This window comes from Pistacia vera, unplaced genomic scaffold, assembly GCF_008641045.1.
Source record: "Pistacia vera cultivar Batoury unplaced genomic scaffold, PisVer_v2 Contig462, whole genome shotgun sequence".
Taxonomy (NCBI): Eukaryota; Viridiplantae; Streptophyta; class Magnoliopsida; order Sapindales; family Anacardiaceae; genus Pistacia; species Pistacia vera.
Window position 1 is genome coordinate 1,102,986 of NW_022196293.1, and position 72,089 is coordinate 1,175,074.

General features: G+C 38.9%; 3 protein-coding genes and 1 long non-coding RNA gene across 4 annotated transcripts; 2 read left to right on the forward strand and 2 right to left on the reverse strand.

Moving 5' to 3' along the window:
- Window positions 1–25,241: 25,241 nt before the first annotated feature.
- LOC116145523 (myb-related protein 308-like) lies at window positions 25,242–37,693 on the forward strand. Its single transcript, XM_031430977.1, has 3 exons — window positions 25,242–25,268; window positions 36,788–36,893; window positions 36,981–37,693. Exons 1-3 carry the CDS (start codon window positions 25,242–25,244, stop codon window positions 37,691–37,693), a joined length of 846 nt encoding a protein of 281 aa, XP_031286837.1.
- A 27,007-nt stretch (window positions 37,694–64,700) lies between these two features.
- LOC116145480 lies at window positions 64,701–65,283 on the reverse strand. Its single transcript, XR_004130384.1, has 3 exons — window positions 65,108–65,283; window positions 64,929–64,994; window positions 64,701–64,768 (listed from the first exon to the last, which is right to left on the reverse strand). It is a non-coding gene; the product is annotated as an uncharacterized LOC116145480 (long non-coding RNA).
- Window positions 65,284–68,905: 3,622 nt separating this feature from the next.
- On the reverse strand, window positions 68,906–69,430 carry LOC116145524 (probable (S)-N-methylcoclaurine 3'-hydroxylase isozyme 2). Its single transcript, XM_031430978.1, has one exon. The coding sequence runs from the start codon at window positions 69,428–69,430 to the stop codon at window positions 68,906–68,908; it is 525 nt and encodes a 174-aa protein (XP_031286838.1).
- On the forward strand, window positions 69,429–70,923 carry LOC116145525. Its single transcript, XM_031430979.1, has 5 exons — window positions 69,429–69,450; window positions 69,507–69,763; window positions 69,893–69,979; window positions 70,208–70,380; window positions 70,540–70,923. Exons 1-5 carry the CDS (start codon window positions 69,429–69,431, stop codon window positions 70,649–70,651), a joined length of 651 nt encoding a protein of 216 aa, XP_031286839.1. The 3' UTR covers window positions 70,652–70,923.
- Window positions 70,924–72,089: the final 1,166 nt, after the last annotated feature.

A 72,089-nucleotide genomic window follows, 5' to 3' on the forward strand; every position in this document is an offset into this window, starting at 1 on the left:
TGTGGACGATATGCTGGTCAAATCCTAGGTCTCCTCAGAACACATTGCACATCTCGCTGAGATGTTTGACATTCTCCGACTCTACAGAATGAAGCTAAACCCTCTCAAGTGTTCATTCGGGGTGTCATCAGGAAAGTTCCTTGGGTATATGGTTAATCAGCGGGGCATAGAAATGAATCCCGAGAATATTCAAGCCCTGCTCGATATGGAGAGCCCGACCAGCAAGAAGCAGGTCATGAGTCTAAATGGGCGGATAGCGGCACTTAGTCGCTTCATATCAAGGCTAACGGACCGTTGTTTACCATTCTTCAATGTTTTGAAGGGGAACAAGAAATTCGAATGGACTCCCGAATGCGAACAGGCATTCCAGAGTATAAAAGAACACCTAGGGAAGCCACCTCTAAGGACACCTAGGGAAGCCACCTCTCCTCTCTAAACCTCTTCCCCAGGAAATCCTGCTCGTCTACCTGTCCGTCTCTCAGTTCGCGGTCAGTGCATCTTTAGTACGGGAAAAGGAAAAGGCGCAGTGGCCAGTGTATTATGCAAGCAAGCGTCTATCGGATGTCGAGATGCAGTATTCGAAAATGGAACGACTAGCCTTTGCTCTGCTGATCGCGTCCAAAAAGCTGCGACTTTACTTCCATGCCCATACAATCAACGTAATGACTAATTACCCCCTCAGGCAAGTCCTCCAGAAACCAGAAGCCTTGGGTAAACTACTCAAATGGGCCATGGAATTCAGCCAGTTCGACCTGAAGTACAAGCCCAGATCGACCATTAAAGGGCAAGCTGTTGCAGACTTCATCTCAGAATTTTCCTATCTCACAAGCGAGCAACAGCCTAGCGAAGTTGTGCAAGAAAGTATTCAGAACCTGTCGACCTAGAACCTCTATGTCGACGGGTCATCAAACAGGAAAAGAGCCAGTGCGGGTCTTCTCCTTATAAGCCCCAAAGGGGCTCGAATTCATGGCATTCTCCAGTTCGGGTTTAAGGCAACCAACAATGAGGCAGAGTATGAAGCCCTGCTCGCCGGGTTGCGACTTGCCAAAGAAATGGGCGCAACCGCGATCAGCATTTACAGCGACTCTATGATGGTCGTCAACCAAATTCTAGGGGAATACCAAGCCAAGAAAGAGAACATGGTCCGCTATCTGAAAGAGGCTAAGACTGCTCTGGGGTCATTTAAGCATTTTGAAATCACTCAGATCCCCAGAGATAGCAACTCTATAGCGGACGCCCTAGCAAGGATAGCCTCGTTGTTGGACTCAGAGGGTCCAAACAACATTCCTGTTCATTTCATGGATGCTCCAACTATTAGTTCAACTGAACAGGCCGTAAATGTGATTCAACCGGATTCCTGGATGACTCCCATTTTCTAATACCTCAAGGATGGGACCTTGCCAGACGACAAGGTCGAGGCAAGGGTCTTGCGAGCAAGATCTGCTCGTTACACACTCATCGGGGACCAGCTGTACAGGAGAGGATTCAGTGCCCCTCTCCTCCGATGTGTAACCAGTGAAGAAGCAGACTACATCATGAGGGAAATTCACGAAGGGATCTGCGGTAATCACACAGCTGCTCGATCTCTTGCGAACAAGGTTGTTCGTCAGGGATATTATTGGCCCCGGATCCAGGAAGATAAGCACAATTTTGTCAAGAAATGTGACAAGTGCCAGCAGTTCGCTAACATTCCGCGAGCCCCCTCGCACGAGTTGATAACAATGTCTAGCCCCTGGCCATTTTCCATGTGGGGGATCGACCTTATCGGTCCCATGCCAGTTGGAAAGGGAGGGGTTAAGTATGCCGTGGTCGCGGTAGATTATTTCACGAAATGGGTGGAAGCCGAATCGCTGGCCGCGATCACGACCAGAAAGCTGAAAGACTTTGTTTTCAAGAACATAGTGTGCCACTACGGAATTCCCCACACCCTCATCTCGGACAATGGAAAGCAATTCGATAACGAGGAGTTCAAACAGTTCTGCGACGAGCTGGGCATCCATAAAAAATTCGCCTCAGTTGCCAGACCGCAAGCAAATGGCCAAGTTGAAGCAGTCAACAAGACCATCAAGCACACTCTAAAGGCCAAACTTGGGGCAGCCAAAGGAAATTGGGCTAACTATCTCCCCGAAGTCTTATGGGCATACAGACAACTCCAAGAACTTCCACCTCAGAGACCCCTTTTTCACTAGCCTATGGCTGCGAAGCAATGATTTCTGTAGAGGTGGGAATTGGTGCGTCCTTCGCCTTGTCGGCAACGATCGACTCGCTCATAGGTTCCTTGCCCGACCTCCTTGAGTCCTTTCGCGACCTCAGACTCGTCGACCTGAATCTGCTTCTGCTTCTTCGACCTCTGGGCCGGAGCCTTCCGCCTTGGGCGAGCAGGTGGTGCCTGAGCGACCTGTTCTGCCCTGGTCGCTTCTTGCATAAGTTGGGGTTGGGAAGGCGCGGCAGTTCACACCGGTTGTGCCATAATAGGACGAGCAGCTTTGGCCGCTCTCTCTCTCCTCGATCGAGGGAAGACGAACGGTGCTCGGCGAGGGTGCTCGGACTCCTTCGGAGGCATAGTTTCTGCATGCAAGTACATTAGTAAACAAAACTATTCTGCGACCAGAAAGGAAATCAGTGTAACTTACCTTCTAGGGGCTCTAAAGACGCGTTGTTACTGATAAAACCGAACTTCTGCAAGTTTACAGTTGTCACGAGCTTTCTCGCATCCTGGCTTTCCTCAGGAAGGACTCCAAAAGATACGAGCCTGTGTCCGGGTCGTCGAGCAAGTCTTGGCTGGTCGTTCTATTAACTGCAAAAGAAGAAAACAGGTCGTTATTATAAAGCATGCGAGCAGATAATATACCTAGCGAGGAAGAACCTACTTGGTTTCTGAAAGCGGCAGTAGCCGTCATAGCAAAAAAAGAAGAATTTTGTCTCGTAAGCCCCCGCGTTGCTAGGATAGCTATGTATCCCATCGGCGATGGTAGGTCGCCGGACAAGTAATACGAATCCTTGTCCCTACTCTTTTTGAGATAGTAGGCGATACCGAGCTCCACCGCCGTTGGCTCGCCCAAGCCACTCCCACAGCACGCGATGTACATCGCGACGGTGATGACATACGCATTTGGTGTCAGCTGCATCGACGCGATCCCGAAGTGATCCAGGACCGACCTGATGAAAGGATGGAAGGGAATCATCCCCCCACCCTTGAAGATCTCTTCGGAGATCGCAGCAAGGCCATTTGAAGGATGTCGCGACGACTGGGTGTTGTCAAGGAACACCTCTGCGCAAACGTCATACTGCTTTTTAATCTTATCAAGCTCTTCTTGGGTGAGAACCGAGAAGACGTCAAGGGATACGTCTGTGGGAACTTCCTGCGAGGACGAGCTGGTTCCTTCCTCGGGTCTGGACGTTGACGGTTCCATTCCAGAGTCTGCAACACCGACAGACAATGTCATTTTAGCCTTCGCATGTTGTCCCGTGCAGCGGCATGGGACAAATTCCTTAAACCCTAACAGTAACTCGAGCCGCCATCCACGGCTCGAGTCCGACGACAACGGCGCGTCTCTGGTGAAACACCAGGAGATCCAACGCCATTGCCCGCCAACCAAACAAAAAAAAGAGAGGAAGAAGAAAAAGGATCCTACCTTCTGGGACGCGTGACTAAGGCCGAATCTTGTCTCAGGTGTCTAGGAAGCGCCAATCGGGAAAACAGAACTTCCGGTTTGCAAAGGCTTGTCACTCGAAGCAAAAGGGACTTTGGTGGCCTCATCTGAAAAAATGTGAGCTTTTATATGGACTGCAAATAGATGGTTACTACCTCTCGGAACTGAAACGACAGCCTTCTCTCTCTCCCTACATTAAATGCGCCCCACGTCGCATTAAATGTCATGATGAGGGTCATCGTTTCAAATGCGTCGTGCAGTTAAAGCTGTCAAAACGACACCGGGTTAATCCAATTTTTTTATGCTTTCTTCTCCATTTCCACCACTCTTCATGCATGCATGCTGATCTTTCATGCCCTTCGCCTTGTCGGCAGCGATCGTCTCGTCCGCGGGTTCCTTGCCTGACCTCCTTCTTGAGTCCTGTCGCGACCTCAAAAGTTCTTCCTCAGATTCGGTCTCTGACTCGTTGACCTGAATCTGCTTCCTCTTCTTCGACCTCTGGGCCAGAGCCTTCGGCCTTGGGCGAGCGAGTGGTGTCTAAGCGATCTGTTCTATCCTGGTCGCTTCTTGCATAGGACGGGGCCGGGAGGGCGCGGCTGTTCGCACCGGTTGTGCTGTAATGGGACGAGCAGCTTCGGCCGCTCTCTCTCTCCTTGATCGAGGGAAGACAAACGGTGCTCGGAGAGGCTGCTCGGACTCTTTCGGAGGCATAGTCGCTGCATGCAAGTACATTAGTAAGAAAAAGTTATTCTGCGACTAGAAGGGAATCAGTGTAACTTACCTTCTAGGGGCTCCAAAGAGGCGTTGTTACTGATGAAACCGTACTTCCGCAAGTTCGTGGTTGTCACAAGCTTCCTCGCGTCCCGGCTTTCCTCGGTAAGGACTCCAAAAGACGCGAGCCTGTCTGGGTCGTCAAGCAGATCTTGGCTGGTCATCTTATTAACTGCAAAAGAAGGAAGGTCATTATGATAAAGCAAGCGAACAGACAATGAGCCTAGCGAAGAAGAACCTACTTGGTTTCTGAAAGCGGCAGTGGCCGTCATAGCAGAAAAAGAAGAATTTTGTCTCGTAGGCCCCCGCGTTGCTGGAATAGCTATGTATCCCTTCGGCGATGGTAGGTCGCCGGGACAAGTAATAGGAATCCTTGTCCTTACTTTTTTTGAGATAGTAGGCGATACCGAGTCCCACCGCTATTGGCTAGCCCAAGCCACTCTCGCGGCACGCGATGTACATCGCGACGGCGATGACATACGCGTTTGGCGTCAACTGCATCGGTGCGATCCCGAAGTGATCTAGGACCAACCTGATGAAAGATTGGAAGGGAATCATCCCTCCACCCTTGAAGATCTCTTCGGAGATCGCAGCAAGGCCATCGGAAGGATGCCGTGACGACCGGGTGTGGTCGAGGAATACCTCTGCGCGGACGTCAAACTGTCTTTTTATCCTATTGAACTCTTCTTGGGTGAGAACCGAGAAGACATCAAGGGATGCGTCCTCGGGAACGTCCCGCGAGGACGAACTGGCCACTTCCTCAGGTCTGGACGTTGACGGTTCCATTCCAGAGTCTGCAACACTGACAGACAGGTCATTTTAGCCATCGCATGTCCCGCACGACGGCATGGGACAAATCCCTTAAACCATAACAATAACTTGAGCCGCCATCCACGGCTCAAATCCGACGACGGTGTCGCATCTCTGGTGAAACACCGGGAGACCCAACGCCATTGCCCACCAACCAAACACAAAAAAAGGGGGGAAGAAAGAAGAAGACCTTACCTTTTAGGGGGCGTGACCAAGAACAGATCTTGTTTCAGATATCTGAGAGGCGCCAATCGGAAAAGGAGAACTTCCAGTTTGCAAAGATTTGTCGCTCAAGGCAGAAGGGATTTTGGTGGCATCATCTGAAAAGTTTGGGCTTTTATATGGACTGCGAACCGATGGTTACCACCCCTCGGAAGCGAAACGATAGCCTTCTCTCTCTCTCCGCGTTAAATGCGCCCCATGTCGCATTCAATGCTCTGATGAGGATCGTCGTTTCGAATGAGTCGCACAATTAATGCTATCAAAACAATGCCGGGTCAGCACACAGCACATTTAATGCGCCTGCCAGACGCTTTAACATGTACAAAGCGCCTGACAGCGCGGAAACAGACTCATTGAATCTCCAACCAAGACACGGCAAGAAACGTCCGATGAATCCAGGTCGTTAGGATGATGATTGTCAGGTCGTTTGGGCAGAATGCGAGGTCGTGTTCGCAAAAGACCCTGTCCTGAGCTTCTTCCGTTCAGGTCAAAATTACCAGACCCTCCAATCGCAGCATGACTTAGTTTCCAAGGTTCGATCCTCAAACCTTAAAAACTAGGGGACTTTTGTTATGCCTGGGAAAGCAAGGGCTGACGTGGAAAGTCACGTGATGAAGAGTGACTTGCTCCCGTCAGAACAGTAAGCGCACGTCAGGCCTGCCAAACAATATGGAGCTCCCACGTGTCCATTTCCCTGCAATAAATAGTGCGAAATCAGCTTAGAAAGAGGGCAATGGGACGTAAAGACGGATTATGTCATGACACTCACACCAACCCATGGATTTAATGATGATTACACGCCTTCAGCTTGATATAAAAAGAAGAAGACCCCTTCATTAAAGGGATTCGGCCATTTTTACACATGAACTCTCTCTCTCTTGCAAACTTTGTAATTACTTTTCTTAATCATTTGTAAGTCAGTCCGCTGTTGCGACCTGACCTACATTACTAATACAAATCAGTGGATGTAGGACTTGCTACCTTAGCATCCGAACCACTTTAAAAAGCTTTCATTGCATTCATTTCACATTTTTGTTTCATAATCACGTGTGTCTCTTGACCAATCAACGTTGCGCACGTGACGATTAGTTAGTGTTAGAATCGCGCATCAACAATATATAATGGAGAGTCCCCTCTTTTTGTTGTTTAATTTCTGAAGCTGACATTGATATAACGTTAAGAGTTAAATTCATATTGATCTTGGATCACCAACTTGCAAGAAAAACAAGGTGTACTGTTTTTTTTTCTTCGGTAAGGGTGTGTTCGGTAGTTTGTGTGTACCTCAACTAATTTTCAGGGTCTATTAAATATTCTACAAAGATTAAGTAAATCACAATATTATTGTGATAGATAATCTCAAGATTTAAAACTAGAAATTTTAAGAAGAGAATAAACTTTTTTAACAATGTGACCAACACTTATGATATTGATTTTGAGTAATATTACACATACATCATTTTCATATAATATTTTTCATATAATATTATGTGATAAAATATGATTGACTAATTTAAAATTAAAATTAAACTTTCACTTAATCATATCTTACCACGTAATATCGTACGAGAAATATTATATAAAAATAATGAATGTGTAGTATTATTCATTCATTTTTCCTTCATATGTTATAAAGTTTTTGTGATTGGCATAAAGTTTTTGTGATTGGCGTGCATCTGTTTTATTCATCAAATAAATGTGCTCAAGTGACCGTACAAAGATACCAGTGATGACCAATCTAGTACAACATCATTTGTGGCTAACATTTAAGAGTCAAAAGCTGGTGTGGACTTTGATTTAACACGTCGATGCAGAAAAAACCAAAATTAGGTTCATCTTTTAACATCACGATTAGAGGTGAAAAAAAAAAAAAATAGAAAACCGAGTTGAACTGAAAAATTGAATCGAATTCGGATTGAAAATTAGATTTTTTTAGGAGTTCGATTTGGTTTCGGTTTACAATAATAGATAAATTAAATAATCAGTTTAGTTTCAGTTTTTTTAAAAACATAAACCGGTTAACCCGGATTGTTAAATCAATTTAAAAAAAAAAAAAAAAAATATGAAGTAATTTACCGCGACTACAGCATACTGACACCCCTATTTTCGGCTGGTATAGGCCCAATAAGATCAATTCCCACATGGAGAACAATTAAGGGCTGGTCATGTTGTTAGCTGGTTGGAAGGAGCTCGCGGGATGTTCGCGAACTGTTAGCGTTGTCACACTTTTTTACAAAATTGAAAATGTCTTCCTGAAGTAGAGGCTAATAGTACCCTTAGCGAACATTTTATTGACCAGGATCGTGCGGCGTGTGATTACCATAGATCATTCATGTATCTTCCTCATAATATAGTCTGTTCTTCGTCGGTTACACATCAGAGGGGAGAGGCGCTAAACCCTCGCTTGTACAACTAATCTTTGATGAGTGGTAACGAGTAGCTCTGGTACGTAGGATTTTTGCCTTAGTCTTGCCATTGGGCGTCAGTCTATCTCAGAGATACTAAATGATTGGAGTCATCTAGGAAATTGACTCTGTTGTAGCTACGGTCTACTGGTAACGTGATACTAGGAATCTCTATATATCGAACTGGAATACTTTTGGTACATCTGAGTCTAGTGACAAGGCTACTCTTTTCAAGCGTCTGCGACAGAGTTACTGTCTGTCAGAATTTCTTAATGTGAAGTGCTTGAAAGGCTTAAGTGTGGCCTTAGCTTTCTTCAGAGAGCTAATCATGTTTTCTTCTTGGCTTGATATTCTCCCAAGATCTGATTAACAACCAGCTGGGAATCGCTATGAATACTGATCGCGCTTGATCCCATTTCTCTCTCTAATTACAGACTACCAAGCACACTTAATATTTGGCGTCGTTGTTCATAGCTTGCAACCTAAATCGAAGAATTCCATGGATTCAAGTCCCTCGAGACTGAGGAAAAGAAGACCAGCCGGCTTTTTTCATGTTCGAGGAACCATCGACATAGAGGCTCCAAGTTGTAAGTTCTAAACAATTTCGGATGATTTCACTGGTTTGCCACTCGAATTCCTGATGGCTAATGAGAATTCCAAAATGAAATTGGCAACAGCCTGCTCTTTGATTGTTGCTTTAGGTTTGTAATATAGATTGAACTGACTCAGTTTCATTGCCCATTTGAGTAACTTACCTGAAGCTTCCGGCTTCTAAAGAACTTGTCTGAGCGGGTAGTTGGTCAGAACATGGATTGTGGACATGAAAATAGGGTCATAGCTTCTTGGATGCGATCAATAGGGCATAGCTAATCACTTTATTTCTGGATACTACATCTCGTCGTCTAACAGTCGCTTGCTCGCATAATACACTAGCCATTGAACTCTGCTCTCTTCTCGAATGAGAGCTGCGCTGACCGCAGTTAAGAGACGGATGGTACAGGAGTAGAATTTCCTTGGGAAGAGGCTTGGACAGGAGAGGTGGCTTTCCAAGGTCTTCTTTTATACTCTAAAAAGCCTGCTTACACTCTGGAGTCATTCGAATTTCTTATTGGCCTCAAGTATATTAAAAAATGGCAAGCAACGATCTGTTGCTTTCGATATGAAGCGACTGAGAGTCGCGATCCTCTCATTTAGGCTTTGAACCTGTTTGTGGTTGGTCAGGCTCTCCATGTCAAGGAGAGCTTGGATCTTCTTGGGGTTGATTTGATTCCCCTTTGGTTAACCATTACCTTAGGAAATTTCCCGAGAATACTCTGAATAAGCATTTAAGAGGATTGAGCTTCATCCTGTACTTCGGAGTACGTCAAACATCTCAATGAAATGCGCTATGTGATCTGAAGCAACATGCGACTTGACTAGCATGTCATCAACATAGACTTTCATCGATTTTTTAATTGTTGGAAAACATACGGTTAACCAACTACTGATAAGTTGCCGTAGCATTTTTTAAGCCGAAGGGCATGACCTGTGCAATACAGTCTTCGATCTATAATGAACGAGGTATGCTTATCATTCGATACATACATCGAGATTTGATTATATCCGAGTAGGCATCATAAAACTAAGCAGCTCGTGCCCGGAGGGGCATCGACGATCTGGTCAATCCTCGACAAGGGAAAGTTATCCTTTGGACATGCTTTGTTGAGGTCGGTGAAGTCGACACAGTTCACCACTTGCCATTGAGCTTCTTTACCAAGACCGGATTGACAACCCAGCTCGGGTAAGCTTCCCGAATAGATCTGTTCAAAAGGAGCTTATCTACTTCAGTTTTCAAAACAGCATAGCATTCAAGATCTATTACTCTTCTCTTCCGTGAACTAGCTTGACCGCATTGTCAATGTTTAGCGTATGACATATGACATTGGGTTGATCCCAGTCATGTCATCATGAATCCATGCAAAAATATCGACATTCTCTATGAGGAAGCTTGTCAGGTTTTTGGTAAGCTGAGGGTTGAGATTACTCTCGATTCTCAACACTTGGGTCAATCATTTTGATCAATCGACTGACACCTCAAATAGTCCTCAACTGGTCCACCGTGAGGGCACTCTTGGATGCAAGAATCCATGTTTCTTCTACTAGGCGGGCTATGACTCGATCCTATTGATCGTATAGCCTGCTTGGGATGCCTATTGACCTTAATTTTCTTGCCCGCTATCTGCACTGCTCTTATGTAATAGTCATAAGATTGCATTGAGATTCTTTACTTCCCCGATCCCCGTCGGGTGGGGAACTTCATTTTTAGATGGTAGATGGAGATGCGCTTGAAATTTCGTAGTAGAGGTCATCTTAGAATGCCATGAAGGCGGACGGATAATCCACCAAAAAACCCTGTCATTTTAGTCATTTCATTGGTTTCACCTAACGTGACCAGGAGTGAAATCGTTCCCTTAGAATCAGATGATCCCTGGTAAACCATAGAGAGGGATAGAGGTAGGTTCAGGTTTGCCTCGTCTAGTTGATTTTCTCAAAAGCTTGCTGAAACAGGATATTCAAAGTGCTTTCATTATCCACCACATTCTGTGGACTTCGCACTGACCTATTTTAGGCGTGATGACGAGTGCATTCTCATGGGGATGATGCAATCGCATCGCATCTTTCTCAGAGAATGTGATCTTTTTTCCCTACGAACCTTAGTGGGTCGTGACGCTGTGCTCATTAGATGAGCTTCATGAGCATACCTCTCCTAGCACCTCGAGAATTCCCTCTGAGGTACGGTCCTCCAAAGATGGTCCCAACACAGTAGAGACCCTTGCGACCACGGTGCTTCTTCCCTTGCTCCTCTTGATCCTTTTCCCGAACAGGAGTCTAACCATGACATACTCTTTGAAGTGCCCCTGCTTGATAGGTCTTAATTGCTTACTTGAGAGCCCGACACTTATCGAATTGAAGCCATTGCCCTAATGATACGGCATTATGTTTCGCTGTTTCTAGCTAAAGGGAGATTTTCATGGGCTCTGGCTCTCCGAGAGGCTAGTCTCCTCTGACTTATCTAAAATGGCTAACATTGAGGCATTCAAATGAGTTTAATGATTTTTGTGTGATCACGATGAGGAACTAGGGTATAAGATTTTTTAGGCTAAAATTGCTTTTTCTTTCCTTTCCATTGATCGTCATAACCCATCTATGATCAACCTTTATCTATTTCCCCTATGATCGGAAGCACTGGTCAAGGGACTGGGGGCGTGGCGATTGAGAGTGGCCACGAAATTTTCAATTCAGAGATATTTCTCAGTGAGGTTTTAGAAGCGAGTGAGGGAAACATCTACTTGGATTACAGTTCCTTCACAAGCCAGTCTGCAGGCAAACCCTAAACGATGAGAGCCGAATGGACCCCTCGGGAGTATAAGCCACCTTGTGGAATCTATCTATGAAAGATTAGAGGGATTCATCCTCTCCTGTTGTAGTTGCTCAGGTAGCTCAACGGCATCGAGAACTTCTTGTCACCTAAAAATGTCTTAGGAATGATGAGCTCATTTGATGCCATGAGTGATTAATCCCGTGGGAGCGACCTGAACCAGCGCTTGGCATGGACAGTTAGGGTTACTGTAAGTACGACATTTGCCAAGTCGGAGAGACTTGGTGGAGTTCCATGAGATTATTGAACTCGTAATGTGATCCTATAGATTTGAATTCCATCGAATGCTTGCATGCATGTCGGGCATTCTAAATCTCAATGGGAAAGGAGCAGCAAATCTGCCAGAGAAAAGGAAGACGCCTCGTGGACTTCCCACGCTCATTCTGTTGAGCCTTAAGCTAATCCAAAGCTCACTGTAGTCCTTAATCTGAGGTAGAGAGCTTCCTAGGGATCACTTTTCCCAACGTGGGTTCGACCCTCACGTTGTGCAGTGAAGAAAGACTACAAAGGGCTCTTCCTCAACTCAGCCAGAAGTCCAACAAACCTTGACACACGCTGGTTGGGGCCGTGTGAAGGCATTGAATGGCTCGATGAGTTTTTATGATCTCTGCAGTGGTCCGAACCGACTCACGGACAAGAGGGTTTCCCTCATGATGACGGTCGAGGTATCATTCAGTGATATGGGAATCCCCATGCCTTTCACTTTTGTGGGAGTGCCCATGCGATGTGGAATGGGACGGCTCATGGGACATGTCGCTGAGTTGCAATGCCAGGGTATTCTACCCATTGCATGAACGGTGTTCGCTGGTCCCTCGGAGCCTTTCAGTCAGTTGCTCACCACTTGCTTTCCCTTACTTTTACACATTACGTGCGTACGATGTGGGTTTTGCCCTTTTTCACGTTTCACTCGACCTGCAAGCGTCTTTGGCTGTGACACCGCTTCATTGGACTCTAGTGGCATGACCTGATCCAAACGGTCCAGACTTCGGGAAAACCATTTGGAGGGTATTATTGAACCTCTCTGAGTAACTCATCATGGCTGGGTCGAGTTGGGAGCTTGAGGAATAATCCTCCATGATACTCTGTTAGACTTGCGGCACTTGGGAGAAGTGTCATCTTGTACCTAGGGGATTTCCTCATTGTCAAGGTCGGTTGCTTAGTTTCAAAACCACGAACCATTGCTGATGGGTAGGACCGATTAGTCAGAGGTTCTGATGAAGAGCAGATACTAAATCAGGCCTTCTTCTAGCGCCAAGCTGTTGATGTTGTTTCAACACCAACGACTCACACACGTACAAAATGCTAAGCAGACTTAGAAGTTACAGTGATATGGAAATATGTAGTAAGAGACTAAATAAGAGATAATTTTTAAAGTGGTTGGATGCTCAAAAGCGATTCCTACGTCCACTGTATTGTAATATGTGGGTTACATTCAGGTCGCATGTAACGAGCTTAGAAGTGAAAGAAAGAAAAGAATAAGGAGAAGATCTGAAGAGCAAAAGAAGAAAGAAAAGAGGATAGAGAGAAAGAGAGAAAAAAAAAAAACAAAAAGATGAGAGAAGAAGACCGAAGATGCAGAAGAAGAAAGAGAAGAGAGGTGAGAAAAGAGGAGCATACGAAAGAAGTGAAGAAGAAAGAGAAGAGACGGCGAAAAAGAGAGGGGAAAAAAGAAAATGAATAGAGAAGAAGTTGTGACGTACCGACATGTGAGAAATATAGAAGAAAGAGAGCGGCGAAAAGAAAGAGAGGAAAAAAAATGGAGGAAAAGAAGAGAGAGAAGATGAAATGACATTGAGAAATATATATATATATATATATAATATATATATATATATTATATATATTATTATATATATATATATATATTATATATATTTGATGGCATCATCGGTTGACTCGTCGATCAGACGGTTGGACTGTTTAGACTGGAAACTGGTCACTTGACAAGTCACCTTAACGGTTGGGGTTTAGAACATGCTAATGCATATATGTATATTTTTTTGTCCTCCAACAATATGGTCTGGTTGATTGGTCATCTAATTTAGTTTTCTTCTTAGTCATCCAGATTCGTAGCTTCTTAGTTAAGTCAAAGAAATTAATTAGCCATCATCATAATTAAGATCCCTAGTAATTCGTGCTTTGAGGTCTAGATTAGCTTTATACATGAATATTAAAACAAGGATAAAATATCTCATGAAAATGTGTTTGTAGAACTGTGTTAGAAATGTTTTGAAAATAGTTTTCAATATATCCTAAACATGTTTTTGAAAATGGATACAATATATCTCATGAAAATGTGTTTTTGAATAATCAAGATTAGTATTACTGCCCATTTTGAAGATTAGTTTTATAATGAAGTAAATACTACTTGTTTATTTCATAATTGTATATTACTGAAATTGTTTCATAAACAGATATCATTTCATCTCAGGGCCGTCTCAAGAACATTTGTGACTCTAAACAAAAGTTACTTTGGGGCCCTTTTAATAAAATAAGCATATATTAAAAATTATTTCAATTTTTTTTTTTTTTGAGATGCAAAATCACTAATTAAAATTTTATATTCAAGTTTGAAACAAATCTTTTTCAATTGATAATATAGCCAAATTACCTAATCTTTCTTATGAGGGTGAGAGGTGGATGGCGGGCTACCAGGGTCAGGTAAGTGAGGGGTTTTGGGGAGAGGGCTGAGGGCTGAGGGGATGAAGATGGTGGTGGTCAGGGAAGGTCAAGGATAGAATACGTGCCGAAAATGGCTGTCGCACGCAGTGAAGAATGAAAATGGGTTGCAAAATCTGCAAAAAGACCAAATTGGGGTTATCAAGTTGGGAAAACATTTTGAAAATGATAAGTGATGAATCCGATCGATTTTGGTGAGAAAATTGACTGGAATCATCACTTTAACGCGATAGCGACACTGGTGGTGTGAGGGGGGAGATGCAATGTTTTTCATTTTAGGGATTGAATAGGTGTTTTGAAATTTTAGAATTTAAATAATTCGTTTAGTTAATTTCGGGGTGTGCATGGAAACTATGAAACATGGTTTTTTTGTAAATTTATGTAAATAATTATAATGAATTTGGGGCTTTTTGGCTTTTTTGAGGCCCTTTGGACCGGTTTGGATAAAAAATTATAAATTTTTTAGGCCCATAGTATTTTTGTAAATCTATTAAATAATTTGGACCCTTTTTAGAGCTTTTTTTTGGGGGCCTAGGCAGGTGCCTCACCTGCACCCCTTGGGCCGGCCCTTATTCCACTGCTTATTTCATAATTGTCTAATTTCTATATTTGGTTTTACGTGTGAAAGGGGTACTTTGTTATGGGAAGAGTGCAGGTTAAGATGGATGTGTTAGAATTGAGAGAGAAGCTCTGATACTATGTCAGAATTGAGAAGACAAAAAAGGCAATTTGAAGAAAGTTGAGTATACCAAAAGCACTCAATCAGAATAACGATGCTGTAAATCCTATGCTAACAAATTATTTTTTGGATTAAAGACTTTTTTTTTCTCCATTGTTAATTCGCTCTCAAATTATATTTAGGAAGTTCATACAAGAGGGCCATAATCAAAGCAAAATAAAAAATAAAAAAATAAAGATCATTTTTCTGTTGATTAAATATTCTTACGGTTACTATTATAATATTCCAGTCATTTCAGGCTAATTATTGACAATTTTCTGATATTATTATATTAATAAGTTTGTTTATTATTTGTGTTACTGTATAATAATGTATACCACATTATTGCCAAAGATGCGTGCAGCACAGTAAGAAATGTGTAAATAATTACAATAATACTCATTTGAAACGTGAACAAAGACTAATAAAGTAGCATTAGGAATTAAATCAAAGAAATTAGCCATCTTATCATATTTATAGGACGTTTAATAATTGATGGCTCCTTTAAAAAATTGATCTTAAATTGTTTGTCATGAATGTTTTTAATCTATATATGTGGTGTTAAAGTGTGGAGGTCTCATTACAATTTCTTAACTGCCATGACTGTGCCCCGGCACTGTGCTGCGGCATGGTAGCTACTGGAAAAAGTGTGCCATTGCATTGTGCTGTGGCATGGTAGTGCTGGACAAAGTGTGTCGCGGCACTGTGCTGAGACACAGTAATAACTCTTGTTTTTGCATTAATCCACATCACTTCAGAGATGGTGAATTTTTTAGCTCAATAACAATGAAATTTGGAGAAATGTTAACATATGAAATGTAGCCCTTGGAATTTAGCTTTCCAACAGTTAAAGAATTGTCTTAATTTGAGTTCTACAGCTTGAGATAGTTTCAAAATACCGAGATATGCTCAAGCTGGAGCGTAATCTAGAATATTCTCTTTACTTCAAACCTCCATAACTTCTTCAATTCAACTCCGATTCTTGAACCGTTTGTTTCTACTCGTGAATCATTTCGTTGCCGACATGATTCTTAATCTAAGCATAACATTTAAGCATTAGTAGCCTAAAAAACACTAAAACACCAAAACATACCCATGATCCCGTAAAAGATAATTATGAAAATATTAAGCAACTTTACCAAATTAAGTCTAAGTTCTCACAAATAATCCCCATAACCACTAACTAAATGTGTATTTTCAAGCTCTTAGTAGTGCTTCAGTTGCAAAGCCAAGTAAAGCAGCTTGTTCTTGTCAAGGACTTCCTAATATCAGTTGATTTTCTTACTTGTTATAATTTTCGGGAAAATAGAGGTTAACTCTTGTTTCTTTTCTTATGTAGTCCCTGCTCGCCTTGCATATGGCCCAACAGAAGACCAATCTGGACTCTACTGGGGGCTCCATGAGTTGAGGGAAGAGAATGTCAAGCTGAAATAAGACTTCTCAACTCTGGACACAAAGGCAAAAGCGTATCACGTCCAGGTAAATAAGTACTTGATAGAGAGAAACTCTGCCCTTCGCACAGTAGAATTCTAGAAGGTTGAGCTTGAGAAGAGAGATGAGGAAAATAAAGAGCTCCAAAAGACAGTGGCCAGACTCACCAAAAAGTGTGGCGAGAAAAAGCAGGAGCTGAAGGAAAACTCTGAGCGAGCCATGAAGGTGGAGGAAGAGAGAGCTCGATTGTGGGAAAATTCTGAGAAGCAGAAGAAAGCACTGGAAATGGACCTCGAGCTTTCCCAAGGGCGGGTCGCTTCATTAACTGATCAGATGAAGTGGCAAAACCTTGAACTCAAGAGGAATGCCGTTGATTCAGGCCATCTACAGCTTGCAACCAAGGAATCCGAGGATGGACTTATCCAACCTCCTAATTGAATATTAGGACATCCTTGCTTCCATGACTGATCGGATGGTCGACGACCAACCAGGGGATATAGAGGTTGCGCCCCCAGAGCCTGGAGGTGGAGGCCAGTGAACGCTTTTTTTGCTTCTACATAGCTTTTCTTTTGACTCTTTCTTTTTATTACTCATCTCTTTTTTGGCTGCCTACTGTACTTATTCGAATTACATATATAAAACAAATATTTTTAGCCATTTGTGATAGCACTTATAATTTCGAGTATTTCATAAGACTAATGTTACATATCTAAGCAAGAAACTTGTAAAATATTGTAACGAACAAGATCATATAAGATATATTTGTTCAAGTAAAAAAAGAATGATCTAATTTATAAAGGTTACAAGGAAAACTTTACAAGTAAAAGAAATGGAAAATTAAGAGCGAGTTTGGAATTATTAGTAATAAGGGCGAAAATGCTTAGCATTCCAAGCTTGTAGTACTTCGGAACCATTAAGCCTCTTGAGGTGATACATTCTTGGTCATATTACTTTGGCAATGTGGTATGGACCTTCCCAGTTAGGTCCCAATACTCCAGTATTCAGTTCCCTTGTATCGAGAATAACTTCTTTCAGAACCAGGTCATTGACCTAAAGGTCTTTTCTCCTGACCTTAAAGTCAAAGAAAATTTTTGCACGCTACTGGTAGGATGCTATCCTTAACCAAGCCTTGTCGTTGTGTTTTTCAACTAGGTCTAGACTTGCACGTAGAAGTGCTTCATTGTCTGTTTCATTGAATAGGTCTCTCCAGAGTGAACCAGTCCCTACTTCCATTGGGATCATAGCCTCGCAGTCATATGCAAGCGAGAAGGATGTTTCTAAAGTAGAGGTTCTTGGAGTTATTCTATATGCCCATAGAACTTCTGGGAGGTTATCGACCTAATTACCCTTGGCAATGCCAAGCTTGGCCTTCAGAGTATGCTTGATGGTTTTGTTAATAGCTTCAACTTGACCATTGGCTTGTGGTCTTACGACTAAGGCGAACTTTTTATGGATCCCCAACTCATCGTAAAACTGCTTGAATTCTTCATTGTCGAACTGCTTCCCATTATAGAGATAAGTGTATGAGGAATCCCGTAGCGACACACTATATTCTTGAAGACGAAGTCTTTGAGCTTCTTGTTAGTGATCGTGACCAAAGGTTCAGCCTTGGTCGATTTGGTGAAGTAATTTACCGCGACTACAGCATACTTGACACCCCTATTTTCGGCTGGTATAGGCCCAATAAGATCAATTCCCCACATGGAGAACAATTAAGGGCTGGTCATTGTTGTTAGCTGGTTGGAAGGAGCTCGCGGGATGTTCGCGAACTGTTAGCGCTTGTCACACTTTTTTACAAAATTGAAAATGTCTTCCTGAAGTAGAGGCTAATAGTACCCTTAGCGAACAATTTTATTGACCAAGGATCGTGCGGCAGTGTGATTACCATAGATCCATTCATGTATCTTCCTCATAATATAGTCTGTTTCTTCGTCGGTTACACATCAGAGGGGAGAGGCGCTAAACCCTCGCTTGTACAACTAATCTTTGATGAGTGTGTAACGAGTAGCTCTGGTACGTAGGATTTTTGCCTTAGTCTTGCCATTGGGCAGAGTCTTATCTCAGAGATACTAAATGATTGGAGTCATCTAGGAAATTGACTCTGTTGTAGCTACGGTCTACTTGGTAAGCTGATACTAGGAATCTCTATATATCGAACTGGAATACTTTCTGGTACATCTGAGTCTAGTGACAAGGCTACTCTTTTCAAGGCGTCTGCGACAGAGTTACTGTCTGTCAGAATTTGCTTAATTGTGAAGTGCTTGAAAGGCTTAAGTGTGGCCTTAGCTTTCTTCAGAGAGCTAATCATGTTTTCTTTCTTGGCTTGATATTCTCCCAAGATCTGATTAACAACCAGCTGGGAATCGCTATGAATACTGATCGCGCTTGATCCCATTTCTCTCTCTAATTACAGACTACCAAGCAACACTTAATATTTGGCGTCGTTGTTCATAGCTTGCAACCTAAATCGAAGAATTCCATGGATTCAAGTCCCCTCGAGACTGAGGAAAAGAAGACCAGCCCCGGCTCTTTTCATGTTCGAGGAACCATCGACATAGAGGCTCCAAGTTGATAAGTTCTAAACAATTTCCTGGATGATTTCACTGGTTTGCCACTCGAATTCCTGATTCGGCTAATATGAGAATTCCAAAATGAAATTGGCAACAGCCTGCTCTTTGATTGTTGCTTTAGGTTTGTAATATAGATTGAACTGACTCAGTTTCATTGCCCATTTGAGTAACTTACCTGAAGCTTCCGGCTTCTAAAGAACTTGTCTGAGCGGGTAGTTGGTCAGAACATGGATTGTGTGGACATGAAAATAGGGTCATAGCTTCTTGGATGCGATCAATAGGGCATAGCTAATCACTTTATTTCTGGATACTACATCTCGTCGTCTAACAGTCGCTTGCTCGCATAATACACTAGCCATTGAACTCTGCTCTCTTCTCGAATGAGAGCTGCGCTGACCGCATGTTAAGAGACGGATAGGTACAGGAGTAGAATTTCCTTGGGAAGAGGCTTGGACAGGAGAGGTGGCTTTCCAAGGTCTTCTTTTATACTCTAAAAAGCCTGCTTACACTCTGGAGTCCATTCGAATTTCTTATTGGCCCTAAGTATATTAAAAAATGGCAAGCAACGATCTGTTGCTTTCGATATGAAGCGACTGAGAGTCGCGATCCTCTCATTTAGGCTTTGAACCTGTTTGTGGTTGGTCAGGCTCTCCATGTCAAGGAGAGCTTGGATCTTCTTGGGGTTGATTTTGATTCCCCTTTGGTTAACCATATACCTTAGGAAATTTCCCGAGAATACTCTGAATAAGCATTTAAGAGGATTGAGCTTCATCCTGTACCTTCGGAGTACGTCAAACATCTCAATGAAATGCGCTATGTGATCTGAAGCAACATGCGACTTGACTAGCATGTCATCAACATAGACTTTCATCGATTTTTTAATTTGCTTGGAAAACATACGGTTAACCAACTACTGATAAGTTGCCGTAGCATTTTTTAAGCCGAAGGGCATGACCTTGTAGCAATACAGTCTTCGATCTATAATGAACGAGGTATGCTTATCATTCGATACATACATCGAGATTTGATTATATCCGAGTAGGCATCCATAAAACTAAGCAGCTCGTGCCCGGAGGTGGCATCGACGATCTGGTCAATCCTCGACAAGGGAAAGTTATCCTTTGGACATGCTTTGTTGAGGTCGGTGAAGTCGACACAGGTTCACCACTTGCCATTGAGCTTCTTTACCAAGACCGGATTGACAACCCAGCTCGGGTAAAATGCTTCCCGAATAGATCTGTTCAAAAGGAGCTTATCTACTTCAGTTTTCAAAACAGCATAGCATTCAAGATCTATTACTCTTCTCTTCCGGTGAACTAGCTTGACCGCATTGTCAATGTTTAGCGTATGACATATGACATTGGGTTGATCCCAGTCATGTCATCATGAATCCATGCAAAAATATCGACATTCTCTATGAGGAAGCTTGTCAGGTTTTTGGTAAGCTGAGGGTTGAGATTACTCTCGATTCTCAACACTTGGGTCAACTCATTTTGATCAATCGACTGACACCTCAAATAAGTCCTCAACTGGTCCACCGTGAGGGCACTCTTGGATGCAAGAATCCATGTTATCTTCTACTAGGCCGGGCTATGACTCGATCCTATTGATCGTTATAGCCTGCTTGGGGATGCCTATTGACCTTAATTTTCCCTTGCACGCTATCTGCACTGCTCTTATGTAATAGTCATAAGATTTGCATTGAGATTCATTTACTTCCCCGATCCCCGTCGGGGTGGGGAACTTCATTTTTAGATGGTAGATGGAGATGACTGCCTTGAAATTTCGTAGTAGAGGTCATCTTAGAATGCCATTGAAGGCGGACGGATAATCCACCACCAAAAACCCTGTCATTTTAGTCATTTCATTGGTTTCACCTAACGTGACCAGGAGTGAAATCGTTCCCTTAGGAATCAGATGATCCCTGGTAAAACCATAGAGAGGGATAGAGGTAGGCTTCAGGTTTGCCTCGTCTAGTTGCATTTTCTCAAAAGCTTGCTGAAACAGGATATTCAAAGTGCTTTCATTATCCACCACATTCTGTGGACTTCGCACTGACCTATTTTAGGCGTGATGACGAGTGCATTCTCATGGGGATGATGCAATCGCATCGCATCTTTCTCAGAGAATGTGATCTCTTTTTCCCTACGAACCTTAGTGGGTCGTGACGCTGTGCTCATTAGATGAGCTTCATGAGCATACCTCTCCTAGGCACCTCGAGAATTCCCTCTGAGGTACGGTCCTCCAAAGATGGTCCCAACACAGTAGAGACCCTTGCGACCACGGTGCTTCTTCCCTTGCTCCTCTTGATCCTTTTCCCGAACAGGAGTCTAACCATCGACATACTCTTTGAAGTGCCCCTGCTTGATGAGGTCTTCAATTGCTTACTTGAGAGCCCGACACTTATCGAATTGATAGCCATTGCCCTAATGATAACGGCATTATGTTTCGCTGTTTCTAGCTAAAGGGAGATTTTTCATGGGCTCTGGCTCTCCGAGCAGGCTAGTCTCCTCTGACTTATCTAAAATGGCTAACATTGAGGCATTCAAATGAGTTTAATGATTTTTTGTGTGATCACGATGAGGAACTAGGGTATAAGATTTTTTAGGCTAAAATTGCTTTTTCTTTCCTTTCCATTGATCGTCATTAACCCATCTATGATCAACCTTTCTACTATTTCCCCTATGATCGGAAGCACTGGTCAAGGGACTGGGGGCGTGGCGATTGAGAGTGGCCACGAAATTTTCAATTCAGAGATATTTCTCAGTGAGGTTTTAGAAGCGAGTGAGGGAAACATCATACTTGGATTACAGTTCCTTCCACAAGCCAGTCTGCAGGCAAACCCCTATAACGATGAGAGTCCGAATGGACCCCTCGGGAGTATAAGCCACCTTGTGGAATCTATCTATGAAAGATTAGAGGGATTCATCCCTCTCCTGTTGTATGTTGCTCAGGTAGCTCAACGGCATCGAGAACTTCTTGTTCACCTAAAAATGTCTTAGGAATGATGAGCTCATTTGATGCCATGAGCTGATTAATCCCGTGGGAAGCGACCTGAACCAGCGCTTGGCATGGACAGTTAGGGTTACTGTTAAGTAGCGACATTTGCCAAGTCGGAGAGACTTGGTGGAGTTCCATGAGATTATTGAACTCGTAAATGTGATCCTATAGATTTGAATTCCCATCGAATGCTTGCATGCATGTCGGGCATTCTAAATCTCAATGGGAAAGGAGCAGCAAAATCTGCCAGAGAAAAGGAAGACGCCTCTGTGACCTTCCCACGCTCATTCTGTTGAGCCTTAAGCTAATCCAAAGCTCACTGTAGTTCCTTAATCTGAGGTAGATGAGCTTCCTAGGGATCACTTTTCCCAACGTGGGTTCGACCCTCACGGTTGCAGTTGAAGAAAGACTACAAATCGGGCTCTTCCTCAACTCAGCCAGAAGCTCCAACAAACCTTGACACACGCTGGTTGGGGCCGTGTGAAGGCATTGAATGGCTCGATGAGTTTTTATGATCTCTGCAGTGGTCCGAACCGACTCACGGACGAAGAGGGTTTCCCTCATGATGACGGTCGAGGTCATCATTTCAGTGATATTGGGAATCCCCATGCCTTTCACTTTTGTGGGAGTGCCCATGCGATGTGGAATGGGACGGCTCATGCTGTGACATGTCGCTGAGTTGCAATGCCACGGGTATTCTACCCATTGCATGAACGGTGTTCGCTGGTCCCTCGGAGCCTTTCAGTCAGTTGCTCACCACTTGCTTTCCCTTACTTTTACACATTACAGTGCGTACGATGTGGGTTTTTGCCCTTTTTCACGTTTCACTCGACCTGCAAGCGTCTTTGGCTGTGACACCGCTTCATTGGACTCTAGTGGCATGACCTGATCCAAACGGTCCAGACTTCGGGAAACCATTTGGAGGGTATTATTGAACCTCTCTGAGTAACTCATCATGGCTGGGTCGAGTTGGGAGCTTGAAGGAATATCCTCCATGATACTCTGTTAGACTTGCGGCACTTCGGGAGAAGTGTCATCTTGTACCTAGGGGATTTCCTCATTGTCAAGGTCGGTTGCTTAGTTTCAAAACCACGAACCATTTGCTGATGGGTAGGACCGATTAGTCAGAGGTTTCTGATGAAGAGCAGATACTAAATCAGGCCTTCCTTCTAGCGCCAAGCTGTTGATGCTTGATTTCAACACCAACGACTCACACGTACAAAATGCTAAGCAGACTTAGAAGTTACATGTGATATGGAAATATGTAGTAAGAGACTAAATAAGAGATAATTTTTAAAGTGGTTCGGATGCTCAAAAGCGATTCCTACGTCCACTGTAATTGTAATAATGGGTGGTTACATTCAGGTCGCATGTAACGAGCTTAGAAAGTGAAAGAAAAGAAAGATAAAGGAGAAGATCTGAAGAAGCAAAAGAAGAAAGAAAAGAGGATAGAGAGAAAGAGAGAAAAAAAAAAAAAACAAAAAGATGAAGAAGAAGACCCGAAGATGCAGAAGAAGAAAGAGAAGAGGAGGTGAGAAAAGAGGAGCATACGAAAGAAGTGAAGAAGAAAGAGAAGAGACGGCGAAAAAGAGAGGGGAAAAAAGAATAATGAAATAGAGAAGATGATGTGACGTACCGACATGTGAGAAATATAAAGAAGAAAGAGACGGCGAAAAGAAAGAGAGGAAAAAAAATGGAGAAAAGAAGAGAGAGAAGATGAAATGACANTTTAATATTATTCAAATCTTTTATTAGACATACCTAACTTTTCATATTCTGGTGATTTTACACTTTTTTTTTTTTTTTTTTTTTACAAATTCTTCTTATACATTATTTAAAAAAAAAACTGAATTTAATTAAGTTTCATATCATAGCTAGGCATGTTCCTAGCTAAACAAAAGTACGGAGCAATTTCAGAGTCAGTAAGAAAGGCAGATGGTGAAGGGCTGTTGAGCAAGCATATCACTACTTACCACCTTCGGCAAATAGTAAAAATCTGTCTGAAAGATGTACGGAGCAATTACGAAAGATGTAGTCTTGATAATGCGTGTGATATTTCATTCCTAGACTTCGTACCAATTGAAGATAACATGCTAGATAAAGTTGTTGAGTATACTATCAGCAGCTTCTGAACGTCGATACAGCGTCCAATTTGATTCTTTTTTTTTCTGTGTGATTGTTTCCTAAGATTTAGGAGCAGTTACATAATAAGTATCATTTGCAATTTTATATACCTTTCCCGTTTGTAATATATCAGAATTGAGAAGGCAAGAAAGACAATTTGAAAAAAGTTTGAGTATACCAAATAAGCACTCAATCAGTGAATAACGATGCTGTAATCCTAAGATTTAAAACCAAAAATTTTCGAGGTCTATTGAATATCCTACAAAGATTAGGTTAATCACAATATTATTATAGTAGGTAATCCTAAGATTTAAAACCAAAAATTTTAAGAAGAGAAAAAACTTTTTTAGTAGTCTGACCAAAGCCGATTTTTCCTTCACATGTTATAAAGTTTTTGTCAGTCTTAGGAAGCAAATAAATGTGCTCAAGTACCGTACAGAGATACCAGTGATGACCAACCTAGCACAACATCATTTGTGGCTGACATTTAAGAGTTAAAAGCTGGTGTAGACTTTGATTTAACATGCCGATGCAGGACCACCATCTTGACAGTAATGGTTATGGAGTCATTTGTTCGAAAAAACCAAAAATGGGTATCTGTTAACATCACGAATCACGATCATTATAGGAAGAAAATGGGAATACGAGGATGAAAAGTAAGGACCACTTTCAGAGAGAACGGCCGATGGTGAATGATTGTTGAGAAAGCATTAATATTTACCTCGGTAGTTGAAGAATTCAAATATTTTGTTTCACATCATTCATCTATATTAGTTAATATTTATTTACTTGATTTAGTATATAAATTTATTCATTCACTCCGTGTCATAACAGTTTACAAAAAAGATTTTGTATAAGAAATTATTATATTTAATATTAAAAAAATAATATAGTTATCGAAGAATACATACTGAATTCGTACACCGAATGATGTGACACCATCTTGATCATCGACTAATTATGAATTTCTTTTTAAAAAAATAAGATGACGCTACGTCATTCGGTGTATGAATTCGGTTCGCATTGTTCAGTAACTGTAGCATTGTTCTTAATATTATTCAAATCTTTTCATTCTTTATAAATTACCTCTTAATTTTACACTATATTTTTTTTTTTTTTTAACAAACTCTTCTTATACATTATTTTAAAAAAAAAAAAAAAAACTGAATTTAATAAAGTTTCATATCATGCTAGGCATGTTCCTAGCTAAACAAAAGTACGGAGCAATTCCAGAGTCAGTGAGAAAGGCAGACGGTGAAGGGCTGTTGAGTTCAAACCCTGTCTGAAGTTCAGTTCAACGAAGCAATAATCTTACGTACATCAAGTAACTGTTCATAATCTTACGTGCGAAACTTCATTGTGACCTTTAAATGTGGGAAACTACTGTAGTCGTTAGAGCTCAATACAATTCTCCTTAGCTTAGCTAGTAGCTGAGAAAGAAAAATGGGAAGAGCACCGTGTTGCTCTAAGGTTGGTTTGCGTACAGGTCCATGGAGTCCGAAAGAAGATAGCGTGCTAACTAATTATATTCTGGCAAATGGTGAAGGCCATTGGAGAAATTTGCCGAAAAAGGCCGGTAAGACTAAACTCTACTGTTACATCAATTCGCTGATAGTAAGCAGATATAATTCCACTGCTTATTTGATAATTGTTTAATTTGTAGGGCTACTTCGATGTGGGAAGAGTTGCAGGCTGAGATGGGTGAATTATCTGCGACCGGATATCAAACGAGGGAACATTTCATCTGATGAGGAGGACCTTATCATCAGGCTTCATTCTCTTCTTGGCAATCGTTGGTCTCTCATTGCTAAAAGACTACCAGGTCGTACTGACAATGAGATTAAAAACTACTGGAATTCCCATATTAGCAAGAAAGTGGAAACAAGTAGTAGAGTAACTCGACCAAAAGCATCAAAAGTGGGAAAGAAGAAGAGCCAGTTCACCAATGTAAAGAAACTTGAGAAGAAGAGTACGGACAGTTCAAAAGCAGAGACTACAAACACCAAAATATATATCCCCAAGGCCGTTAAGGTTTCCCCATTCTCAGTGAGAGTCAGAAACATCGGTTTGGATAACAAGGCTAGTGGGCTATCATCATCGGGCCATGAAGAAGAAGGAAATAACATTGTAACACCAAATAATACAGAAGAAGTGCCCTGGAATATTCATTCCCCATTTTGGCCTGATCTTTTTCAAGAAGAAGCTGTGAATTACGAAAGATGTAGTCTTGATAATGCATGTGATATTTCATTCCTAGACTTCGTACCAATTGAAGATAACATGCTAGATAAAGTTGCTGAGGAGTATCAGCAGCTTCTAAACGTCGATGACAACGTCCAATTTGATTCTTTGTTTTTCTGTGTGATTGTTTCCTAAGATTTAGGAGCAGTTACATAATAAGTATCATTTGCAAGTTTATATACCTTCCCCGTTTGTAATATTATGGTAAGTAAATATTAGAGTAGGTGTCCTAGAGTCAATAACTTATTATAAAATTGACTATTTGTAATAATGTTCATTGATCAATAAAAAATATTTTATTTTATATCGTGTAAATCATATTCATATGTCCACTGTAATTGTATTAATAAGTGGTTACAGTCAGGTCGCATGTAACGAGCTGAGTTATAATCTATAGAGAATATATATATATATATATATATATATATATATATATATATATATCTATATTATATATTATATATATATATATATATATATATATATATATATATATATATATATATATGATATATATAGAGAGAGAGAGAGAGAGAGAGAGAAAGGAAGAGAAGAGAGAGAGAGAGAGAGAGAGAGTGCTGTTTAAGACTAAAGATAAATCAATCCCGTAATGAGAGAGGAGCTATTTATAGTGGGAGGATTCAAGGTATAATTAGAGCATGCAATCCAACGGTGGGGTACAATTCCTAATCCGCTTCTCATTGGTTGTTTGCACGAGAAATATCATTAAATTGCATAGGGCTTGGAAGGTGGATGATTCCTAGCCCTCGCAAGCCTGACATTCACCCTGCTGTACTGACGAGACCCATACCTCTTCCATCATTGCGTGATGTGGCATAATCTAGACAACACAAATCCTCCCTGAATTCTGATTAGCTCTTGTCCAAAGAGTCCCATTAGCCTTGATTTTTTAGGCATAACAATAGTATTGATGTTCGAGAGAGATATTTCATTCCGACTTTGCACCATTGAAGGTAACATACTAGACAAAATCATAGAGGAGTATCAGCATCTTGTGGAATTTGAGGAGAATGTCCAATCTAGAGGTAGGCATTTAGGACGGATTCCAAAAAGCCAACACAAAAACCCGGTCAGGAGGCCTGGTCCCGTTTAGTAGGGCTCGAGCTGGGCCCAAATTTTTTTGTCTTTTTCAATTTAGTTCCCCGAACATTACATAAAGCCCCATATAAATTTGAAATAAACATAAATTAATAGGGTTAAAATAAATTTTACAAAATTCTAAAATTTTTTTTACTAACCTTTGGCTGCAGCCAACGTTTATATTTGTAAATTATAATTTTTTTTCATCTTCTCCCCCGCCCCACAAACCCCCCCCCCCCCCCCCCCCCCCCCCCCCCCCCCCCCACAACACAAAAACAACTCTAAACATAAATAACCCTAAAATCTTTCATTTTTTCCACACCAATCAATCTTTCATTCTCTCAATCTCTCTACTCCAAATCTCCAATCAAATTCTCATTCAATTTATATTTATATTTATAATTTATTTATATTATTCAATTTTTTTCTATTTTTCAATATCATCTCTTATTCATAATTTCATATTATTATTTAATTTCTTTTCATTTTTATTATTTATTATTTTATCATAAATTTATAATGGATTCTCTAAATGAGTTTTACGTTCCATCCATCGAAGAAATGGAAGGGTTCAATCCATTTTCACCATTTCCTCCACAGGCAGCAACTGCAATTCCACAACCACATTCAGTTGGGACGAGGTGTAGCCAAACACATGTGAGCTGTAAGTCAACGAGCACGAGCATAGCCCAACCCCTTTGACCATCAAAGAGGGTCGTGTCCGATGTATGACGACACTTTACCAAATCAAAACGGCCAAAGCCAAATGGGGAGAAGGAAGAATCGCATGGGATATGTAATTTCTGTGGAACCATTATTGGCGCTGAGAAGGAGACTTCGACGATGCGACGACACGTGGAGAAGAAGCACCCCCCAAATAATACAGTTGCTGGATACATCTTCAAGCGGATTAGGTAGACAAATTCAAACTCAACTTAATTTTAATCCACAATCCTCAATTCTTACAACATGGCAATACAATGCACATGTTGCACGAGAGGAAATAACAAGATTCAGAGTTGCTACGGACTCTCCCATTTGTTTATACGAAAATCCTTATTTTATTCACATGATTAAAACTGCATTTTGTCCAGCATAAACTCCTGTTAGTAAAAGTACAAGTAGAAGAGATATACTAAAACTTTATAACAAAATAAATAATAAACTTAAAAACAAATTTCAAAATTTTAGGAATATATGTATTGCATTTACATCAGACATATGGGCTTGTAGATCAAAAACCGATTTTTTAATTGTCACAGTACATTTCTTAGATCATATGGGGTTTACAACAAAAATTGATGGGTTTCAAACCATTACATGAAAAACATTGTGCTAAAACTATTTATTTTACAATTCTTGAAGTTTTGCAAGAATATTTGTTAACTTATAGAGTTGTAGCACTAACACTAGATAATGCAGCTGCTAACACCGCGACAATCTCTTTATTTGAAAAGAAATTGGGTCTGCGTGGTGAAGGCAAATTTTTTCACCAGAGATGTGCTTACCACATCATCAATTTGATAGTTAAAGCAGGTTTAGATGATATACATTTGAAGATGGAGAGGGTGCGCAGGGTTATCAGATTTATTGTCGGCGGTAGCAATAAAAGTCGGCAAGAGTACGTCAAATATTGTAAGCAAGAGGACCCACCGATTCGACCTTTGAAGTTATGTACGGACATACCTATTCGCTGGAACTCCAACTACTTGATGTTGGAAAAAGCTCTGCCAACCGCGAAACAAATTACAAATTTCGTCAACTGGAAGCACTATCCAGAAGAAGTTGTCAGCTACGATGATTGGGCGGTTTGTGAATTTTTTTTATCAATTTCTTCAAAAATTTTATGATGCTACTAATACATTAAGTGGTATTTATTATTCAACTACTAATTTAGTGTTAGATATTTTACTTCAAATTGCTAAAACTTTTGCTGAATATAGATATAATAACGATTTAAGGGAAATTGTTTTAAAGATGGAAGAAAAATATGAGAAATAGTGGTTAGATATTCCATTCTTATATGGATTAGGCCTTGTTCTAGATCCTAGGTTTAAATTACACGCAGTTAACTGTATAATTACTGTGTTAGACCAGCATTTAGGATATGATTATACGTCTTATTTGACTAACTTTAAACAAAAATTGGATAGCATTTTTTTCTTTATATGAGAACAGGTACAATGGAAGTGGAAGTGAAAGTGGAACGTCTAGGAGAGAGGATCAAGACCCTAATCTCTGTCAAGGCTCGAGCAAGTGGACGTATGTGGAACGTGGCAGAAGTAGCAACTCCAGCTTGTATATGCACGGACCAAATGAGCTGAATCGCTACCTACAAGTGGACTTGTCCTTTATGACGATAAAGGAGTAACATGATATGGATATTCTTCAACGGTGGAACCAACATAAAAGTCTATTCCCCATTGTAGCCCAAATGGCACGTGACATTTTATCTGTGCCGGTTTCTATAATTGCATTTGAGTCAACATTTTCAACGAGCGATCGGATTGTTGAAGACAGAAGATGTTTTTTAATCGATGAGATGATTAAAGTGATAATGTGTTTACGGGATTGGACTCATGCAGAAAAAAGACTACAACAGCACCCTGAAGATCCTGAACTACTCAAACTCTTTAGGAATATAGATTTGAATGATGTAAATATTGTTGACGATGAAAATGAATAATTTAATAAAAAAATTATTTAATTGTTTATTTGTGAAACGTGAATGTGTGAAATGTGAATTTATGTTAAAAATTAAAATTAACTATTAATTAATTTATTAATTTATTATTTTTTAAAATTAATTAAATTTTCAAAAACTTACGAATCTACCCCTAAAAAATACTAAAAACCTCCTATAAAATTTCATTTCGGCCCTAAAATATAAAAAAATAACAGGAGAGAAAAGAAATTATGTAGACCCATAGGACCGATCCTAGGCCCATAGGACCAGTCCTAGGGACCGGTTTGGCTCTCATATTTCTCATGGCCCATGAGCGGTTGGTCCCATTCCCAAAGGACCAGCTCTAATTGTCCCAAGCCCATGAGCGACTGGTCCCATTCCCAAAGGACCAGCTCTAGTCCAATCAGATTCTCCATTTTCTTTGTGACTAATTCCTGTTGATGATCAAAGAGGAAGCATATTAATTGTTCGTCGGACTTGTATCATATCAATTAAAATAAAGTAAAGCTGTTGTCACATACCTACTTTCCTCATTTTCTGACTTTATACTTATAGTATGATAAATATTAAATAATACTAGCGCTATGCTATTTTAACTCCACCTCCTTTTCTTTTCAACTTTATTCAAACTTTAGAACTGGACAAACTATTTATAGTACACAATACAACAGAAAAACAAATGTTTTATGTCTCAATTCATATGATCCACTACTTAGATTCTCTCTACCCTCTCTCCAAATAATTGCCCTCTTTCCCCGCAATTTGGAAGTCTAATTACATTACTCAAGGTTTGCAGTTTTAATTTGATAACTTGTTGTGTAGGTAGATGAACACGTGCTTACAATTTCCTCGCAGATTTAGTTATTACAATCAATAACTTTGTAATGTTTTGAATTATAATGTAATTATTTCTGGGTGATCGAGTGGTTTGATAATAACTTTTGGGTGTGTTACTAAAGAGGTCTTGAGTTCGAGTCTCTCATTGGTTGCTAATAGAAGTAGCCATTGAAACTTTTATCGGATCGAAGGGTCTAACCGGTCCAATCGGGTTTCGTCAATAATTTCAGCTAATTAAGAGTTAAAAACCAGTATTTTCATTTAAACCGTTTTTTACCGTTATTAGACCATCATAATAGTGTCAGACCGCTGGTCCAACCAGATCAGATAAAAATCCGATCCAACCGGATTAGATAAACATTTAAAGGCAAAATCCCTACCTTTTTCGCTTCAGCCTTCGTTTCTTTAATCTTTCATTTGTTTCTTCGTCTTTCTCCGACTTCCAATCCAACTTCATTCATCTTCTCTTTGACCTTTATTCATCTTCAGTTAGATTCGAGCTTAGAAAGTGAAAGAAAAGAAAGATAAAGGAGAAGATCTGAAGAAGCAAAAGAAGAAAGAAAAGAGGACGAAGAGAGAGAGAGAGAAAAAAAAGATGAAGAAGAAGAAGAAGAAAGAGAACAGGAGGTGAGAAGAGAGGAGAATACGAAAGAAGTGAAGAAGAAAGAGAAGAGAGAGACGGCGAAAAAGAGAGGGAAAAAAATAATAATGAAATAGAGAATAAGAAAGAGACGATGATGTGACGTACTGACATGTGAGAATTATAAAGAAGAAAGAGATGGCGGAAAGAAAGAAAGGAAAAAAAAATTGAAGGAGAAAAGAAGAGAGAGAGAGGATGAAATGACATGTGTGTGTATATATATATATATATTTCATGACATCACCAGTTTGACTCGTCCGTCAGATCGGTTGGATTGTTTAGACCGAAAACCGGTGATTTGACCAGGTCACCTTTTAGAACATTGCTAATACATATATGTATATTGTTTTGTCCTCCAACAATATGGTCTGGTTGATTGGTCATCTAATTTAGTTTTCTTCTTAGTCATCAGATTCGTAGCTTCTTAGTGAAGTCAAAGAAATTAATTAGCCATCATCGTAATTAAGATCCCTAATAATTCGTGTTTTGAGGGTCTAGATTAGCTTTATACATGAATATTAAAACAATGGATACAATATATCTCACGAAAATGTGTTTTGTAGAACTGTGCTAGAAATGTTTTTGAAAATAGTTTTCAATATAATCCTAAACATGTTTTTGAAAATGGATACAATATATCTCATGAAAATGTGTTTTTGAATACAATCAAGCATCAGTATTACTGCCTATTTTGAAGATTAGTTTAATTAATGAAGTAAATACTACTTGTTTATTTCATAATTGTATATTACTGAAATTTGTTTTCATAATCATTCCACTGCTTTTTTCATAATTGTCTAATTTCTATATTTGGTTTTTACGTGTGAAAGGGTACTTCTTTATGGGAAGAGTTGCAAGTTAAGATGGATGTATTAGAGTTGAGAGAGAAGCTCTAATACTATGTCAAAATTGAGAAGGTAAAAAAGGGAATTTGAAGAAAGTTGGAGTATACCAAATAAGCATTCAATCAGTGAATAACGATGCTGTGAAATCCTACGCTAACAAATTATTTTCTAGGATTAAAGACCTTTTTTTTCTCCATTGTTAATTCGCTCTCAAATTTATATCTAGCAAGTTCATACAATAGGGCCATAATAAAAAAAAAATAATAATTTTTTTGTTGATTAAATTTTCTTACAATTACTGTTAATAATATTCCACAGTCGTTGCAGGCCAATTATTGAACAGTTTTTTGATATTAATTACACAAATAATGTTGTATACATTATGTGTAATAATGTATACGACATTATTACACAAATAATGTTTTGTTAATTATTTGTGTTACTGTGTAATAATGTATACGACATTATTGCACAAAGATGCGTGCAGTACAGTAAGAAAGGTGTGAAATATAATTAAAACTCATTAGTAAGAAAGGTGTAAAATATAATTAAAACTCATTTGAACGTGAACAAAGACTAAAATAAAGTAGCATTAGGAAATTAAATCAAAGAAATTAGCCATCATATCATATTTATAGGACGTTTAATAATTGATGACTCCATCAGAAAAATTAACCTTAAATTGTTTGTCATGAATGTTGATGTTGACTCCGCAGAGAGATATATATATATATATATATCTCTGCGGAGTCAACATCAACATTCATGACAAACAATTTAAGGTTAATTTTTCTGATGGAGTTATCAATTATTAAACGTCCTATATATATATATATATATAGTGGAATGTCCCCTCTTTTTGTTGTTTAATTTCTGAAGCTGACATTGGTATAACGTTAAGAGTTAAATTCACGTTGATCTTGGATAACCAACTTGCAAGAAAAAAAAGTATATTGTTTTTTTTCTTCGGTAACGGACTAACGATGTGTTTGATAGCTTATGTCGTATCTTAACTAATTTTTGGGGTCTATTGAATATCCTACAAGATAACCTATATATGATGTTCGAGAGATATTCATTCCTAGACTTGCACCCATTGAGGTAACATACTAGACAAAATCATAGAGGAGTATCAGCATCTTGTGGAATTGAGAGAAATGCCAATCTAGAGGTAGGCATTTAGGAGAGTCCAAAAAGCCAACACAAAACCCTCTAGGAGGCCTTTCCGTTTGTAGGGCTCGAGCTGGGCCCAAATTTTTTGTCTTTTTTCATTAGTTCCCCGAACACTTACATAAAGCCCCATTAAAATTTGAAATAAACATAAATTATAAGGGTTAAATAATTTTACAAAATTCTAAAATTTTTTTACTAACCTTGGCTGCAGCCAACGGTTATATTTGTAAATTATAACTTTTTTCATCTTCTCCCCGCCCCACAAACCACCCCCCCCCCCCCCCCCCCCCCCCCCACCACCAACACAAACAACTATAACATAAATAACCCAAAATCTTTCATTTTTTCCACACCAATCAATCTTTCATTCTCTCAATCTCCTACTCCAAATCTCCAATCAAATTCTCATTCAATTTTATTTATATTTATTTATTTATATTCAATTTTTTTCTATTTTTCAATATCATCTCTTTTCATATTCATATTATTATTTAATTTCTTTTCTTTTTATTATTTATTTTATCATAAATTTTAATGGATTCTCTAAATGATTTTACTTCCATCCATCGAAGAAATGGAAGGTCAATCATTTTCACCTTCCTCCACAGGCAGCACTGCAATTCCACAACCACATTCAGTTGGGACGAGGTGTAGCCAACACATGTGAGCTGTAAGTCAACGAGCACGAGTCAAGCCAACCCCTTTGACCATCAAAGAGGGTCGTGTCCGATGATACGACACTACCTTACAATCAAAACGGCCAAAGCCAAATGGGGAGAAGGAAGAATCGCATGGGATATGTATTTCTGTGGAACCATTATTGGCGCTGAGAAGAGACTTCGACGATGCGACGACACGTGGGAAGAAGCACCCCCCAAATAATACATTTGCTGGATACATCTTCAAGCGATTAGGTAGACAAATTCAAACTCACTTAATTTTAATCCACAAACCTCAATTCTTACAACATGGCAATACAATGCACATGTTGCACGAGAGGAAATAACAGATTCAGAGTTGCTACGGACTCCCCATTGTTATACGAAAATCCTTATTTATTCACTATAAAACGCATTTTTCCAGCATAACCGTGTTATAAAAGTACAAGTAGAAGAGATATACTAAAACTTTATAACAAAATAAATAATAAACTTAAAACCAAATTTCAAAATTTTAGGAATAATGTATTGCATTTACATCAGACATATGGGCTTGTAGATCAAAAACCGATTTTTTAATTGTCACACGTACATTTCTTAATCATATGGGGTTTACAACAAATTGATGGGTTTCAAACCATTACATGAAACATTGTGCTAAAACTATTTATTTTACAATTCTTGAAGTTTTGCAAGAAATTTGTTAACTTAGAGTTGTAGCACTAACACTAGATATGCAGCTGCTAACACCGCGACATCTCTTTATTTGAAAGAAATTGGGTCTGCGTGGTGAAGGCAATTTTTTCACCAGATGTGCTTACCACATCATCATTTGATAGTTAAAGCAGGTTTAGATGATATCATTTGAAGTGGAGAGGTGCGCAGGGTTATCAGATTTATTGTCGGCGGTAGCAATAAAAGTCGGCAAGAGTACGTCAATATTGTAAGCAAGAGCCCACCGATTCGACCTTTGAAGTTATGTACGGACATACTATTCGCTGGACTCCAACTACTTGATGTTGGAAAAAGCTCTGCCAACCGCGAAACAAATTACAAATTTCGTCAACTGGAAGCACTATCCAGAAGAAGTTGTCAGCTACGATGATTGGCGGTTTGTGAATTTTTTTTATCAATTTCTCAAAAATTTTATGATGCTACTAATACATTAAGTGGTATTATTATCAACTACTAATTTAGTGTTGATATTTTACTTCAATTGCTAAAACTTTTGCTGAATATAGATATAACGTTTAAGGGAAATTTTTAAAGATGGAAGAAAATGGAAATAGTGGTTAGATATCCATTCTTATAGGATTAGGCCTTGTTCTAGATCCTAGGTTTAAATACACGCAGTTAACTGTATAATTACTTTGTTAGACCAGCATTTAGGATATTGATATACGTCTTATTTGACTAACTTTAAACAAAAATTGGATAGCATTTTTTTCTTATATAGAGAACAGGTACAATGGAAGTGGAAGTGAAAGTGAACGTCTAGGAGAGAGGATCAAGACCCTAATCTCTGTCAAGGCTCGAGCAAGTGGACGTATGTGGAACGGGCAGAAGTAGCAACTCCAGCTTGTATATGCACGGACCAAATGAGCTGAATCGCTACCTACAGTGGCTTGTCCTTTATGACGATAAAGGGTAACATGATATGGATATTCTTCACGGTGGAACCAACATAAAAGTCTATTCCCATTGTAGCCCAAATGGCACGTGACTTTTATCTGTGCCGGTTTTCTTATAATGCATTTGAGTCAACATTTTCAACGAGCGATCGGATTGTTGAAGACAGAAGATGTTTTTAATCGATGAGATGATTAAAGTGATAATGTGTTTACGGATTGGACTCATGCAGAAAAAAGACTACACAGCACCCTGAAGATCTGAACTACTCAAACTCTTTAGGAATATAGTTTGAATGATGTAAATATTGTTGACGATGAAAATGAATAATTTATAAAAAAAATTATTTAATTGTTTATTTGTGAAACGTGAATGTGAAATGTGAATTTATGTTAAAATTAAATAACTATTAATTAATTTATTATTTATATTTTTTAAAATTAATTAAATTTTCAAAAACTTCGAACACCCCTAAAAAATACTAAAAACCTCCTATAAAATTTCATTTCGGCCCTAAAATATAAAAAAATAACAGGAGAGAAAAGAAATATAACCCATAGGACCGATCCTAGGCCATAGGACCAGTCCTAGGGACCGGTTTGGCTCTCATATTTCTCATGGCCCTGAGCGGTTGGTCCCACCAAAGGACAGCTCTAATTGTCCCAAGCCCATGAGCGACTGGTCCCATTCCCAAAGGACCAGCTCTAGTCCAATCAGATTCTCCATTTTCTTTGTGACTAATTCCTGTTGAGATCAAAGAGGAAGCATATATGTTCGTCGGACTTGTATCATATCAATTAAAATAAAGTAAACTGTTGTCACATACCTACTTCCTCATTTTCTCTTATACTTATAGTATGATAAATTATTAATAATACTAGCGCTAGCTATTTTAACTCCACCTCCTTTTCTTTTCAACTTTATTCAAACTTTAGAACTGGACAAACTATTTATAGTACACAATACAACAGAAAAACAAATGTTTATGTCTCAATCTATGATCCACACTTAGATTCTCTCTACCCTCTCTCCAAATAATTGCCTCTTTCCCCCGCAATTTGGAAGTCTAATTACATTACTCAAGGTTTGCAGTTTTAATTTGATACTTGTTGTGTTAGGTAGATGAACACGTGCTTACAATTTCCTCGCAGATTTAGTTATTACAATCTTGCTCTAAGGTTGGTTTGCGTACAGGTCCATGGAGTCCGAAAGAAGATAGTGTGCTAACTAATTATATTCGGGCAAATGGTGAAGGCAATTGGAGAAATTTGCCAAAAAAAGCCGGTAAGACTAAACTCAACTGTTACATCAATTCGCTGATAGTAAGCAGATATAATTCCACAACTTATTTGATAATTGTTTAATTTGTAGGGCTACTTCGATGTGGGAAGAGTTGCAGGCTAAGATGGGTGAATTATCTGCGACCGGATATCAAACGAGGGAACATTTCATCTGATGAGGAGGACCTTATCATCAGGCTTCATTCTCTTCTTGGCAATCGTTGGTCTCTCATTGCTAAAAGACTACCAGGTCGTACTGACAATGAGATTAAAAACTACTGGAATTCTCATATTAGCAGGAAAGTGGAAACAAGTAGTAGAGTAACTCAACCAAAAGCATCAAAAGTGGGAAAGAAGAAGAGCCAGTTCACCAATGTAAAGAAACTTGATAAGAAGAGTACGGACAGTTCAAAAGCAGAGACTACAAACACCAAATTATATATCCCCAAGGCCGTTAAGGTTTCCCCATTCTCAGTGAGAGTCAGAGACATCGGTTTGGATAACAAGGCTAGTGGGCTATCATCATCGGGCCATGAAGAAGAAGGAAATAACATTGTAACACCAAATTATACAGAAGAAGTGCCCTGGAATATTCATTCCCCATTTTGGCTTGATCTTTTTCAAGAAGAAGCTGTGAATTACGAAAGATGTAGTCTTGATAATGCGTGTGATATTTCATTCCTAGACTTCGTACCAATTGAAGATAACATGCTAGATAAAGTTGCTGAGGAGTATCAACAGCTTCTAAACGTCGATGACAGCGTCCAATTTGATTCTTTGTTTTTCTGTGTGATTGTTTCCTAAGATTTAGGAGCAGTTACATAATAAGTATCATTTGCAAGTTTATATACCTTCCCCGTTTGTAATATTATGGTAAGTAAATATTAGAGTAGGTGTCCTAGAGTCAATAACTTATTATAAAATTGACTATTTGTAATAATGTTCATTGATCAATAAAAAATATTTTATTTTATATCGTGTAAATCATATTCATATGTCCACTGTAATTGTATTAATAAGTGGTTACAGTCAGGTCGCATGTAACGAGCTGAGTTATAATCTAGAGAGAATATATATATATATATATATAAAGAGAGAGAGAGAGAGAGTGTGTGTATGCTGTTTTAGACTAAGATAAGCCAATCCCGTAAATGAGAGAGGAGTCCTCTATTTAGAATGGGAGAATTCAAGGTAATGATTACAAGTCTGTAAGTCCTTCCTTGCATCCCATTGGTTGTCTGTACGAGAGATATCCTCAAATTGCATAAGGCTTGAGCAGGTGTACGATCCGTAACCACTCGCAAGCTTGACATTCACCTGCTACACTGACAAGAACCATACCTCTTCCGTCCTTGTGTGACGTGACAACGTCTGGACGGAATAAAACCTCCTTAAATTCTGATTGGCTCTTACTGACGAGAGTCCACGTCAGCCTTAGATTTTTTAGGCATAACAGAAACCTTTACAAAAAGTGGAAATATCAGATTAAAAATTGGGTAAAAATGTTATGACTTCAGACATCAAAGTAATTTATTACTGTGAAAGTATTCAAGGCAGGATTGATTATGAGATGGGAGGGCCGCCCATATACAAACCTTAATTACAAGTCATATTCCTATTCATTTCTTAAGGACCCAATGCCACCTGAGCTTCATAAATTTCCCCACTTTCTCAGTTACTTCCTCTCAAAGCTAGTTGAACTTGTCCGCATCATATATCTCCTCCACATATTTCATTAAAATGCATAAGCCGTCAAGCTAAAGGTTTTGAGTTTATTCTTTCTTTCTTGTGGACGTCCCAATTTTAATTCTAGAAGAACAATTAGTTAAAATATTATGTTTAGTATATTTACACCTCTTCTTTCTTGTGGATGTCCTAATTTTAAATCTAAACGAATAATTAGTTGAAATATCATATTCATGTTTAGCATATTTACATCTGAAATCTTAATTTCAACGAAAAAATAGACATTTTTCGTGTTTAGTATAACTTAATTACATCTAGGCGAATCATTAGTTGAAATATCATGTTTAGTATAGTTACATTTGAAATCTTAATTACATCGAAAAAATAGACATTTTTCGTGGTTAGTATAACTTAATTACAAGGACAAAATAGATATTTTGAAAGGGTTTATAAAGAAAAAAGTTGCCGTGTAATTAAATAGGTTTGAAGATTGACAATGATATGACACTTATTAAACGAAGAGGGGTAATAACAATTGACTCTTATATTTGCCCCTTCAAAAGGACAACCAAAAGAGTAAATGAATAAAAATCTCAAACAAGACTACTAAAAGAGTTAACCAACAAAGTGAAGATTAAGAAACCGAGAAAATTAAGCCACAAAACTTAACATTTTGGGTGCCAAAAAATGACCTCTTTGGTCTTGGTAGTTAATGTAGATGGCCAAATTGCAAGCTAACTCATACCTATAATTGCTGGCTGCTGCTTTTAAAAGTCTCGCTCTGGCGCAAGTCAAATTAGAAAATCGTGCATGTGTTTATGCATGGGCAACCATATGGGCTAATTGGCATGGGCCTTATTTATGTACAGCAAACTCACTTTGTTGGGTGTCTTTTTCTAACTTTTCACATTGTTTTGTTTTGACTTTTGACAAATTTGAGTAGAACTTCTCACAGTCATAGCCGGTGCTTACTCTCAATTTAGTAAGCCATCTGTTGAAGATTATTTTCTCTTATGTTCATACTCGATTGGGAAATTTTCTCACTAAAAGTAACCAGATTGTAAGTGGGAAAGAGAAGAAAGTAAAATTAAGGGTATTGATTTGACGGGTTCATGTGCTGATGACCAAGAAAAGTATATTATAACATATGAAAACCCATAACTCGTACATTCATAAAACAGTTGAATTTTGATTAATAAGGTTATGGTACAACTGATTAATCACGTGGAGAAGACGTGAAGATTTGACGAGGAGACTAAATTTGGTACAATGTTGTTGGTGTCAAGGTTCAAGTTCAAGGGACCTAAACCTATTCGATTTAATTACAAAGTGTATTAATTCATTGCCACCTTTCAACGCTCATCTAGCTCCAACCAATTACATTTCAGGTACACTCAAATAAATCTTTTACAATAATACTATGTTGACAAACGTCTCTCACAAACGCTAGACGTGGTGCTGAGTTGACTTTATACGTCAAATCNCATAAATAACCCTAAAATCTTTCATTTTTTCCACACCAATCAATCTTTCATTCTCTCAATCTCTCTACTCCAAATCTCCAATCAAATTCTCATTCAATTTATATTTATATTTATAATTTATTTATATTATTCAATTTTTTTCTATTTTTCAATATCATCTCTTATTCATAATTTCATATTATTATTTAATTTCTTTTCATTTTTATTATTTATTATTTTATCATAAATTTATAATGGATTCTCTAAATGAGTTTTACGTTCCATCCATCGAAGAAATGGAAGGGTTCAATCCATTTTCACCATTTCCTCCACAGGCAGCAACTGCAATTCCACAACCACATTCAGTTGGGACGAGGTGTAGCCAAACACGTGTGAGCTGTAAGTCAACGAGCACGAGCATAGCCCAACCCCTTTGACCATCAAAGAGGGTCGTGTCCGATATATGACGACACTTTACCAAATCAAAACGGCCAAAGCCAAATGGGGAGAAGGAAGAATCGCATGGGATATGTAATTTCTGTGGAACCATTATCGGCGCTGAGAAGGAGACTTCGACGATGCGACGACACGTGGAGAAGAAGCACCCCCCAAATAATACAGTTGCCGGATACATCTTCAAGCGGATCAGGTAGACAAATTCAAACTCAACTTAATTTTAATCCACAATCCTCAATTCTCACAACATGGCAATACAATACACATGTTGCACGAGAGGAAATAACAAGATTCAGAGTTGCTACGGACTCTCCCATTTGTTTATTTGAAAATCCTTATTTTATTCACATGATTAAAACTGCATTTTGTCCAGCATAAACTCCTATTAGTAAAAGTACAAGTAGAAGAGATATACTAAAACTTTATAACAAAATAAATAATAAACTTAAAAACAAATTTCAAATTTTTAGGAATATATGTATTGCATTTACATCAGACATATGGGCTTGTAGATCAAAAACCGATTTTTTAATTGTCACAGTACATTTCTTAGATCGTATGGGGTTTACAACAAAAATTGATGGGTTTTAAACCATTACATGAAAAACATAGTGCTAAAACTATTTATTTTACAACTCTTGAAGTTTTGCAAGAATATTTGTTAATTTATAGAGTTGTAGCACTAATACTAGATAATGCAGCTGTTAACACTGCGACAATCTCTTTATCTGCGGCAATCTCTTTATTTGAAAAGAAATTGGGTCTGCGTGGTGAAGACAAATTTTTTCACCAGAGATGTGCTTACCACATCATCAATTTGATAGTTAAAGCAGGTTTAGATGATATACATTTGAAGATGGAGAGGGTGCGCACGGTTATCAGATTTATCGTCGGCGGTAGCAATAAAAGTTGGCAAGAGTACGTCAAATATTGTAAGCAAGAGGACCCACCGATTCGACCTTTGAAGTTATGTACGGACATACCTATTCGCTGGAACTCCAACTACTTGATGTTGGAAAAAGCTCTGCCAACCGCGAAACAAATTACAAATTTCGTCAACTGGAAGCACTATCCAGAAGAAGTTGTCAGCTATGATGATTGGGCGGTTTGTGAATTTTTTTTATTAATTTCTTCAACAATTTTATGATGCTACTAATACATTAAGTGGTATTTATTATTCAACTACTAATTTAGTGTTAGATATTTTACTTCAAATTACTAAAACTTTTGCTGAATATAGATATAATAACGATTTAAGGGAAATTGTTTTAAAGATGGAAGAAAAATATGAGAAATAGTGGTTAGATATTCCATTCTTATATGGATTAGGCCTTGTTCTAGATCCTAGGTTTAAATTACACGCAGTTAACTGTATAATTACTGAGTTAGACCAGCATTTAGGACATGATTATACGTCTTATTTGACTAAATTTAAACAAAAATTGAATAGCATTTTTTTCTTTATATGAGAACAGGTACAATGGAAGTGGAAGTGAAAGTGGAACGTCTAGGAGAGAGGATCAGGACCCTAATCTCTGTCAAGGCTCGAGCAAGTGGACGTATGTGGAACGTGGCAGAAGTAGCAACTCCAGCTTGTATATACACGGACCAAATGAGCTGAATCGCTACCTACAAGTGGACTTGTCCTTTATGACGATGAAGGAGTAACATGATATGGATATTCTTCAACGGTGGAACCAACATAAAAGTCTATTCCCTATTGTAGCCCAAATGGCACGTGACATTTTATCTATGCCGGTTTCTACAATTGCATTCGAGTCAACATTTTCAACGAGCGATCGGATTGTTGAAGACAGAAGATGTTTTTTAATCGATGAGATGATTGAAGTGATAATGTGTTTACGGGATTGGACTCATGCAGAAAAAAGACTACAACAGCACCCTGAAGATCCCGAACTACTCAAACTCTTTAGGAATATAGATTTGAATGATGTAAATATTGTTGACGATGAAAATGAATAATTTAATAAAAAAATTATTTAATTGTTTATTTATGAAACGTGAATGTGTGAAATGTGAATTTATGTTAAAAATTAAAATTAACTATTAATTAATTTATTAATTTATTATTTTTTAAAATTAATTAAATTTTCAGAAACTTACGAATCTACCCCTAAAAAATACTAAAAACCTCCTATAAAATTTCATTTCGGCCCTAAAATATAAAAAAATAACAGGAGAGAAAAGAAATTATGCAGACCCATAGGACTGATCCTAGGCCTATAGGACCAGTCCTAGGGACCAATTTAACTCTCATATTTCTCATGGCCCATGAGCGACTGGTCCCATTCCCAAAGGACCAGCTTTAGTCCAATCAGATTCTCCATTTTCTTTGTGACTAATTCCTGTTGATGATCAAAGAGGAGGCATATTAATTGTTCGTCGGACTTGTATCATATCAATTAAAATAAAGTAAAGCTATTGTCACATACCTACTTTCCTCATTTTCTGACTTTATACTTATAGTATGATAAATATTAAATAATACTAGCGCTATGCTATTTTAACTCCACCTCCTTTTCTTTTCAACTTTATTCAAAACTTTAGAACCGGACATAAATAATGTTTTGTTTATTATTTGTGTTACTGTGTAATAATGTATACCACATTATTGCACAAAGATGCGTGCAGCACAGTAAGAAATGTGTAAAATATAATTACAATAATACTCATTTGAACATGAACAAAGACTAAAATAAGGTAGCATTAGGAAATTAAATCAAAGAAATTAGCCATCATATCATATTTATAGGACGTTTAATAATTGATGGCTCCTTCAGAAAAATTGATCTTAAATTGTTTGTCATGAATGTTTTATATATATATGTTATGCCTGGGAAAGCAAGGGCTGACGTGGAAAGTCACGTGATGAAGAGTGACCTGCTCCCGTCAGAACAGTAAGCGCACGTCAGGCCTGCCAAACGATATGGAGCTCCCACTTGTCCATTTCCCTGCAACAAATCGTGCGAAATCAGCTTGNATAAATTGGTAATTGTTGTTAGTAATATAAAAAAAGTAAAAAAAAAATCTTGTGATATCTTTTTTTAATAGTGGTCGATTAAAAAAGTATTCAAAGTGCTTGCAAGAAATCCAATGCAAACTTTGATAGAGAAGTTCAATGCAAATTCAAGAAATTAAAAAAGTAAAAAAAAAAAAAATTATACTGGTTCTCTGACCCGACAGTTGAACCAACAACTTAACATTTTGTCTGTTCAACCTTGAGTCAATTTGGTCCAATGGCTAAAATGGGTTTTAGTCATTCAGTGGACTGGACTAGAGATCAGTTCTCAGTCGAACCGATCAGACCAACCAGTCTGATCCAGGTTTTAAAACCATGCAAAAATATGTGTTTTATACAACAATAAAACGTAAAAGACAATGTTAAATGGAATAATTACCATTTAATAAAATGAATAATATTAAATATATAAATTTCTTTTACATATTAATTCACAAACATTGATATGCTATTTTATGATTTGTTTCATATACATATATCTAATTTGAATAGCATATCAATGTTTGTGGGAATTAATATGTAAAATGTATATGTGTACATAGAGTATAAAAAGGCAGTCAAAGTCTAAGCGTCGTTTCTTCTTCTCAAACCCTATCCCAATTTTCCGACAATTCACGTTTCTTGATCTTTTAAGCTTGGATTGTTCTTTAATTGTAGACAGGTTACGGTGTTTTGACTGTAAGAGCTCCGTGGAGGGTTTAGAGTTTAAGAAGAATAAAATAATAATTTATATAATAAAAAGTGAAGGAAAAGTAAAATAGAGGAGAGTGAGGCCGAGAGTGGAGTGAAAGAGGAAAGAAAATCTATGAGACTTGAGTGGATTTTAGTTGGTGGAGAAAGAAGAAGTTAGATCGACTAAGGAAAAAGGGATAGGAGGGAGACGAATGACAAGGAGTGGTGTGGAATCAACAAGTTGAGTGAGCTGGGCATTCAGATTTTGGTGAGTGGAATATTATTGTTTTTGTTTTCAAAATTTATTTTGACATTGGTCTATGTAACTGTTATGCCTGGGAAAATGAGGGCTGATGTGGAAAGTCACGTGATACAGTGTGACCTGCTCTCGTTAGAACGGTAAGTACACGTCAGGCCTGCCAAACGCTATGGAGCTCCCACGTGTCCATTTCCCTGCAATAAATCGCGTGAAATCAGCTTGGGAAGTGGACAATGGGACGTAAAGCCAGATTATGTCCTGACACTCACACCAACCCATGGATTTAATGATGATTACACGCCCTCATCTAGTTATAAAAAGAAGAAGACCCCTTCATTAAGGGGATTCGGCCATGTTTACACTTGAACTCTCTCTCTTGCAAACTTTGTATTTACTTTTCCTAATCATTTGTAAGTCAGTCCGCTGTTGCGACCTGACCAACAATACTAATACAAATCAGTGGACATAGGACTTGCTACCTTAGCATCCGAACCACTTTAAAAAGCTCGCATCGCATTTATTTCATATTTTTCTATCCATAATCACGTGTGTCTCTTAACCAATCAACATTGCGCACACGTCGATTAGTTGGTGTCAGAATCACGCATCAACAGTTTGGCGCTAGAAGGAGGGCTGATTTAGTGTTCATCCTTCATCAGGAGAATCTTCAACCTACCGATCCTATAGCAACAAATGGCCCGCCAATCTGAACCTGAGCAAGCTAACCAGCGCGCTGAAGGAGTCCCCTTGACCCAAGGGGATACCCCCTCCAGGGTACTTCCAGTTTCACAAAGTGCTGTGGGGGATATCTCGGTAGCTTCGCAGCTTGACCCTGCCATTAGAAGCTACCTGGAGAGGTTCGATAATACTCTCCAGACGGTCAACCAGAGGCTGGACCGTTTGGACCAAGGAATGTCATCTACAACAGCTGGGGCAGTGCAACAGCCAAAAACGCCTGCAGGTCGCGCGAAAGCGCGGCAAAGGGAAATAGCCCGTGCCGCGAGCACTGCAGCGCGTAGACGTAAGGGTAAGCAAATGGCAAAAAGTAAGCCTACGGGCTCCCAAGGACCAGCGAACACAAACCTTGCCCCGAGCAGGGTGCCGGCAAAGCTGAGACTCGGCGAAAAAATGAATCCCGAGCTGTCCCATGCCACGTCGCAGGTGAACCCAAGCAAAGGTGCCGGGCACGACGATTCCTGCCACCGCCAGCAGAATGATCCTGATCGCTATCATGCGGGTGGTCCTCACACCTCGCGGGGCGGTTCGTACCACCGCGAGGGTCATGAAAATGCCCCGCACAATCCTTCGCCTTCACACGCCTCTAGTCAGCGTGTGTCGAGTGCGGCCGGAAATGCCGGCCGAGGCGAAGAGGAGTCCGACCTCCGGACTTTCCTGAACCGTAATCGCGAAGGCCGGACTCGCATGGGTGAAAGCAATCCCCAATTGGCTCCATTACCACAAATTGAGGAGCTACAGCGAGCTCTGGACAGGTTAAGGGAGCAGCAAAACGAACAGGCCCAGGTCACCTCTGCATCCCCTTTCTCCCCCGAAGTGCTAGCTGCTCCACTCCCACCGGGGTTCAGAATGCCCGACATGTGACCATTTGATGGGAACCATGACCCACAGGATCATTTGTATGAGTTCAACGATCTAATGGAGTTCCACCAGGTTTCTGACCTTGCAAAATGCCGTTGTTTGGCCGTGACGCTGACTTCTCATGCCAAGCGGTGGTTAAGGTCGCTCCCGGCGGGATCGATCAGTTCGTGGCCTCAGATGAGCACGACGTTCCTACGGCATTTCCAAGCAAATCGAAAGTTTTTGATGCCTTTGAGCTACCTCAACAACATAAGGCAAGAAAGGGATGAATCCCTGCAATCTTATATCGACCGTTTCCATAGGGAACTCAACAAGGTGGCTCATGCCCCAGAAGAGTCCATCCGAACACTTATAATAGCTGGAGTTCACCCGCAAACTGACCTGTGGAAAGAACTGCAGGCTGAGGACGATGTTTCCCTCAACAGATTTTACAACCTTCAGAAAAATATCTCCGAATAGAGAATTTATTGGCAGCACTCCGCCGTCGCGATCACGGAACTTCAAGCAGTATGTCTGGTCGGGGAGAAAATAGGAGAGCTAATCGCAAAGGAGACATTGATGATCAGCGAAAAGGGAAGAAACCCCGCTACGAACACAAGAAGTCCTATGCTCCTATTCCTCATTGCGACCGGGACATAGCTCAATATACTTCGCTGAACGTGTCCATATCTGCAATCCTTAATAAATCCGAGGAGGCCAGCCTGCTCGGTGAACCGAAACCCATGAAAACCCCCGTTACGGCTAGAAACAGCAAAAAATACTGCCGTTTCCATCGGGATAACGGGTATCACACTGATGAATGCTGAGCTCTAAAGCAGGCAATCGAGGAGCTCATCAAGAAAGGGCACTTCAAAGAGTATATTGATGACTCTCCAAAAGAGAACCAAGGGGAGCAGAAGAAAAAGCGTCGTGATCGCAGCGGATACAGCAGTGTTAACATAATCTTTGGAGGCCGGCACCTCGCGGGAAACACGCGAGGTGCGCAGGAAAGGTACGCTCGCGAAGCTCATCACGACCCGATCAGGTTAATGAACACTTCGAAGCGACCGCAAAAGGATCAAAAGGAGGAGCCGATCAACTTATGCGAAAAGGAAGCAGCTCGCTTGCACCATCCTCACGAGGACGCCCTGGTGATCACACCCCTGATAGGGTGCCATAATGTCTGCAGAATGCTTGTGGACAACGGAAGCGCTGTGAACATCCTGTTCAAGACCGCTTTCGATAGAATGAACCTAGACGAGGCCGACCTGAAACTCGCCTCGATGCCTCTTTACGGTTTTATAGGGGATCACCTGATCCCCAAAGGAACGATCCAGCTACCAGTCACGCTCGGCGACTACGACGAGGTGACTAGGGTTACCGAATTTTTGGTTGTGGATTGCCCATCGGCCTTTAATGGAATCTTGGGGCGACCTCTGTTGAGAAGCTTCAAGGCAGTCACTTCCATATATCACCTCAAGATGAAGTTCCCCACTTCAACGGGGATAGGGGAAGTGAGCGGATCACAAAGCACATCTCGCGAATGCTACGTAAAAGCGGTGCAGATGGCAGGCAAGGGAAAGGGCATTACGCGATGTGTGCCTCGCCAGGCTATGGCGATCAGCCGGATCGAACCACAGCCTGGTCTAGCGGAGGATAACATAGATCCGTGAATCCAAAAAATCCCTCCCAGCGGCCCGGTTGAGGATCTGTCCAAAATTTTGATTGATCCAAAGGAGCCGAGCCGAGTGTTGAGGATTGGAAGCTGTCTCAGCCCTCAGCTCGCTTCCGAGCTGATAAGCTTCTTAAGGGAAAACATTGATGTGTTTGTCTGGTCGCATGCTGATATGGTCGGGATCAGCCCGGATATTATTTGCCACTCATTAAACGTCAGCTGTGAAGCCAAACTGGTTCTCCAGAAAAGAAGAGCGATGGATCCGGAGCGGTACGCCGCACTGAAATCAGAAGTGGAAAACCTTCTCTGAAATGGGTCTATTCGAGAAACTCTCTACCCGACCTGGGTTGCCAACCCGGTCCTGGTAAAGAAGCCAAACGGCAAGTGGCGGACCTGCGTTGACTTCAGTGACCTCAACAAAGCCTGCCCGAAAGACAGCTTCCCTCTGCCAAGAATCGACCAGCTCGTTGATGCCACCTCGGGGCAGCTGTTAAGCTTCATGGATGCATACTCGGGATACAATCAAATCCCGATGTATGGGCCAGACGAGGAGCATACGTCCTTCATTATGGACCGGGGGCTGTACTGTTATAAAGTTATGCCTTTCGGCCTCAAGAATGCGGGTGCGACCTATCAAAGGTTGGTTAACCGAATGTTCTCCGACCAGATCGGAAGGACAATGGAGGTCTATGTGGACAACATGCTGGTCAAATCCCAGGCCGCCTCAGAACACATTGCACATCTCGTTGAGATGTTTGACATCCTCCGACTGTACATAATGAAGCTGAACCCTCTTAAGTGTTCGTTTGGGGTATCGTCAGGAAAGTTCCTGGGGTATATGGTTAATCAGCAGGGCATAGAAATAAACCCCGAAAAGATCAAAGCTCTGCTCGATATGGAGAGCCCCCGACCAGCAAGAAACAGGTCATGAGTCTATATGGGCGAATAGCAGCACTTAGTCGTTTCATATCAAGGCTAACAGACCGCTGCTTGGCATTTTTCAATGTTTTGAAGGCCAATAAGAAATTCGAATGGACTCCCGAATGCGAACAGGCATTCCAAAGTATAAAAGAACACTTAGGGAAGCCACCTCTCCTCTCTAAGTCTCTTCCACAGGAAATCCTGCTCATCTACCTGTCCGTCTCTCAGTTCGCGGTCAATGTAGCTCTAGTACGGGAAGAGGAAAAGGCACAGTGGCCAGTGTACTATGCAAGCAAGCGTCTATCGGATGCCGAGATGCAATATCCGGAAATGGAGCGACTAGCCTTTGCTTTGTTGATCGCATCCAGAAAGCTGCGACCTTACTTCCATGCCCATACGATCCACGTAATGAATAATTACCCCCTAAGGTTGGTCCTCCAGAAACCAGAAGCCTCGGGTAAACCGTTCAAATGGGCCATGGAATTAAGCCAGTTCGACCTGAAGTACAAGCCCAGGTCGACCATTAAAGGGCAGGCTGTTGCAGATTTCATCTCAGAATTTTCCTATCTCCCAAGCGAGCAACAGCCTAGCGAAGTCATGCAGGAGAGTATTCAAAACCTGTCGACCTGGAACCTCTATGTCGACGAGTCATCGAACAGGAAAAGATCCGGTGCGGGTCTTCTCCTTGTAAGCCCCGAAGGGGCTCGAATTCATGGTATTCTCTGGTTCGGGTTTAAGGCGACCAACAATGAGGCTGAGTATGAAGCCCTGCTTGCCGGGTTGTGACTTGCCAAAGAAATGGGTGCAACCGCGATCAGCATTTACAGCTACTCTATGCTGGTCGTCAGCCAAATTTTAGGGGAATACCAAGCCAAGGAAGAAAACATGGTCCGTTACCTGAAAGAAGCTAAAACCGCTCTCGGGTCGTTCAAGCACTTTGAAATCACTCAGATCCCCAGAGATAGCAATTCTATAGCGGATGCCCTAGCAAAGATAGCCTCGTCGTTGGATTCAGAGGCTCCAGATAACATTCCTGTTCGTTTCGTCGATGCTCCAACTATCAGCTCAACCGAACAGGCCGTAAATGTGACTCAATCGGATTTCTGGATGACTTCCATTGTCCAATACCTCAAGGATGGGACCTTGCCAGGCGACAAGGTCGAGGCAAGGGTCTTGCGAGCAAGATCTGCTCGTTACACACTCATCGGGGACCAGCTGTACAGGAGAGGATTCAGTGCCCCTCTCCTTCGATGTGTAACCAGTGAAGAAGCAGACTACGTCATGAGGGAAATTCACGAAGTGATCTACAAAAATCACACAGCTGCTCGATCTCTTGCGAATAAGGTTGTTCGTCAGAGATATTATTGGCTCCGAATCCAAGAAGATACGCACAATTTTGTCAAGAAATGTGACAAGTGCCAACGGTTCGCGAACATTCCGCGAGCCCCCTCGCACGAGCTGATAACGATGTCTAGCCCCTGGCCATTTTCCATGTGGGGGATTGACCTTATCGGTCCCATGCCAGTTGGAAAGGGAGGGGGTCAAATATGCCGTGGTTGCGGTAGATTATTTCACAAAATGGGTGGAAGTTGAACCGCTAGCCGCGATCACAATCAGAAAGTTGAAAGACTTCGTTTTCAAGAACATAGTGTGCCGCTACGGAATTCCCCACACTCTCATCTCGGATAATGGAAAGCAAATCGATAACGAGGAGTTCAAGCAGTTCTGCGACGAGCTGGGCATCCATAAAAAATTCGCCTCAGTCGCCAAACCGCAAGCGAATGGCCAAGTTGAAGCTGTCAATAAGACCATCAAGCACACTCTGAAGGCCAAGCTTGGGGCAGCCAAAGGAAATTGGGCTGATGATCTCCCCGAAGTCTTATGGGCGTACAGGACAACTCCAAGAACCTCCACCTCAGAAACCCCCTTTTCGCTAGCCTATGGCTGCGAAGCAATGATTCCTGTGGAGGTGGGAACTGGTTCTCTTCGGAGAGACTTGTACGATGAGGTTGAAAACGAAGCACCTATGAGGGCAAGTCTGGATCTCGTTGAAGAGCACCGCAGCAAGGCTTCGCTAAGGATAGCAGCCTACTAGCAACGTACGAAAAGGTTATTCGATTCAAAGGTCAAGCGAAGAGACTTCCAGGTCGGAGACCTTGTGCTAAAAGAAGTTCTCCTCGGAAGCAGGGAGCCAAGTGCAGGGGTACTAGGACCTAACTGGGAAGGACCATACCGGGTCGACAAGGTGGTCAGACCAGGGACTTACCATCTCAAAAGATTGAACGGTTTTAAAGTACCCCTAGCTTGGAATGCCGAGCACCTCCGGCCATACTATCAGTAATCCCGAACTCAGCTCTCATTATAGATCAGTTTTTGATTTTGTTAGTTCCCCCTTTGTTGTCAAGTATTATTTAGTTCGCTTAAACAGTTTGCGTTTATTCTGTTCGCTTAAGCAGTTCGCATTTATTCAGTTCGCTTAAATAGTTCGCATTTATTCTTTTCGCTTGTAACGATTCACATGTAATATTGCCTATGTAAAACTAAATTGTAAACTGCACTTATGTATGATAAAGTGAACAGCAATTGAAAGCAAAATGTATTTTCATTTATTTACAACAAAAATTAAGATCCTATTCTAATGGAGTCAGACCCATTGCACTATGGCTGGTCGGGGGGATCCTTCGAAGCAGGACCAGAACCCTCTGCCTGGTTGGATCTTTGGGTGGCCGCTACTACCTGATTATCTTCCTCAGCCAGAATCCGTAAGGTCTCTTGCCACCCTTCTGGGAGGTCGGAAATATCCAAATCTGGGTTCTTCGGTCGCAAGGCATAAATGGACCCGATTGCCTAGTAGGTGGCCTTATCCTCAATCTCCTCTGACTGGATCCACATTTCTTCAGTCAGTGAAGCAATTCTTTCCTGACTCTCCTGGAGTTCGGCCTCCAGAGCAAGCCTTTCCTTTTCGGAAGCCTCCCTTTCTTGTTCAGCTCGCTGAGCCCATATGGAGGTCGTCTGGAGCTCCTGGTCCTTCTCTCCGGCCTCCTTGGAGAGCCTAGCGGTTGTCCTCTGAAGCTCCTTTACTTCCTCCGCACGTTGTTCAAGCTCCGCTTTTTGGAAGTCCACTGTTCGTAGAGCGGCATCCTTTTGGTTTAGGTACCTGTTCGCCGCTTCGAACGCTTGCGTTCTTTCTACTTCGACGGACTCCAGGTTCTGTTTGAGCTTCGCGACCTCCTCCTTTAAGTCGCTTGCCCCCTTTGCAGCCCCCAACTGAGTCTTCTCTATAGACATCCTCATCGCAAGCAAAGCCTGCGAGCAAGAAGTGGATTAGAATGAAAACGGTGGACAAACTTTAAGAGCAGTTCGTTTACCTTGCTTAGATGCTGAAACGACGTGGTCATCAGGTCGTCGCCCGTATCGGCGAACTCATCATATGACTCCGATAGCCCACACTCGAGCAGAGAATAGACTATCAGCTGCAGGTATTCGGGCAGGCTCCCCAACGAGTCCAGCACTGGCGTACCCTTCGCCTTGTCGGCAGCGATCGTCTCATCCGCGGGTTCCTTGCCCGACCTCCTTCTTGAGTCCTGTCGCGACCTCAAGAGTTCTTCCTCAGATTCGGTCTCTAACTCGTTGACCTAAATCTGCTTCCTCTTCTTCGACCTCTGGGCCGGAGCCTTCCGCCTTGGGCGAGCAGGTGGTGTCTGAGCGACCTGTTCTGTCCTGGTCGCTTCTTGCACAGGACAGGGTTGGGAAGGCGCGACTGTTCGCACTGGTTGTGCTGTAATGGGATGAGAAACTTCGATCGCTCTCTCTCTCCTCGATTGAGGGAAGACAAACGGTGCTCGGCAAGGCTGCTCGGACTCTTTCGGAGGCATAGTCGCTGCATGCAAGTACATTAGTAAACAAAAGTTATTCTGCGACTAGAAGGGAATCAGTGTAACTTACCTTCTAGGGGCTCCAAAGACGCGTTATTACTGATGAAACTGTACTTCCATAAGTTTGCGGTTGTCACGAGCTTCCTCGCGTCTCGGCTTTCCTCGGGAAGGACTCCAAAAGACACGAGCCTGTCCGGGTCGTCAAGCAAGTCTTGGCTGGTCGTCTTATTAACTGCAAAAGAAGGCAGGTCGTTATGATAAAGCAGGCGAACAGACAATGAACCTAGCGAAGAAGAACCTACTTGGTTTCTAAAAGCGGCAGTGGCCGTCATAACAGAAAAAGAAGAATTTTGTCTCGTAGGCCCCCGCATTACTGGGATAGCTATGTATCCCTTCGGCGATAGTAAGTCGCCGGGACAAGTAATAGGAATCCTTGTCCTTACTCGTTTTGAGATAGTAGGCAATACCGAGCTCCACCGTCGTTGGCTCGCCCAAGCCACTCTCACGGCACGCGATGTACATCGCAACGACGATGACATACGCGTTTGGCATCAACTGCAGCGGTGCGATCCCGAAGTGATCCAGGACTGACCTGATGAAAGGATGGAAGGGAATCATCCCTCCACCCTTGAAGATCTCTTCGGAGATCGCAGCAAGGCCATCGGAAGGATGCCGTGACGACTGGGTTTTGTTGAGGAACACCTCTGCGTGGACGTCGAACTGTCTTTTTATCCTACCAAACTCTTCTCGGGTGAGAACCGAGAAGACGTCAAGGGATGCGTCTGCGGGAACGTCCCGCGAGGACGAACTGGCTCCTTCCTCGGGTCTGGACATTAACGGTTCCATTCCAGAGTCTGAAACACCAACAGACAGGTCATTTTAACCATCGCATGTTGTCCCACACGGCGGCATGGGACAAATCCCTTAAACCCTAACAGTAACTCGAGCCACCATCCACGGCTCGAATCCGACGAAAGCGTCACGTCTCTGGTGAAACACTGGGAGACCCAATGCCATTGCCCACCAACCAAACACAAAAAATAGAGGAAGAAGAAAAAGGACCTTACCTTCTGGGCCGCGTGACCATGGACGGATCTTGTTTCAGATAACTGAGAAGCGCCAATCGGAAAAGAAGAACTTCCAGTTTGCAAAAATTTGTCGCTCGAGGGAGAAGGGATTTTGGTGGCATCATCTGAAAAGTTTGGGCTTTTATATGGACTGCGAACCGACGATTACCACCCCTCGGAATCGAAACAACAGCCTTCTCTCTCTCTCCGCATTAAATGCGCCCCACGTCGCATTCAATGCTGTGATGAGGGTCGTCGTTTCAAATGTGTCATGCAATTAATGCTGTCAAAACAACGCCTGGTCAGCACACAATGCATTTAATACGCCTACCAGACGCTTTAACACGTGCAGAGCGCCTGACAGCGCAGAAACAGGTTCATTGAATCTCCAACCCTAAGGCACGGTAAGGAACGTCCGACGAATCTAGGTCGCTAGGATGATGGCTGTCAGGTCGTTTGGACAAAAAGTTGTGCGAGGTCGTGTTCGCAAAAGGCCCTGTCCCGAGCTTCTTCCATTCAGGTCAAAATTACCAGAACCTCTAATCGCGGCATGACTTAGTTTCCAAGGTTCGATCCTCAAACCTTAAAAACTAGGGGACTTCTGTTATGCCTGGGAAAACGAGGGCTGACGTGGAAAGTCACGTGATACAGTGTGACCTGCTCCCGTCAGAACGGTAAGTACACGTCAGGCCTGCCAACGCTATGGAGCTCCCACGTGTCCATTTCCCTGCAATAAATCGCATGAAATCAGCTTGGGAAGTGGGCAATGAGACGTAAAGCCGGATTATGTCCTGACACTCACACCAACCCATGGATTTAATGATGATTACACGCCCTCATCTGGTTATAAAAAGAAGAAGACCCCTTCATTAAGGGGATTCGGCCATTTTTACACTTGAACTCTCTCTCTTGCAAACTTTGTATTTACTTTTCTTAATCATTTGTAAGTCAGTCCGCTGTTGCGACCTGACCAACAATACTAATACAAATCAATGGACGTAGGACTTGCTACCTTAGCATCCGAACCACTTTAAAAAGCTCGCATCGCATTTATTTCATATTTTTCTATCCATAATCACGTGTGTCTCTTGACCAATCAACGTTGCGCACGTGTCGATTAGTTGGTGTTAGAATCACGCATCAACAGTAACTTATATGCTGTCTAGTTAATTTCGAAATGATATAAAAGTTTAAAATTTATGATTTATCATGAAATAAGAATGTGAATACCCATGTTTGTCTAGAATTTGATAATGGAATAGAACATGTTCATCAGAAGCTAAGACATTTTATAGTCTGGAATATGAATGTGATATGATCCAGCAACTCAAGTTGTCGACAGAGGGGAGGAAACATCCTTGCGCAGAAATAGATTTTTGTATTATTTGAATCATTTGTTCTATTCTTTTTGTTTGTCAATCATGCAAATTCAAATTTAAACTCCATCGTCTTCTGGAAAGGAACAATGACAAGCCAGAAAATTTGTTCAGATATAACGTTAAATAATAATATAGTGCAGATGATTTAATAAAAACAATATTTTTGAAAATTTATTATTAAGATTTTAGTATTTTTTAATTATATCATGTTTTGAGTGACGATCATATATAGTTTCATTACATACAGATAAAAATTTACTGCCTATTGATTTTTTATATGATTTTGTATTTATTTTTTAGAAGAACTATGATTAAGAATACTATTACTAATGGACAAATAAAATTAACTAACATGTTCTTTTTACCTTAAATATTGTTGTTTGTAGTATAAAAAAAGTAAAAAATTTGTGATATATTTTTGATAGTGGTTGATTAAAAAAGTATTCAAAGTGCTTGCAAGAAATTTGTATAGGCCAAAATTCATATTGGGCCTGATGAGATCCAATTGCAATGATAATATGTGATGGCCTAGAGTCTTGGCTCAATCTCGATTGGACCCACGCTTAGAATACCTTGAGAACTGTCTGCTTTATGAGTTGGGCCACTCCCGAGTTAAGGTGAACTGGGTCTTGCCCATTCACCCACAGCAGTCCACAAAGGGATCAAAATCCCACTCAATTTCCATTTCTTGTAGGATCTCGTATCCAACCCAAATTGGAACTCCCTTACTAAGTAGGATTCAGAGTCCTACTAGAATTCCAACCTCATGGGTTCACCATACAAAGAGAGGCAAACCCTCTCATCAGGGTATCTCCCCTAAGCTCCAACTCTCGTACTGTCAATCCCACAGTCTACTTCAACTTCCCTACACTGCTAAAGCTCCCCCCTAACCTCCGGGTTACCCTCCGCAGGTCTGTCTAGGTTGTTAGTAGCTCGTCCCACAAGATTTTGTCTTTCATTCAATTGTAAATTTTAGCATTTACAAAATTCAATGCAAATTCTGATAGAGAATACATGTTTGGTGAATCTATGCAAACACCAAATTGTCAATATGAGAAGTAGAATTAGAAACAATTTTTTATATGACGGACCAATTACATCTTGCTCTACCTTCTTCACTACTTTATTCATCTTTCACTAACAACCGTTGAGTTTCTTGTAACATAGCCATAATTTTTTATTTTTTTTATCAGTGATTAATATTATTATTTTCTTAATACGACACTTAATTAAAAGTTTTTTATAGTTAAAGAACTTAATTATGTGAGCATCTATATATTTATATAATGCTGAAGCATATTGTTTTTTCTGACGTCACGTAGGATTGATATATGATCGCCATGTAGGATGTCGTTAATTGGTCCCCGTGTTTGCTGTTTATTGGGCTTGCTATAATAGGGATTATTCACTTGCATTCAGTTAATGTATTCAATACAAATCTTTCGCATTCCTCTTTTAATTCGAGATCTTTCACATTCCTCTTTTAATATTTATATAATGCTAAAGCATACTGCTTCTTCTGATGCCACGTAGGATTGATATATGATCGCCATGTAGGATGTCATTAATTAGTCCACGTGTTTGCTGTTTATTGGGCTTGCTATAATAGGGATTATTCACATGCATTCAATTAATATATTCAATACAAATCTTTCACATTTCTCTTTTAATTTGAGATCTTTCACATTCCTCCTTTAATATTTATATAATGCTGAAGCATACTGCTTCTTCTGACGCCACGTATGATTGATAGATGATTGACATGTAGGATGTCGTTAATTGGTCCACGTGTTTGCTGTTTATTGGGCTTGCTATAATAGGGATTATTCACATGCATTCAATTAATGTATTCAATACAAATCTTTCACATTCCTCTGTTAATTTGAGATCTTTCACATTCCTCTTTTAATTTGATAAATTACTAATGATTCGCTTGTGTGTTATTGATTTCCATGAATATTAAGGGATTGCTATAATAGAAATTATTCACATGTATTCAATACAAATCTTTCACATTCCTCTTTTAATTTGAGATCTTTCACAATCCTCTTTTAATTTGATAAAAATACAACATATCTTTTCACCTTCATGAAATTCAATAATACACTTTATTAATCTATTAATATTCAACATTTATTCATGCATGTTAATTATTATTATTAATTAGTATTAATATTTTTGTACCCCTTCACATTTAATTAATTATTATTAATATTAATATATATTTATCCCTTCACATTCAATTAAATGTTTTTTATAAAACGTATTATCATTTAACATTTAATACAAATCTAAAAATTTTAAACTCATCCAATAACAATAAAACATTTAAATCAAAATAACCATAACCAATAACATACAAACACTTACTAAAAAATACCATTAACAAATGGAAGACAAAAGACCAACTATTGTCAATCCAAAATCCAAACAAACAGAAGCGTGCAGTAAATAACATCAACTGATTACTCTTATAATCCTTCTACATATCTACTTTTACATGTCCATTTTTTTTATTTTTAGCAGGTCAAGCAGCAACATCAGATGGTTCGCCTGAACTGGAAGGTATTCTACAAAACCTTAAAGTCATGCTGGACAAACTCAACACTGCCAGAGTGATGAACAGAGATATAATGAATGCTTTGTTAGAAATAACAGGCTCAACCATACATGTAATATTCGATTTACGGAAACGTGAATCCCTGATTATTTTCCAAAGAAAAGGAACTTGGTATTCCTCAAGGAAAAAAATAGAACTATATATATAAACAGTTCTATTATAAATAAAATCAATAAAAGATTCACAGTTTATTGTTCCCACTGAATGATGATACCAGAAGCTAATATAAATACTGTTTATTCTACAGTTAATGCATAATTCTACATTACTATTTTATACCTTTTAATCCATTTCTTAAAGATTCCATTTCATTGTATAACTTAATGGGTTGGATTTAGATTTTAAAAGTTTTTTTAATTAAGTAGTGAATAAGTTTCTTAACAATTGAACTTAAACTTATTATATATGTGTTGAATGATTCATTTCTTTGTATAATTCAATGACTTAGATTTAAATATTGATTTTTTTTATATGTTCCGTAAAATGACATGAGAACTAAATGTCTATAGTTGTTTTTGTTCTCAGAATGATCCAAAATTGTCTTTTTTGTAGATTGGCTATATGGCGATATGTGGGATTGGTTCCAGTCCGGGTTTGGAGGGTGTTGAGAGATGGAGTTTAAATGGGAATTTGTCAACAAGGCTGATTAGTAGGCAGTTTGTGGGAAGTCAAAGTCATGTGTGATGTTTCAAAGGAGAAGTTTTGGAGTTCAGTGTTCATCTTCGAGGAAGGTTGTTTCTCGAGTTGAATCTAAGGTTGTTTCTATGGAGGAAGAAGAGTCAAGGCATGTTATGAGGTTCAAGATGTCTGATTTCAAGATTCTTGATCATGTTAGCCTTGGCCTTGCTAGAAGGGTATGATTGTGTGAAGAATTCAGATGTTTATTGGAAATTTGATGGCGGTGTTTGATTGTTTTTGTGATTTAATTGAATTGGGATTTCCTGTAGGTTGATGAGGTTGTTTTTGAAGCAATTGTGAATGATTCTAACATGTGTCATTTCTTTTTTGTTTCCTTCTCATTTTTTTCTTATGATATGTTAGACTAAGGCGTGAACTTATGATGTTTGTATTGTGAGATTGCAGCCCTTTGTATAACACAAGAGTTGTACAAGAAAACTAGATGAAACGTAAGATCAATTGAGGAGTGAGTAACTTCTATTGCTACTGGTAGTGCTTTTGGGAACCAGCATGGTTATTGGTGATGGCATTCTAACTCCGTCAATGTCTGATATTATTTTTTTCATACATTACATATATTTTCCTTGTGAAGTTATAGATTGATTATGGTACATAGCGTAATGGTATGATTTTGTCCATAGATCTCCATCAAACTGGATATGATATGTTTTAGCTACTGCACAATGTATTAGCTTCCAAGAATTGTACAACTTTCTCTTACTTTGTCACATTTAATGCATATATAGTATGTGTTTATATGTGTGCATGTGCATGTGTGTGGGATGGGATAAATGGGTAACATCCTTTTAATTTTTTTTTTTTTTTTTTATCATAAATGAACTTGATTAGTTCTCAAACCCAGCAGCTAACATGATGGAAAGCAAAGACCATATTCGAAAGGTAATCTTTTCTTTTATAGAGAAAAAATTTGATGATTTATGTGCCAACTTAGTGTAATCTTAAAAGCACTTACTCTTTAAGTTTTCTTAATGTCTAAATGCAGTTGAAATTTTTTTTTTCTTGGTGCTTTTATGCAATCAGACTAAATTTAGTAACCCATTATTTTCTTTGAGTATAAACTCAAACTTCTTGCAGAAAGAGTTTTTCAAATCGAAATTTTTAGGTTTTTAGTGAACTTTTGCGTTGAACTTAAGTTTGGATTAAAACATATGCGGATGTTTGACAAATTATTGGATATTCATATTCATATTTGACTAATTTGACTAACCTCTTGACTTGAGGACGAACTAAGATCTAGCATCAAGCTCTTTGGAGAATCAATGATGCCTGTTTCATTATCAGTTTTTGATATATTCATGGAGCTTGGAACTACAGTTCCCATCTTTCTCTCTGTGCTTGACTAAGAGTTGTTCCACCTACAACAACAACCTATACACCACCTATTGAGCAATCGAAAGTGGTCATTGCAAGTGTAGCCAGCCATTGCCCCACTCACAGGTGCTTACTTTAAACCATTGTTTGTTTATGAAATTTCATATTATTACTAATTTATTTCTGAACGTAAATTAATTCAGTTTTGATTCCTTTATTATGCAGCCAACCTTTGGCAGTGATGGTCACAGTGAGCATTGATGGGGGTGACATTCGGAATAATTTAATGAACACTTCTTTTTTGGCATAGACACAGTATGAACCATTTAAAATATATATGTTGTCCATTTATTTTGTTTTTCTGTGTCTTATAAACAATGTTATATTGCAAAGTGTTTATCAATGAAGCATATTTTATTATCAAAAAGTTGCAAACTTACATTCTTAGATAGGTTATACATGTTTTTGTTGTGGACTCTATAGCCAGTAATAGTTTGTGTTTTGTGGCGAATAGAGTTTGGTTGGATGATAAAGGATGACAAGTTTTATTTTATTTTATTTTTGCTAATTTCATGGTGTTGGGTAGCCTTTTAAAATGGTGAAAGATTAACTGTTGGACCTCAAAGTAATGGTTATATTCCATGCAGGAACTACTAATTTTAAGAAGGGCAAAATTGTCATTTCATTTATATTATTATTTACCAAATTGTTGTAAGAAAAGTGTTGCAACTCTTCTTTTGCTTCGAAAAGGGAATATATTCCTATCACTAAAATGTTCCAGTATTATTTCGTTCTTCAATTAATTAATTTATTTGTGTCAAAACCACTTTCATAAGTTGCGGGACTTTCAACTTCTATGTATTGAATTCAATTAATTCAATTCCTGCTGAATTACAAACTGACCATTTCAATCTTCCATCACTTGCATTTTATCAAATTAAAAGAGGAATGTGAAAGATCTGTACTGCATACATTAATTGAATGCATGTGAATCATCCCTATTTTATCAACACCAATAAGCAGCAAATACGGGGACTAATTAACGACATCCTAAATGGTAATCATATAACGATTCTCAGCAATCTTTAAACATAAAAACCACCCGATTAAAAAAAAAAAAAAAGAACAATAACAAAATGTTCTATTATAATCAATATTTGACATATTATTTGTGAAACAATAGTCGTTTAAAATTTCTTAAAATATAAAAATTCAATAATAAAATAAAAACAATATAATAAATAAACTCGCGCAACGCATGTGCGTGCCATCTAGTTTTATTAATAACAAAAGAAAAATGTACATCTTATAAAGGAACTATAGTTAGACATTAAATATCAATGTTTTTATACCTAGAATGGGCCTTGACCACTGGTCTGGCCAACGGGTCGAACTGGTGACATCATGCTGACATTAATATAACATAATAAAATTTTAAAACTCTAATAATTAATAAATTTCATGCTGACGTCATATTAACATAACGTGTTTGATGTCATGTTGACATCATCATTTCTTTGATCCATCAGTTGAATTGATGACTTGGTACTATTAGGTCAATTTAACTTCAAGGCAATTCAGTCTAATGGCTAAAACGGATTTTAGCAATTCAGTTAAACGAATTAGAGATCAATTCCAAGTCGGACCGATCAAACTGGCTAGTCTGGCCTGGGTTTTAAAACCATGCAAAATATATGTTTCATACAACAATAAAACATAAAAGACAAAGTTAAATCGAACAATGACCATGTAATGCAAATATAGCGAGACACTATTTAAATGTATGATGAAATGAATAATATTAAATGTATAAATTTCTTTTACATATTAATTCACAAATATTGATATGCTATTAGATGATTAAATGATTTCAAATTAGATATATGTGAAACAAATCAAAGTGAAAGATATATCAAGCATACATGGTTCTCATATCAGTTTGTTTAGATGACATAGGATTATTCAATTTTTTTACAAACCACATTTTTCAATAATTTTTGATACAATCTTTAAAGAGTAGAAAACTTTAGTTTAAACATACGACTTTAATTTAAAAGTGAACAATATGACAAATAATTGATAGTTTGATGTCACAAGATTATTAAATTTAATTCACATCTTGTTGTGCCAAAAATACACTAATGTCAGCACCACCAATTAGAGTTCAACAAGCACTTAAAGATAGGGTGATATTAGCTGTCAAAAACTCAAACCACCTTCAAGAGATATTTTATATCAATCCTATCTCATTTTAAGATAAGGATTAAGGAGTGATTCTCATGTGTCAAGATAACTTGCAAAAGCACTCATTACATTGACCCCAAAGGTATAAATGGGCACCTCTCTTCGTGAAAAATGAGTTGGTTGGGCATATGAGAGTCAGATAAACATTTGAGCTTTATTATTTTTTCTTTGTCGCATTTCTCTATTTTTGTACACCTTATAGGCAATATTAGAAAAATAGCCATACAATAATAAAATAACAGTGGATGTAGGATTCGCTTTAAGCATCCGAACCACTATAAAAATCTCTCTTGTCAATCTATTATTTATGTTTCATCAAACATATGTAATCTTAGCACCATAAACACTTCTCGTAAATCATTCACCTGTAATTTCTAAGAGTAGCTTAGCATTTTGCACGTGTGAGTCGTTGGTATCAAAATCAAGCATCAACAGTTTGGTGCTAGAAAGAGAGCATGATTCACATCAACTCTCCATGTTTTTCCAGCAAGCCTCTAAATCTTCACATTATCATATGTGAAAATCTGAAGCCTACTCCCCATCAGAGCTCTCAGATCGTGTCGTCAGATCGCAGATCATATGCATCAGAGCTCTCAGATCGCTGATCGCATGTATTAGAGCTCTCAGATTGCGTGGCCAGATTGTAGATCGCACGCATCAGAGCTCTCAAATCGCATGGCCAGATCACAGATCGCATGCATCAAAGCTCTCAGATCATGTTGCCAGATCGCAGATCCCATGCATCAGAGATCTTAGATTGCGTAGCCAAATTGCAGATCGCACACATCAAAGCTCTCAGATCGCGTGGCCAAATTGTAGATCGCACACATCAAAGCTCTCAGATCGTGTGGCTAGATTGCAAATCGCATGCATCAGAGCTATTAGATCGCACTCATCAGACCTCTTTGATTGCGTGGCTAGATCGCAGATCGCACGCATAAGAACTCTAAGATCGCATGGTCAGATCGCTGATCGCACGCATCAGAGCTCTAAGATCGCATGGCCAGATTGCATATTGAACGCATCAGAGCTCTCAGATCGCGTGGTCAGATCGCACGTATCAGAGCTCTCAGATCGTGTGGCCAGATTCTTAGATCAAATCACATCAGAGCTCTCATATCGTGTGGTCAGATCGCACGCATCAGAGCTTCTAGATTGTGCTTCCGAGCATTTAGATCATGCGTTCAAGATCGTTGAGATCACGAGTTCATATCATTTAGATCGCGCTTTCGAGCGGCCAGATCATGCATCCAAGCACTCAGATTGCGCGTACAAGATCGTTAAGGTCACGCGTTCAAATCATTTAGGTCATGCTTCCGAGTGGCCATATCATGCTTCCAACACCCAAATCGCGCTTACGAGCGCTTAGATTGCTGATCTCGAGTTCTCAGATCAAGCTTCGCGCTTTCTGATCGAACTCTTTATGATATATGCTTTCTGATCAAACTCATTGTGCTCTCCGACAAATCGCAAAGAGCTCTCGAGTTCTCAAATTAATATGAAGCTCCTTGCGCTTCATATCAAGCACCTTATGCTCTTTGATCGAGCTCATAAGCTCGCTCATTTGCTTGAGATCGCACACTGTGGATCGTTCAGATCGCATGCCTCAAGCTCTCAGGTTGAGCCCCTATCAAATCGCGATCAGCTCTTAGCATTGAGATTGCGAACAGCCTCAGGTCGTGTTATTAGCTCTCAAATCGTGATTAGTTCTCGGTTCTTAGATCAAGACCAGCTGCCACCATAAAAAAAAAAAAAAAAAAAAAAAAAAAAAAACACGTAGAAAACTCAAAATAGCCCCAAAACATGCCCAAACAGTGGATCTTCGCCCCAAAAATGGCCCCAACTGGATTCCCTAATTGCCATGATGTAGAGCCCAGAACGAGTTTTCTGTGGATGTCTTACGGACTCCAAAACTTCACCTGGATCAAAAGTTATGATTATTTTAAATTGGCTTGTCCGTTTAAGGCCTCTAAGTCGTGCGTTTGGGCTTCTAACGTTAGCTCTCTCTAGGAATTCATCTACTAGACTGTCTAGACATTTTATGTCAATTATCATATCATGCTGAGCTTTAGATCGCATCAGAGCTCTCAGATCGCAGTTTTAGCTCTCAACTCCCGATTATGCTAGGCGTAGTTTGAGCTCTTCAATTCGAGACTACAACCTATAGTGCGATAGCCATTTGGATCTAAGACATGAGTTTTTAAAGTGCAATTACGCACTCCAAAAATTGGGGGGGTTTTGTTGTGCCAAATATACACACTAATGTCAGCACCACCAATCAGAGTTCAACAAGCACTTAAAAATAAAGTGGTATTAGCTGTCAAAAACTCAAACCGCCTCCAAGAGATATTTTATATCAATCCTATTCCATTTTAAGATAAAGATTAAGAAGTAGTCCCCACGTGTCAAGACAACTTGCAAAAACACTCATTACATTGACCTCAAAGGTATAAATGGGCACTTTTCTTCATGAAAAAGATGTTGGCTAGGCATATGAGAGCTAGACAAACATTTGAGCTTTATTATTTTTTCCCTGTAAGCAAAGCATTTCTCTATTTTTGTACACCTTATAGGCAATATCAGAAAAATAGCTAGAAAATAATAAAATAACAGTGGATGTAGGAATCGCTTTAAACATCCGAATCACTATTAAAATCTCTCTAGTCAATCTATTATTTATGTTTCATCAAACATATATAATCTCAATACCATAAACACTTCTCATGAATCATTCACATGTAATTTCTAAGAGCAGCTTAGTACTTTACAGGTACAAGTCATTAGTGTCATAATCAAGCATCAACACATCTAATAAGATTTAAGTTACCTTACCTTTAAAGATATAAGTCAATAATATATATATATATATATATNTCATATTGCTCTTCAACAGCCTCTCATCCTCTCAACCATATCTCCCAATTTAAGATCAAAGATCTGCCGCAATCAACCAATCATAAAAACATATAATCCACAACAAATTAATCAAACATCAGACTGCACAACTACAATCAACCAGTCGTAAAAACACATAATCCACAAAAATTAAACAAGAATTAAACTGCAAACCTAATATATAAAAAAATAATTAAGTTACCTGAATCGAAGGCTCAGGAGATCAAGAGGTGCATAATCATCCATAAAACCGAGGCTGATTATAAACCTATGGAAAGAATAATTTCATCACAAAATAAATCAATAGAACAATAATAATACGCTTATAAAGATCACAAAATAAATCACGGAAGAACAATACTAGCTTCCACAGACACAAACCTTCAGGAAATACCGAGGCTATATCTGGTATCAATAGATAGATCGTGTAGCGATCTAACAGATCCTGAGGAAGAGGACATGGATGAAAAGCGAATAGAAAGAGATCTGGATCAAAGAGAAGAAAAGGAGAGACGTAGGAGAGGAAAACGCTGTGCAGAATAAGTTAATGGAGATTGAGGAAGGGCAGAACAGATTAATATATAGGATATTGAATGGAACGGATGGACACGATTAAAAAGTAGGTATTAGATGGACGGCTAATATCGATATGCACCTAACGTGCCTAATTGGATAACCGTGTTCGTATAAGCCTTGAAATGAACGCTAATTATAGCTGGATACACGTCAGCTATTATGCTGACCTTGTGAAACACGACTCTCTAGCCGAACCAGCACTGCTGTAAAGATATGATTTGTTCCTCCAATCTCTTAGCATATACATGTGGAAAAGATTGTGTTGTACTACATAATATCATTAAAAAAACCATTTTCTGGTCCCTGTTACTTTTTGTTGTCATCTTAAATTGAAAGAAAAATAGTGGGAGTCTACAAGCGTTTGAACGTTTGCTAAGTAGCTGGAAAATTCATTCCTATAGAGTTTAAGAGATAATTACATGAATCATCATGCTCCATTTGTTTGTTTGTTTGTTTAAGTTTTTAGGATAATATTTTATTCTGAATAACATTTAATTAAATTGAATAGAATTCCTTGAACGTTTGGTAAGTAGCTGGAAAATTCATTTCTATAAAGTTTAAGAGATAATTACATGAATCATCATGCTCCATTTGTTTGTTTGTTTGTTTAAGTTTTTAGGATAATATTTTATTCTGAATAACATTTAATTAAATTGAATAGAATTCCTTGAACGTTTGGTAAGTAGCTGGAAAATTCATTTCTATAAAGTTTAAGAGATAATTACATGAATCATCATGCTCCGTTTATTTGTTTGTTTGTTTAAGTTTTTAGGATAATATTTTATTCTGAATAACATTTAATTAAATTGAATAGAATTCCTTGAACGTTTGGTAAGTTGCTGGAAAATTCATTCCTATAAAGTTTAAGAGATAATTACATGAATCATCATGCTCCGTTTGTTTGTTTGTTCAAGTTTTAAGGATAATATTTTATTCTGAATAACATTTAATTAAATAGAATAGAATTATAAGAAAGTGTTTAGTATATATTTTAAAAATATTTAGATTATTTTTAAATCCTCACATTTGTAAATTTAACTAAACATCTCTTACAATAAAAATTTATAAATAAAAAAAATACCTCCACTCATCTAACTATTGTTGACAGTCGACCACCACTGTAGGATGATAACCGAAACTCATCGAAATGGTATACGATTGACTAGATCTAACCGATCATGTGTTAATTTGACATTTTTCAACCAAATCTACTATAGATTTAATAAAAAACAACCAGATATTTAGCTAATGATCAACAGCCACTCAATTACATAATTTTACTCCATCAAAACCGTGTGACAAGCAAAACTCTAAATTCAATTAAACTGGTTTTTAATCTTTATATCTCAATCAATATTAGCATCATCGTAACAAATCTATTTTCAAATTATATATTACTTTTCTCATTATTTATTATTAAGATGATATTATCAAATCAGTCCAAATGTTTAGTATCAATTTAAAGCTGCTTATGGGTAAGGCCTAAGAAGATTACTCCAGTAATCCATTTTTCAATCCAATCATTATCGTGCTAATCCTATTTTTGTTCCAATTTTACCCTCACTTAATAAAATTTTTGGACACAAATGCCCTCCTTTGAATGTCAAATAACAGTTGACCCAACCTATTGAATGACTTCTTTAACCTTTTTAATTAATTATTTAGACAAAAATACCCTATATAATAATAATAATTATAATAATAATAATAATTTTGTAAGGTATTTCAATAAAACAATATCTAAGTATTTTTTGTAATTACGATTAACCAAATACATTAATTATTTATACAGTCCACACCCATTAATCTTCAAGGTTATCTGTCTCATCGGTATTTATTATTATTTTTTTTTTGGTAATAAAACATTATTGGAACCAAAGCTTAACAAAAATTGTCAAAATCTGATTTTGGTCTTTAACGACAGCTAAATATCAAATAGTTAACAGGAAACAGTCATATCAGCACAGGAAAAGACCTAGCTGGTTGTACGCTGTTCTGACGATTGTTGGTTGCCGTCTAGCGATGGTGACCGGCTATCCTCTTCCGTGATTAGGGTGTTTTAGTTAATTTTAAACTTTTATTGTAGGGATATTTAGTTAAATTAACAAATATAATGGGTTAAAAAAACAATGTAAAATATTTAGTAATCTATATAATATGCCCACCAATTTATTCCTCATAACCAAACATATAAATATAATATACCCACAAATTTATTCCAACCTAACTAAATATATTTTCTTAAACATTCTTAGTAATTTAATATATTTTCCAGTAATATAATATTCCATAAACCTGCCGCACCTTAACCTGTAAATTGAAGAGACTTTTTGGAAACTTAATGGATTTGAAATTACTAGCACATTTGATTATAAAGAAATAGGAAGTAGCGTTAAGGTATGGTGTCAAAAAAAAAAAAAAAAAGTCAATTAGACCGCGGGGCTTTCTAATGAAGGGAACAAATTTGGCCCAAACTAAGGCTGTGGTAGACAGCTTTTCAATTAATTACTTGAATCGTGGGATTCATTCGATCTGAATCACTGGAAGATTGAACCAAAAACTCAATTGGGAAGAATATTTTATTTTATAAATTTTTGTTTACTTGACAAATTCCTAAATTCGCTCCTTATGTTGAAGAATACTGTCAATACTCACAATATATTATTATTTGAATAACGTAATGAAAAATAAATCCTCGAAATTCTGCACTCCTCACCAATATATTTTATATCACTAATTGGTTGTGTTTCCGTTGACTATTGAACAGTTTCAATGCAACTTGTTAAAAACTTTTGAATCCAAACAACTATGACTTAGTTTTCCTATATACATAAAAGTTGAGTTCTCAACTACCTCATGGGCTCTGGATGGTCGAGTGATTCGATAGAGACTCTTATATATATTATTCATGAGGTTACAAGTTCGAGTTACTCCTCAATTGCTAATAGGGGTAGTCACTGGAGCTCTTATTTGACCGATAGTTCCAAGGTCTGGGACACCTCTGGTCATAAAGGGAAAAAAAAAAAAAAGTGGAAAAAAAAGGTTGAACTATTATTTATAAAGCTCAATTCAATTGAACTCTCATCATGTTAATATGGTGATATAACAAGATAATATTATATAAGTTTTCTTGATATTATCTTTATTATATACATTTGTTGTTAAGATGTATACATATATACAATTATGGAGTTAAAGGAGACTTGATTTTCACATATATTTTTCTACACTCGTAAGAGATGATGTTGTCAATTAAACTAAAGCTAATATCTACTATTCTAAGAACAATGGCTTCAGCCTGATTCTTTATCGTTAATATATAAGAGAAATTTTTGCTTATAAATTACAAAAGGTTAAAAGAAAACTTTATTAAGCATGTATGACACAAGAGCCTGTAAATATTGTCAGAGGAATCAAGGAATTGACATGTCTACCAGATTCCCCAACAAAGCGAATAAAACAACAGCTAGCACAACACCTGCAGCCAAAACTGCAGCTCTAAATTGAAAACACACCAAAAACACAATCAATGTTGATAAACAAAATCAACATTTTCTCTATTATTATTTTCATATTTTGGACTAGGCTGAAAAACAAGCCGAATCATTTCCTTGCTTTCGATATTACAACAAGAGGTTGCAGCTTTAACAATGTCACTCCGAATTTTTCATTCATGTCTAGCTTCTGAGGTTTCATTGTATCTGGAAGAGACCACTCGAAGTGATGAATTAAAGATGCCAAACCCAACTGAACCTGCCTTATAGCCATCGGCATTCCTGCACAAATTTTCCTTCCACTACCAAACGGCAGGTACTGAAAATCATAGCCTTTGTAATCCAAACTAGAATTCAGGAACCTCTCTGGTTTAAAACTCAAAGGCTTTTCCCAAATGGTAGGGTCTCTTGCAATTGCCCATACGTTCACGAAAACCTGAGAGTCCTTAGGAATGGTGTATTTCATCACCTCACAATCTTCGATCGCTCTGTGTGGAAGCAGAAGCGGCGCTGGAGGGTGTAATCTCAAAGTTTCCTTGACGCATGCATACAAGTAAGGAAGGTTGGCTAGATTTTCCTCTGTTACAAAATCTTCTGAGACTCCTTGTGCAAGCTCTTCGCGAATCTTATTCATGGCTTCCGGATTCTTCAGGAGTTCCGCCAATGCCCATTCTACTGTTGAAGTTGTACTATCAGACACTGCAGCCAAGAGTTCCTGTANAAATACAATGAATCCCGCTTAAGAGAATTGCCATGCCAAATACTTGATCCTATTCCACTGGGAGAGGGTGCTGGCATTGGATATATGAAAGGGGTTGACTCCAAGGAAATCCCCGAAGGTTCAACTCTATATGATCTGGTTCAAATGGGAATTCAGCAAACACATGCGGCTGTTAGTGCGGTTGTTCGTTTAAGGAAAGAGTTATCACTTGTGAAAGATATCCCTGTTCTTATTGCAATTGATCAAGTGAGCACCGGCTCCATATTTCGCAGCCTAAATTTTAGTCAATTTTCTTTTTCCACTATGATATCTCTATCAGTTGGTTATGGCTTTCTGTATCTATTGAATGAATTTGTTGCTGTTACCTATATGCAGTATAACAACTGGTTTACATTCAGTGAATATGAAGAGCCAGTCACTATTCGTTCTTGTCGACCAGTGCATTCTAGAGAATTGACAATGGTTAGTACCAACTTTTCTTTTTCTTAAATTTTTATGTTTAGGTTCATAATATTTTTTTGTATATGGTAAACTGTATTAAATTTAATTATTATTTTTTTCAATTTTATGAGCTTATGGTTATTCAAAACATCTTTAGATGAGATGGTTGCCTTTGTTTCTTGTTTTGCTGTCCTAGATGCATTTTTGTCCAATCAATGACATTTAACTTGTCATCTCTGTTCTTGACAGGTGAATGCATTTAGGTCTATGATGCATGATGAAATGATGGTAGGTGCTTTCTCTCACTCAACTGCTGTGGGAAAGCTTCGCAAAGACTTACCAGATGTTCCGGTGGATGCCCGTTTTAATTTGCCTCGCTACAATGTTGATGAAGCAGCAACTGTTTGCCATTACTACCTTAGGTATGTTTAAGGGACTTTCTAGATTTCAGATTTACATAAAAGGGTTATTATCATCTCTCTTTGTTTAGCTTCTTTTTAGATATTCAATTTTCCACTGTAGATGTATAGTTGGGAAATATTCAGCTTTGTGCTTCTTTTTTTGTTTTCTTTCTCTGGCAGACAAAGACTCGTAAGCAGGGAGGTATTCACAGAGGAAAATTGGAAGAAAGTGTACTATTTATCCAACGGGAATGGAGTAGAGATGAGATCTTTGGTTCCGTTGATGCGATGACGTCACGTGTAAGATGAACCTGAAAACTTGAAGCAGCTACCGCAGAGAAGAAGGGTGAGCAGAGTGGGGGTTTTTGAGAGACATCTGCGGTGGATCCAAAAGAATGAAAGGAAGCGTTACTGACTCTTCATTTCCTTTTCTCTACGTGTCTTAGATCACATTTAACAAAAATGCATTCTTGCATGTAGAGTTTTGTCTTCATATGATATCTTTCGACGGTTATTTCTGGTTTTTAACTGAGCAGGGAATAAAATAAATAAACTTTAAAATAATTCCTAATTGTAGATTAATGTCTCATGTCTGTCAAATCATATATCGTATTGTATATCAAAAACCTAATTTTTTAAATCGTATATCGCGTATTATATCATGATACGTCTTTTTTTTTAAAATTAATAAAATAATATAATTTTTTTAAAAATTAATATCATTCTTATGATTAATTAATAAATTTTGTGGTATTATTGGCTTTAAATGATGGTATTATACAATTAAAATTAATCACAAAATTAAGAATTTATATCGTTTCTTCTACTATTCGTATTATTTTCAAGATTAATGTCAATATTTATAACTTCACTTGTGTTATTATTATCATGAAAAATGGGTAACACATCTTCATTTTCACTTTCTCTATGCAAAATAAGTAAATTTAGGTAAGTTTTAGTGAACCGGGTTGGGTGACCCGAATTCGACTTGAAATTTTTTTTTGACCTTTGGCTCAAATTAATAAAGTCGTATTGATTTATATCGATATTTTTAAGGATACAAACGGATACGTATCGTATTGTAAGATACATATCAACGTATCAAAGGTTTACAATACACTCTCTGATATGTATCATTGGTGACCCGTATCGAATCATATCATAGGATACGTATCTCGTATTGTAGGATACTAATAACCACGGTCTCATAAGATAATTATATAAAAAGATAAATCAAGTTAAAAATTATTGAGAAAAAAAATTTGTTATTTTAATAAAACCTCAGCAGGAGAAATTGTATTTTAAAACATTCCACATTAACCACACCAATTTAGCATTAAGAACTGGATAGTTGTACTTTTTGAATCATGTATGGCGTACGGTGGATACATTTTTATCAAAAAATTAATAAAATAATAAATAAATCAATAATCAAAATTTTCTAAAAATTAATATCACCCTCAAAATTAATTAAAGAATTTTACGATATTATTAGTTTTAAATTATGGTATTACATAATTAAAATTAATCACAAAATTAAGAATCTATATTATTTTCTCTCAACCATTCATATCATTTCTAAGATCAATGTCAATATCTATGTCTCCACTTGTATTATTATTATCATGCAAAATGGGCAACACATGTTCCTCTTCACTTTTTCCATGCAAAATGGGTAAATTTGAGCGGGTTTAGTGAACCGAGTTGGGTGACCTGGTTTTGATCCGAAT

What these genes read in the sequence shown, in the direction of transcription:
- LOC116145524 (XM_031430978.1), bottom strand. Translation starts at nt 69,430, where the DNA reads ATGAATAAGATTCGCGAAGAGCTTGCACAAGGAGTCTCAGAAGATTTT.
- LOC116145523 (XM_031430977.1), top strand. Translation starts at nt 25,242, where the DNA reads ATGGGAAGAGCACCGTGTTGCTCTAAG. An exon ending in GAGCACCGTGTTGCTCTAAG is followed by an intron (nt 25,269 to 36,787) that starts GTTGGTTTGCGT and finishes TCTTGCTCTAAG; the next exon opens with GTTGGTTTGCGTACAGGTCC. An exon ending in AAATTTGCCAAAAAAAGCCG is followed by an intron (nt 36,894 to 36,980) that starts GTAAGACTAAAC and finishes TTTAATTTGTAG; the next exon opens with GGCTACTTCGATGTGGGAAG.